Source organism: Neodiprion pinetum, chromosome 3 (assembly GCF_021155775.2).
Source record: "Neodiprion pinetum isolate iyNeoPine1 chromosome 3, iyNeoPine1.2, whole genome shotgun sequence".
NCBI classification, from domain to species: domain Eukaryota; kingdom Metazoa; phylum Arthropoda; class Insecta; order Hymenoptera; family Diprionidae; genus Neodiprion; species Neodiprion pinetum.
Window position 1 is genome coordinate 37993207 of NC_060234.1, and position 70745 is coordinate 38063951.

At 39.5% G+C, this 70745-nt stretch overlaps 6 protein-coding genes across 14 annotated transcripts; 3 read left to right on the forward strand and 3 right to left on the reverse strand.

The window, feature by feature from the left end:
• Positions 1-447: 447 nt before the first annotated feature.
• On the forward strand, positions 448-10593 carry LOC124214442 (organic cation transporter protein-like). The gene is made up of 9 exons (XM_069134400.1): positions 448-486; positions 611-732; positions 1430-1696; positions 5133-5310; positions 5531-5789; positions 6974-7241; positions 7505-7725; positions 9002-9315; positions 10362-10593. Exons 1-9 carry the CDS (start codon positions 448-450, stop codon positions 10575-10577), a joined length of 1884 nt encoding a protein of 627 aa, XP_068990501.1. The 3' UTR covers positions 10578-10593.
• Positions 10594-11893: 1300 nt separating this feature from the next.
• On the reverse strand, positions 11894-15913 carry Sac1 (Sac1 phosphatase). Of its 2 annotated transcripts, none has more exons than XM_046618483.2 (8): positions 15773-15913; positions 15415-15506; positions 14986-15323; positions 14778-14889; positions 14193-14536; positions 13750-14127; positions 13487-13654; positions 11894-13386 (listed from the first exon to the last, which is right to left on the reverse strand). In XM_046618483.2, the coding sequence occupies exons 1-8, from the start codon at positions 15808-15810 to the stop codon at positions 13108-13110; spliced, it is 1749 nt and encodes a 582-aa protein (XP_046474439.1). In that variant the 5' UTR covers positions 15811-15913; the 3' UTR covers positions 11894-13107. The 2 variants fall into 2 exon arrangements, with proteins under 2 accessions (XP_046474439.1, XP_046474438.1); XM_046618482.2 differs by having other exon boundaries at positions 14986-15326.
• A 3136-nt stretch (positions 15914-19049) lies between these two features.
• On the forward strand, positions 19050-22863 carry Mdh1 (malate dehydrogenase 1). The gene is made up of 5 exons (XM_046618484.2): positions 19050-19307; positions 20151-20346; positions 21126-21448; positions 21655-22032; positions 22113-22863. Exons 1-5 carry the CDS (start codon positions 19305-19307, stop codon positions 22209-22211), a joined length of 999 nt encoding a protein of 332 aa, XP_046474440.1. The 5' UTR covers positions 19050-19304; the 3' UTR covers positions 22212-22863.
• Ufd4 (ubiquitin fusion-degradation 4-like) lies at positions 22575-42226 on the reverse strand. Of its 8 annotated transcripts, none has more exons than XM_046618476.2 (24): positions 41982-42226; positions 40224-40271; positions 39615-39754; positions 39242-39476; positions 38735-39075; positions 37592-38645; positions 35702-36080; positions 35463-35498; positions 34679-34945; positions 34010-34563; positions 33645-33919; positions 33269-33521; positions 32771-33149; positions 32280-32566; positions 31762-32013; positions 31355-31562; positions 30747-30944; positions 29684-29931; positions 28862-29035; positions 28543-28761; positions 28180-28424; positions 27476-28046; positions 26352-27385; positions 22575-26259 (listed from the first exon to the last, which is right to left on the reverse strand). In XM_046618476.2, exons 3-24 carry the CDS (start codon positions 39752-39754, stop codon positions 25977-25979), a joined length of 7632 nt encoding a protein of 2543 aa, XP_046474432.1. In that variant the 5' UTR covers positions 40224-40271; positions 41982-42226; the 3' UTR covers positions 22575-25976. The 8 variants fall into 8 exon arrangements, with proteins under 8 accessions (XP_046474432.1, XP_046474434.1, XP_046474429.1 ...); XM_046618478.2 differs by having other exon boundaries at positions 28862-29023; positions 29684-29940; XM_046618473.2 differs by having other exon boundaries at positions 29684-29940.
• A 270-nt stretch (positions 42227-42496) lies between these two features.
• Positions 42497-44377, forward strand: Rsph9 (Radial spoke head protein 9). Its single transcript, XM_046616729.2, has 4 exons — positions 42497-42723; positions 42822-42987; positions 43055-43343; positions 43414-44377. The coding sequence occupies exons 1-4, from the start codon at positions 42497-42499 to the stop codon at positions 43572-43574; spliced, it is 843 nt and encodes a 280-aa protein (XP_046472685.1). The 3' UTR covers positions 43575-44377.
• LOC124214459 (ubiquitin thioesterase otubain-like) lies at positions 43743-46559 on the reverse strand. The gene is made up of 5 exons (XM_046616731.2): positions 46394-46559; positions 46270-46322; positions 45889-46188; positions 45594-45794; positions 43743-45340 (listed from the first exon to the last, which is right to left on the reverse strand). The coding sequence occupies exons 1-5, from the start codon at positions 46434-46436 to the stop codon at positions 45143-45145; spliced, it is 795 nt and encodes a 264-aa protein (XP_046472687.1). The 5' UTR covers positions 46437-46559; the 3' UTR covers positions 43743-45142.
• Positions 46560-70745: the final 24186 nt, after the last annotated feature.

The following is a 70745-nucleotide window of genomic DNA, read 5'->3' on the forward strand; positions in this document are numbered from 1 at the left end:
GGTCGATCTAATCGATTGATCCGATTTTGAGATATAACGAGAAAGGAATCGAAGATCGACGAACGATCGGAATGGCGGTCTCTAACAGGAATTTCTTCAACGCTTTGATTCCCCCTGCAAAGTAACGTTCTACACCGAAAAAGTTGTAAAAAAAAAAAGGACAACATACTCCGCGGTTCTACCTGCGATCGATCAATCATACGGATCGAGGAATAAATCCGGCGGTGCGATATCTCGGTGACGTTTGAAATGGTAGAAACAGAACCTAACCATTCCACTCATAAAAAAGACATCCTTTATTTCACCTCGATCACCCGACAGACGTGAAACAACCTGGCTCTGCCTCTTGGAACAGATTTCACCTGATTTTCCTCAGCTTACTCCGAGCCGAGGTATCGCTTTAGCTCAATAAACACACCGAGTCTCGCCTAGACGTTCCAGCCAAGTATGTCCATCCATCGACTCTCACAGGGAAAGGCAGAACGAGTAACACGCATCCAAATGTGACTCAGGGCGATGCAGCCAAGCCAAAAACCGATTCGCAATATATTTTTCATGGGAAAAATGGGACGAAGGTGAAAGTTTGTTATAACATGATTAATTTTTACAGAAAGATCCGGCTGAGGAATCCGAGCAAAAATCACAGATCACGAATTTCGAGCAACCGACTACAAGCGGCTCCACTTCCGGTATTTCGGAAAAATCCGTTACAGCCAAATTGAAGAACACAACGTGCGTGGTATTCGTTTCTTCATTACCTGTTTGCAAATACTGAGCTTTAGTATAGCAATTGTCAATCACTAAATGAAAAAATGCTCTCTTATTATCTGCTTTCTCCGCCACCGCAAGAGAGATGGTTTTCAATTAAACGTCAATCGCAACCTTCAGCCAATTCTACCGAAGTTTCACCGCTCTGAACGGTCAAACGCGAGCAAAACGACTTCGATATGAAACGTTTAGTTTGTCACTGTTTGTCCGTACCGGCAAATATTAATTGGAACACGCACTTCAATTCGCATGTTCACGACAAACTTTGCCATTCCATGGGTAGTGCTGAATTGACTCTGTGCCGCAGCATGTTACAAATATTCCTATGTTCCCGTTTTATGCTCCACGAGAGATATTTTCCGTAGTCTGCGGCAATTCGAAAGCTCATGTAAGGTTACGATACCGAATGAACAAACTTTAAAAATATTTAGCCGATATGAAATGGAAAAATTTCGAAGAAAAATACAGCCCGGAGTCAAGAGTCGAAAGTACAAAGCAACGATAAAACAAACACGCCTAAGAGATTCTAACTTGAAATGAAAGAAAACAGCTCGAGGACTTGGAAAAATGAAAATTCCTTAATTACATACCGTTGAATATTTTTCTTCGCTTTCGGTCTTATACGCCCGAATTTCTTTAACTCCGTAATTACATCCTTCAGGGAACCAAATTCCTCGTCGAACGGCGATTCAGCGAACGACGAAGTGAATGCTGACTTGGTCTTTGAAGCTGCTCTGCTGAATTACGGCAGTCGGAAGTGTTTCATGCTGGGCTTATTTCTGCTCTGCACATCCCCCGGAATTCTGAATGGGTTCCACGTGATGGTGTACGTATTTTACGGGTACACACCGCAGCATTGGTGCGCCATTCCCGTTCTGGAAAAAGCTGGATGGACACCGGAACAAATTCGTAATATCTCTAGTCCAAAGTAAGCACCCTTACTTCCGCTCAAGTCCTACAAGTAGCGGGTAATCGAGCAACGCGATTTCCTCCGAGTAAAGAACTCTTGACCCTCTGTATTAGGCGTCTGCTGGTCGAAAGATTTATGACGGAATTCGCCACGAGTAAGCGTTTCTGCACCGTGATTTCAATTCAACTTGCAAAAACCGTCAAAAAAAAAGTACAGACTCGCCACAAAATTCTGCTTTAAAAAATTCTCAACAATACTTTTATCTGTTTGATTTTTTTATCTATCGACCAGCTTTATTCGACTAAATGAGATTAACACTAATTGCTCTTCGCGATGAAAGAAAGTTTTAAACTACATAATATTTTCGGGCAATCACTAATTGTTACGACAGTTCACTGTATGGTTATTAGCGAAAAAGCTCACAGCTAGTATCCGACGCGTGATAAGATTGCAATTAGCAAATATTGCTGTAATTGTTATTAGACCATTTCCGCGAGGTATGTTCTTAAGTTTGCAAATTGTTGGGTACGAGGCGCCAACGCAGCTGTTACGAATTTAATCGTACCTATGTACATAGTGGGGCAGCGGAAAATTCTTTGATTTACTGACAAAGCTATGTGTGTACTCACAGCTGCCGTGGAACACTAGAACTAATGGAACAACCGTGTCACGTATTTCGCTAGCATGCCGTGCCGTGTTCGACTATCGAAATCAATTAGCACCTTCTCGGGCTGCAGACCCATACTTCGACAATACTCAAACCCACATGCGTTACATAGTGACACCCGAATTAGTTTTACCAATTCTTTTAAAGTGGGATTCATAATTGGACCCAATTTCTTGAAGGTTCCTGAAATAATTTATCACATTTTTTCTCAGGCTAAATTTTCACCCTCTCACCTCATCTTCCATTCCAAGCAAGTATTAATGAATTTTTGCATTACTACGGTAGAATAAATGGAATGTAAGAATAAACCACTACCGAACTCGAGCAAACTTCATCTTCGTCTGTGCAGGGAAGTGTGCGAGGTATTTTTATTTGTTTTTTTTTTTCTTTTTTTCTCTTTTTCTTCATTTTATCCGATGTAAACTCGCGGCACCGTGAAACTTGGGCCATTTCTCGAGCTAATTCTTTACTCGGGATTCATCCCCTTCGCCCCAGCCAAACAAGATCGACAAACTTCCGTCTGGTACCCACGATTCAATGTTGCCCTAAAAAAATAGTATGAGAAACGTACAAGCTTGTTCGATATATATACTGCAGCGAACGAAGAATTCTAATACTCTTCGTAAGCGTCCGTCATCCCAATTGAAAGTGAAAATATCGCGTGAAAATTATTTTTCACCAGTGTACAAACCACCAATCGCTTCATGTTTAACCTACTGAACGCCCGTAGTTGGATCATTTTGTTAAAAAAAAAAAAAAGAAACAAGACTAAATACACAGAAGCTTAAAATGTAAATGCCCTTCTTTCAAACAGCGATTAGGAAATTACACTATCGGATAATTTATGGTACAATTTAACCATGTCCGGATGAATCGACGAACACTTTGAGTAATTATGAGTATTAGGTATACGAGATAGAGCTAATTATGAAATTCGTTAATTAAGAGAATAAAAAACGCCGTCTCCGCATATTGAAATGAATTCTGTACATGATACTATAACATCCGCACACGCGCGAAGAAGGTTGAAAACGTATAATATGACGTGAGTCAGCGTATTTTTATTTTTCTATTATTTTCCTTTTTCGTTGTCCCGTTTTTCCAGTCCAAAGTACTGAGAGGTTGGTTAATTCGCCTCGCTATAAAAATCCGGTGGTATTAAAACGGGTCCAACCATGCAGGCAGCTAAACGAGACCTACCTGCCGCACGTATGTCTACAACAACGCCGAATCGTGAAAGAACTTAAAAATCCCGCAGCGGTTACCAACGTTATTTACAATTAAAAGTAAAAAGTTTTACGGTGGATATAAAAATGGCAACGCAACATTAAACACACACAGATATATTCATACATGTCCGCGTCGACGACAACGACGACTTGCCATCCGAAATATATATTATGCGAGCAATTTCTGGGACAGCGAAGGGGTGGCTGGGTGTAATTAATGCATGGTCATCGCACCATACTGTGACCAATCCTCACACAACACTGTCCGTGAGACCTGCCAGACAATTCCCGGGACGGACATTCGGCTGCGGTCACATCATTCCGGATTTCTAAACCTCCGGCAATGCAGCCCGCAAGCCGCAAAGGATTTAGAACAGAGTTGCGTCCTCGCGTTCACGTTGTCTTTAATGCACGTAGATTTCTTTGCCCAATTTACTGCAGCGGGAATTTCAATCGTGCTACGGAAAATCCTCTGTCCTTTTACTACACATTTTTTAAACCCGTATCGATTTCTGTAACGCACGTTTTTCCATAAATCGTTACCTGCAGCGACACGATTTTGGACTCAATTTTATCGATGCCATGTTTTTTGCTCGGTTAATGCAAAAATTTTTTTTTTCTTACCTCCGATTTCGATATTTTAACAATCTTTAACTATCGACTTTAACTCCGTTATTATAATACCGTCGAAGACGTGCAGCAAAATTTACAGAGTTGCAGTTTACTTGTAGTCTTAAAGTTATGAAAGCCTAGAAAATCCAAAGAAGCAGAAAAAAAAAAGTCAAATAGAAGTTTAAATTTTTCTATGAACCCTGATCACTATACCGTAGACCGGGTAAAACGTAATGTGGAATAATCGAAGAAGTTCAATTTCAGAACAATGAGGTCATTGAGCTTGAATGAATGAATAAATAATGTTGAGAAGTAAAAAGAACTGAAATGTTTTCAAAACCTGAAAGCAGAGTGTATACCATGCGCGATTACATCGCAAGTCGAGGTTCGAAGTCTCTGAGTTTTGTACGTAGTCGGATAACGTTATCGCATAATGTTATTTTATTGTTTTTGCGAGATATTTCGTATAGTAATCTAAATGCAAATCGTCGTGTAAGGACGTACCGCAGTTATTGCTCATCAGTAGCGGGGTGTACAGGGAGCAATACGAGATGAAATTATACGAGTTCTTTGCGCTGGTTGTGTTGACAATTTAATCAAAGCTCGAAGAGAACTTTGGAACAGGGCACAAAATAAGTCCTACAGAACAATCCAGAGGACTTGCATAATACCCCCCCCCCCCCCCCCCCCCCAGGCTGTATTGAAAGGTTTTTCATTAGTTTCAAAGCAGGTATAGATTATTTCCCTCGAAAAGATTACGTGTACCCTTTATGTTTGAAATTAACAAACCTCGCTTGTGCCTTGTTGACCGATTTACCGTTTGTCTGGACTCAAGTATTAAATGAAAGGGACAAAGTTCGGCGAGGGTTAGTTTTTTGATTGTGTTATATAAGGAAATATCGAGGTTTATTTGTGTCGAAATTTCAAAGCGACCGAATTGTTTCAGACCCGGTGATTGGTCGAATTGCGAATACTACAAACGAAACTACGCCGCGTTGGAGAAAATGAGCTACCAACAAGCGATGAGAAACGTGGAATCGCAGACAAAACGTCACATTTTAACAGACTGTACCGAATTCAGCTACGATCTCAAGGATGCGCAGGGTACCTCGGTGGTCACAGAGGTGAGATAACAGCAAGCGGACCGAGTTCGCGGGGGAAACAAGATGAAACGGGAGTAGAAAACCCATGAATTCGAGGTTGACCGTGGAAGACTTTGATAATAAAAATGGTCTAAGGAGAAGGAGGAGGAGAGGAGGAGAAGGAGGAGGAGGAGGAGAAGGAGGAAAAGAAGAAGAAACCGTTGTTTAAAGCCACCCTTTCCACGGGTGGTTTCACTTTCAGTGGGATCTAGTGTGTCAACGTCTCGCTCTGAAAGCCACCGTCCAAACTGCGGTCTCTGCTGGAAAGTTCGTGGGAGCTTTTACCTTCGGAATGATCGCCGACAGGTTTGGACGAAAAGTTGCCTTCACGACGGCTTGCTGCATCTACATTTTGGCCGGGCCAATAGTCGCCTTCACCAGTCTTTACCAACTTCTCATAGCCGCGAGGGTTTTCATCGGAATCGCCGGTCTCGGTGCTTTCGAAAGTGCCTATTCTATCGGTAAGCCCGAAATGTCTAATAGTAGGTGCGTGGCAATGAAATTCCACCAAAAACGTCCTTCGTATACATTTTTCATCGCTGCCACGACGTGTGGAATTCATAACGCCGATGGCGGAACGAGGAGGATGATTTTGAGGGTGAAAGCTAACCGATAAACAAAAAGATCGGCACAACGGGGTTCGCGGTTACTTTCGGGTAGTTTAACCTCGTGCACACTCACACCCCAATTCTCTCTCTCTCTCTCTCTCTGATACACTCTCTTCTTGGCTGTGTGCCTACTGGGCTCGCGTAATTTTGAAACGATGAAACGAACAGCTCTCGATTGGTCGACGAGCGGTTGAGCCGACGGATATCGATGAGCGATAGCGTGTTTGGTTGTTAACTTTGATAGCCCGCAGATCAAATTTACCGACTCATTGATTGCCGCTTTGAAGACATAACGGTCGCATGGCTGCACGCGATTCGTTGACGCGTTGCTCGAGCGATAACGAACGAAATTTGTCTTATCGTCCGTAAAGGGATTTTGTATACTTGGCTGCAACATGCTTGCCGAGCATTTGAAGGGAACACTGATTTATTACTGCATCGGTTACCGCAATCAGCGCTCTCATTTTCACCACCCCCGAATTAAATGAAATCATTCATTTTCTTTACTTCCTCAACTTCTCATCTCATCGGCTACAAATCTGCGGAATTAAAAGTGTTGTAGATCGAAACCGTGCCAAAAAATCGATACCTTCATCACTGCGGCTATCCGCAAAATTTTTCGACTTAGCCTCATTCCCAAATTTCATCTTCTTCGTTATCAAACCATCCAATTATACATCCTGTGCTAATGTACTTGGGAATATACGCAGGCCTGTAACTTCTGTTACCTGCAACGAAGAGAAATTCACGTTCAATTATTGCATTCGTCTCTCTTTATAAGACCACTTGTACGGCTGCAGAAAAGTGAATAAAACCAATCGAATATCATCGCTGCCAATCAAACCTCCATCCAGTCTTTCAGCGACTTTTTACGTTACTCGATCCGATGGTAAAAGCGGTCTTATAACGAGAGACCACTGTGTTTAATGAAAAGAAAAGAAAAAAAAAGAAAGAAGAAATAAGAGAAAATAAGACAAACTGTTAAAAATTGACAAATATCATCTCCTATGCGTAGAGAAAACACAAATTGATTCCAGTGTCAGAGATATCACCGCCGAAGCTGAGATCTACCTTCGGAGTTCTATACAACCAAAGTTATCCGGCAGGAATCTTGGGGGTTTCTTTGATCGCCTACTACGTCAGGGATTGGCGAAATCTTCAACTCTGTGTTTCATTGCCCGCTCTATTCCTTGTTTTTCACGTATGGCTGATCCCCGAAAGTCCCAGGTGGCTCTACTACTCGGGACGTACGAGCAGAGCCTGGGCCATTGTTGGGAAATATAGCGACGAAGACCCGACAGCAAGGCATAAGTTTCAGCGTATTGAATCGCCAGTTTCAACCCTTAGATCTTACAAGCAATCTAACTTTTTTTTTTCTTATTTTTTGCAAGAACTCTCAAAACTCTAATCATATAAAATGTGTAACGAATCTTTTGCTGGAAATTACACTGAATGATTTTCATATAGCTGAAGGGTTCAAATCATGTGTGTAACAATATAAGAATTACATCATAACTTTAGCAGATTTTTACAAGCTTTTCATGTAACTTGTAACCTTGATATTTCAGACGCACGAGCGGATCCAACAGAACAGCTTCACAGAAATCGTTATCGGCGCGAATTCGTGCTGCGATTGTTAATTGCTCGAGCTATCTGCATCACAAGGAGTTCAGGATACGATTGATAGTTTGCTGGGTTGTTTGGTTCTTTACGGCAATGTCTTACTACGCTCTAACGATTAACTCCGCGAGTCTGAAAACCGATCCCTACGTCTACGTGGCTTTGTCAGGTACCAAGTTTATCCTGTAGGTCAATTAATTATCTCGAATAAATTAGTCATCCTTTCCAACGTCTTAATCTAAAAACTGTATGATGCGGAATTCGCGGGTCGGTTCCTGAGCCGAAACGGATACAATTAGTCACCCCCTGTATTAAAGTATCATCGTGAAAATAGTAAAAACGAAAGTATGAAGAAAAAAACTTGTAATTAGCTACATTGATGAGAGCGCGGTTATAATTTCCACGACAAAATGGATATTTGGCCAAAGCTTCACTGACACTCCATAAATTACGGAAGTTCAGGTTTATAGACGCTCATTCATCCTGCCGTGGAAAATTTGTCACTAAAAAGCGTTGCCCACGGAAACTGAAAAGCCTGGTCTAACAAAATACGCGGTATATGATAGGTGTCTAATGACTGAATTATCCCTTGACGCGGACAAAGGTCTGGTGGACCAAAATTTCGGGGTGAAATTGAGGTGAGGGCACGGAAGCCAACCTTGAATGCCGGGCTGTCAGCCACAAATCTCACGGGAGATCTTCAGTCCCATTGTCCTATCGAAAACGTTACACTTATATAACACATATAGAATGCCTGACAGGCATTTCACATTTCACTTTCCTTATTTCCTTTCGGTTGAACGCGTCTCGCCGTTCCCTTGGCCCTCTGTCATCTCCCCCAACTCACCTCGGGCCCTCTTTGTGTCAACGTGCGAATAATATAGGGTGGAAATTACGTCACCCTGCGCCCTCATATCACTCCAATATATCCCGCACGGGTGTAACTCCTACGAGGTTAGCAGGCGTTCATTTACTTTTTCTTTTGCACAAGCGTATGTTTTTTGCAATTAGATAATAAATTTCGCGTGCAGAATTTTTTCCCCCAACGTTGAATTAAATCTTCACTTTTCAACCCCTGTACGATGACACAAGAAAATTATCAGTTTCCTGTCGGAAATACGGCTCTTTCTAACGAAAAATGTCTTTACGAAAAATGACTCGACGAACAACTCTGAAATTCATATGACTTTACGTTCAAATACGATACGGGCGTGTAAAATATTCATATCCCGTTTTCGTTTTTCGCTTCGACCGTGGGATCAGGGAAACGGTTGAATAATATGCACATGATGCAGAGTTTGATATCAAGATGACGAATAAAAGAGAGTACAATATTGTTCTCACAACTCGTTTTCCTGCATCTCGGGTGATGTTCAGTAGTATCGTTCACCGATTAAGCTAAGGGCCTGTCAACCAATCCCTTACCACCGATTTCGTCCTTCCAGGAGTCGTCGAGGCAACCAGCTACGTGTTTCCGGTACCGTTGTTGCGCGTCGTTGGGAGGCGAACGGTGGCAACGGGTCTTCTCTTGACAGCGAGCTTTGCTCTCCTGCTCCTCTTGATCATCCCAACGAACATGACGGGGTGGAAAGTGGCAGCCTCTCTTCTAGGTCGGCTTTGCGTGAGCGCCGTCTTCTCGGTCATCATTATTCACGCGTTTGAATTGTTTCCAACTGTGACCAGGAACACCGCAATTGGAACCAGCTCCACCATGGCGCATGCAGGGAGCGTTTTCGCGCCTTACCTCGTCGACTTCTTTGTGAGTGCCGTCTTGAAGTACATACGGCGTCTATTAAAATAGAATTAGAGAAAGGAATTATGCGTTTCGGCATCGCTTTGCGCTGTCTTGAGATCCTGAATTGTCTGAATGAAAAAAATTTTAAATAACAAAAGACTATGGGTCCAGTTACAAGTTTGCAGATTTCCTGCAGATCTTTTCTGCCGATTTCCGGAGTCATTAATATGCGCCCTGTTCTCTACTTTTTTTTATAGTCTGCGTTTTGAGACTTGTTCTGTGTACCTCAGGGGGTAAAATGCTGGCACCGACTCCTTGCTTTTCATTCAATTGTAATTCCAAAACTAATCAATGCAACAACGATTAATTACACCATAATGGAAAACTTAATTAAACGGAGCTACGTGTCGCGCGAATCCTGCGAGGCCTCGTCAAAGTCGACTCTGAGTAATTAGTATTGTGTACGCGTGAGTTTGTGTTTGTTTCAAGTACACAACACACCTACAGTCAGTATATACCCGATATGGAACTTAATTGTTACAAAATCAACCTTCCGTAAAAGTTCAATTACGGAATAACGCGACGAGTGTCTAGTCCGCCGCTTCGTTTGCGATAAAATTAATCATTCACTTACCGGGGACTTTGTCAGGTTAATGAAGAAACAACAAACAGGATATCCACGAATAACTTTCCTTCACACGTTTCGCTTTGGTGGAAAAAATTCTAATCTCAGGTCACAGTTTCTGAGAAGAAAAGAAAAATGTCGTGTGTTTACAGAGTAATTTCAACTTAAATCACAGACGCTTAGCGCAAAAGTCATATTTCAATGTAAGTCATTCTCACTTCATTAAAATCCTCTAAAAAAAAACATTCTTCCAGAAAAAGACAAACTCGCACATCTTTTACAGGTGAATAACGATCTCCGCTGAATTTTTTTTCATCCGACCATATATAAAGTCTAAAGTGTACGGCCCCGTTTCGAACGTTGTTTTCGCATATTTCTTGCAACTTTTACGTACAGCATATACTCAAAGCCGGAGCACACAGCCAAGAATTATTGCTCTTTTCAGGCAATATACGGATGGTTTATTCCCTCCACAATATGCGGTCTGGGACTGCTTCTGGCCGGGTTTCTGACGCAAACTTTACCGGAGACGAAAGATCTCGCCCTCTACGACACCCTGGATGATCTCTCGAGCAGGTGTCGAGATCATCCCGAAGAAAAGGTGTCCATAAAAAATTGTACGCTCTGCAGATACCTCGGTAAAACTCGTACCAACGTGTAAGATTTGTAGAATTTCGACTGACAACATAATTTATGCTAATATGCTTAATGTGTATATTGTGATCAGCGTGTAATTGAAATACATCAGATTATGAATGATATTCTTTTTACTACGAGTATATTTTTTTGCAAGTTTCTTAGTTTGAATCTTGACATTTTTTAAAATTTTTCTTTTTCAGCCGCTCGCTCAATCCTTAGAGTTTTAATTAATCCTGTTTTTTTAAGTGTAGTATTAAGTTACCCCGAGGTATTACTATTCTTGTTTAGTGGAGAATTTGATATCCGCAAAATATGAAGAGCAAATAAAAAAGTATTTCCACTTGGAACGCAGGAGCTTTTTCGCGGGGAATTTTACGCCTTTGCTCTCTCGAGACTGAAATTTATTTTTTGTTCGGATTCAGACAGGAACATATTTTAATTAGGCTTGTGATCAGCTATTTGAACTTTCGCGTATCCATATGACTGTTGACTTATAATCAGCGGAAATTCAACATTCATAATGCCGATGCTGTATTGTCTATTATTAACTCACCAAAATCCGATCAAGTTCGCGAATCCCGTTTATCCTCTATAAATACGTTATATCTAGTACGTTGAACAGTTAATACAACATTAATTGTGCATGAAACATGGAAAAGCTAGCGCGGGGAAAACATCGGAAAATTCGACGCTAAAGGGAATCTTTGATGTTGAAATAACTTCATTCAGCAGAATTTCCTATATTACGTTACACGCGTATGTGATTCTAACGCTGATTCTATGGTTATGTAAGATTTAAGATATATATTGGTGATATTATCGATGATGACGATGATAAAAATACTAATAATAAATTTACAAGGTACTCGTGGTAAACTTTGTTAATACGTACAGCTACAGCCGGTTGGACGGTTGGATAAATAACCGATGTTCTATCTCATGCTGAAACGCGTTAATAAAACTATTACACGGCCGCCAATGAGTACAAAATCCGACAGCAAATACTCAACTTTGATTAAGCTGTCGTTACGCGCCCATATTGACACCGTATTGTTCTACCTAAATCTAAATTCTACCCGATAGATGAGTTAGCAAATTGTTGCGGTCGCGTACGTCAGTCTCATATATCGCCTGACATTATTTGAAGAAGAAATAGAAGTGCGATAATTGAATACCATGTTTTAATTTTATGTCATCTGAAGGATAATTCAGTCATCGTTAATGTTACCGGATTAAATCAGGGCAATGATAGATTCTGTTATGTTGTTCTATCAGTTTTATAGTCGGAAGTAATTAACGTCCGCTTAATTCATCAGCGAAATGAATGGATAGATAAAATTATCCGTTATTAACTTGATTGTATTTTTAGATATTTCATATATATATAGTTACATTACTTACAAGACACGATCCGTCGAAAATCAATATAATTACTGTCGAATAAAAATTTGCCGATAGTGTAAGTTTAAAATTTGCTGTTGTTCCTACTTTCTCATTTACGCTTGCCTAATTCCGATCTCATAATTCCTTTTTCCTACGTGTCGTAAGTCGACATTATCCCGCCTACTTATCGATAATTAGCAAACAATAGCTACAATAGCAGTAGTTCCAAGGAAAATACGATTGCTCCATGCAGCATCGCTCTCTACTGATATTTGGGCAATCAATCATGATACCCAGACGTTTGTACTTACGACGCGAATACCCTGCAAGATCATAGGTATTTTACTGCTTTGGTAGCCAGTGATAGTCGATAATTTCATATTTCCTTGTCCACCATTACATAAGAATTTTTCTTTTAAATCTTGAGCACGTCGAGAAAATTCTGAGACGCCAATACGAAATTAGATTACATGGTTAGATAATATAGCATAATTTTTTACCGGAAGAAAATATTTTCATAAATTTAAATATCCAGTGATATACATATACATTATATATACGTAATTTTTTTTTTTTTCATAATTGACTAAAATTACATCAACTCTACAGCGGTCTAGCTGGATTAAAATTTTAAGTATGTTCTACTTAAAATGTTGTATAAACTTCGTAGAATTGTAAATTAACAACGAGATTTAAAGCTAATAGGTGAATTTTCTGCTAAGCTGATCATAGACACGTTATTTTTCGACGAGAAATGCAGTAGTGGTCAATTATTCGACCCTGTTAGATTTAAGAATAGAAACATGGAAGGAGTGATGAAACTGAGAAAATTTTGAGAGGAAATATAACTTTCAACTGACATTGAGGTGAAGTCAGTACTCTCAGAATTTCTTGAAGTCGAAATGCACGTCTCACCATCGAATTGAAATACCTATATTTATGGCTATCGGTGGATTTTCATTAGATTTGCATTACAATGGCTAATAGCTATATCTTTGTGAGATAAATTGTCTATTTTTAGTAACGGTTGTATAATTTTGTAAAAACCCTGTAGGCGTAAATAAATGTTACATGTAGTTATCTGACACCAGCGCCAGAACTGATAGAAAAAAAAAATACGCTTATCACAATTCTATGGTTTCCCGTCACCTTTCAGTATATCGTGTTGACTATAAAAGTTTCGGCTTGTCAACATACTGCTTTCCATGGTGTATAACTGTCGCAAACGTTCCACCAACCATTGCACCCCAGAACAGCATGTAAAGTAATACTTCTGTAGTGTATCTGGACGGGAGAATCGCGTGAGCGACGAGCATCGACGACGCGACCAATAAAACTAAGGGGAACGTAGCGTATCGCCAATTACGTTCGGCGTCCAACGGACATTTCACCGTAAGGCATTCACCGTCTTGCACAATATAACGTCCCAGGAAAAGCTCTATGGAATCCTGTGAACGAAGAACGCAAGATGCATTAAATTCCACGACAGTTTAATCAAGTACTACGTATTCTTGGTCATTTCTAATGTCTGATCGATAAAAAATTTACTTGTCTGTATCCATCGGTGAAATTGTTTTTGTAATATCTGGTCAAGGAATTAACACCGTCTCGTATGGCTCCAAGTTTAGTCCGTTTTCCAGTACGTGTAAAATCAGTTTTCAAAGCACCAGTACCTGAATATTCTATGCTTATTACGTCCGCGTTATCTGCCCAAACCTAAAAATATGTAAAAAAGATAAATTCTAATCTCAGTTATGAGGCTGGTTATGGGAAGAGCGAATTGTTTATCTCCAAATGAATAACAATATTACCTGTTTAAACAAGTATTCTAGCGACGAATGGTCTTCAACTCGCTGCAGTATTCCCAATCTTCTCAATGCGTCACTAAGCGCTCTTCTAGCCAGCATACTTTGTACAACATTTGTTCTATCCAAACAATCGATGCAGTTTGTTCTGAATACTCCATCCTGTGCAGAGAGTAACGCTCCATCTCTGGAAAGTGTAAAGGAGCCCATTTGCTCTTGATCGTGGGCCAATCTGTCCATTAGAATGTTCAATCTGTCCCATCGCATTTTTCGGCATTCCGCGTGAAAGTCGAACGATTCGTAACGGACATTTTGATTGCCAATTCTATTGACAATATCACAGTAGGCTTTTTCAAGTACATCTTCCGCTCCTCTGTGATCAATCTAAAAGTCATGTAAGAGAAGTTGGTATAAATTCAAAAATTGGAGATTTTTTTTGTTTGACTCACCAAATTTACTAATATCTGTTTCCCATAATGAAATATTTGTGTTTCGAAATGGCGTGCGCAAGCAGTGTGGTGGTCTTCCTGATTATTTAACACCGGCTTGGGCTTATATTTTAGGTTTGGAGCCTGTTGCCAAAAGAGCGGAATTGATCCTCTGGTCTGAACAAACGAACTACGGTCTCCGTTCACTTCTACCAACTGTTCCGTCTCTACGTAATTAGATACGTTTCCATTGGCGTCTATCCCACGAGAAAACAATCTTGTTCCTGCGCGATGTACTCCTCGACGGGATATTATTCCCCAGTTAAATGCAATACCATTTACAATTACTGTACTTAGTGACAAAACTATAAACACACCGCTAAGGAAAATAATTATTGAGAGTAATATACTGCTAAGAATAATTGCCACACTATTTTATACCGATGTTGCATGAACAATGAATAGTTCAAGTTGGCACGAACCAATTAAATACGATTGACGTGATAGCATTCGGTATTGTTAGAAAAAAAATTATACTGAATTGAACATTTCACGGTAATGATGCTTTCCTGAAAAAAAAAAAGGAATACTTGTCAAAAAGGATACAGCCATGTATAATGGGCAGACAGAATCTGTGCTGCTCAGGCCTAGAAGTTAGTTCTTGTAGTAGATACGCATTCCAAACAAATCTTAGATCTGCTCGCTCGTGTATCGGCATCTAGAATTAAGCAGCCAAACAATTCTCAATTCTTTGCTCATAAGCATTTTGAAAGTTTTTTGTCAGTATATTGAGATTTTGTACAATAGGACAAACCTGTAAAAATTCAGGCGTAGTATTATGCAGCCTTTGCATAGTGTGACTCAAGTCGTAGGTATAGCTGAAGTAAAAATGTGGTGTGTTCAATACAGACTTGATCATTTCCAGATAAGTGGTATTGTTGCTTATTTGCTTTTCGTTCAAATGAAGCAATGATCGCATGTATGGTATAATTTCCGTAGACCCAAGTTTGTAAACCTGGTGTCCCGCTATAGTACCCACACGTTCCGCATCTGTGATAACTATCAGGTAGCGACAGGCCAATAGGCGTATTGTGCCCACAATTCCCCATATTCTACGACGACTGGCAGTAGGAGGAATCTGACTTGCTGTACCTGCTTAGAATTTGAATCAAAAAATAACAAAATACATTAATTTGATTTTTTATTCAACGTGATCTAGGATGCAATATCACCATTGCCTTACCTTGGGTATAAATTTGCTGGGTAACTCGATCGACTACCAATAATTCCTTGGTTCCAACTGGTTCGACATAAAATTTTTCTGGCGTTGCGTATCTGGAAGAAAAATAAAACGAAAACCACATATGAATTAAAAATAAAATGAATGATGTATGGTATCGGCTAATACAAGTAAGTAATTATAAATTAAACAGAATGATATGGCATAACCTAGTGCCGCTAATGAGAGTCGCGTTAGGCAAAAGGAGAGGTAAATTAGTAATCCCATACGTTGTAGACTCAGGACTTATCGATTTTATACTTTCACTTTACTATAATTTACTTCGTAATTTTAAAACGCTGAAAGACAGATTTAAACTCACAGGTAAAGATCATCGTAAATATCGGTGTTCAACGCCATGTTGGTTTACTAATGTCCGTTTCAGCAGTGAGCAGAGGGCAGAGGCTACGCAACTACGAGACCCGACTGCGGGAGGGAGAGATATGGTATCACGAAACCGGTAAAAGTGGTGAAAAGCATGAAGATGACAGCAGAACCTCTAACTCTACATAAACGCTACGCTCATCCGTGATCGCCATAACGTAAGAAGATGAGACGTGTTCCTGCGTTCCTACGGAGCCATCTCTAAGAACCAATCGCGTTTCACGATCATATGACGGCCCTCGTGGATTTCCAACCAATTGTTTTCGAGGTCATCTGGCGCACATTTTAAAAAGCAAAAATCTCCACATAGTCACAGCCTTATTTACCTCCGACGTTAACTGAAGACCATAAAGACAAGTTACCCCTGGGTACATTTTCGTGTATCAGTTTTCGGCAGGCAAGCGGGCCCAGGTGGGCCTGGGAGCGTAGGAGGTTTCTGCTCTATCGCCTCTACCTAACGAGCTTGCACTGACATTCGTAGCAGCCAAAGTAGTGTCGGTATGAAAGCTTGAGATTGAGTCGGTACAGAGTACGTAAGACTACTTTTTTTTGAATTAATCAAATACGATAATTTTTAAGCGAAACGGTGATTGTTGGTTATTTTTTTTTTTTTTTCTAGAGAGATAACTAAAGAAGCTTTTTAAAATTTTGAGCGTATTTTAACTCACATTTGGACGATACAAAAAAAATTTACTTACTATCAATTGTCGCAAAATGGCATATTGGCTGGCCATTGAAGCGCCTCGCCGCTGGAATCTCGAATTGGCAGGAAAGATGAACTGTGTAATTTTTGTCTGAAATGTAAAAACTAAAATTACTTTGAACTGAAATATATTTTTATCATCGATGAACTAAAAAACTCATAAGAAAACGTTAAATCACATTCAGTTTCGTTCAGTTTTTTTTCCGTTTCCAAATGTTATCTGAAGCATGCATATTGGTTTGATAGTACAAAACATGACGTTTTCAATAATCAAACTTGTAAACTTGAAAATTTGTCCGGAAGGTCAAAAGTCATCAGGTCAAGGACCTGGACAGCCAGAACTACGGAGCGCTTGTCCTGGAAGTCGAGTTTCACCAGGTAGCGGACCTGGTGCGCAGAAACTACGCGGCGCTTGGTCAAAACTTACCAGGTCAAGAACCTGGATAGCCAGAACTAAGGAGCGCTTGTCCCTGAAGTCGAGTTTCACCAGGTAGCCGACCTGGAGCATAGAAACTACGGAGCGGTTGTCCTGGAACTCGAATTGCACCAGAAAGCGGACCCGGAGCGCAGGATCCAGGAGATAAGAGAACTCGGTACTCGAAATCTGCGGAGCGCGATTCTGATCCGTCCGCTCTACTGCGCGATTGTTTCCAGACTGAGGAATTCGGCTAGCTGATTACTATAGATCAATGACGTCAAGGGAAAAAAAATTTTGGGTGACGTCACTTTCTGAACATCCGAACTTTGGTATCGAACTTTAATACTATGTATGATGTATGAAGTATGATGTATGATGTATGATGATATGATATGATGTATAATGATATGATATGATGTATAATGATTTCAGTTTTTACATTTCAGACAAGAAATACGCACTTTATCTTTCCTGCCGTTTCCAGACTGAAGCGGCTAGGCCCTTCGATGGTCAGCCGTTGACTAAAGATATATTCTTCAGTCAACGGGTCAGCTAATAACGCTGCCGTTCTGCGACAGTTGGATGAAAACAATTTTTGCTCGTACCTTTCGAATGTGTGTCAAAATACACTCGAAGATTTAAGAAGCTTCGTTCTATCTTTTCCCTATCAAGAAACAAAATTGCCAACAATCACCTTTTTAGGTCTTTCAATCAGGACACTGCGTTAAATACTGTCTTCTTGTACGGAGCATATATTTCATCTCGATCAAAATTAGCGCATCCGTGATGTTTACAGTTACTCTGAATTTTTTTCCATACGAACACTTTTCGAAAAACAATTCTGCTTTTCTACCCAACGCAGATACTTCACTTGCGATTACCTAAAACAGAGTTTCGATTCTATGCCTACGAAAATTAAAGATCGAGAGAGCAATTGAACAGTTGTTGGAATAATTAGGAATATTAATGTTATGGAATACATCGAGTGCGTGTCGAATCGAATCCCATTTCGAAATGAATAATTCTTGTATTTTCATATTATAGCCGTATTATTGTAGATAATCTAGTTTGTCACCTGGAAAATTATAAAATTTATAGTATGCATCACGTATTAATCGTAAATGGATCATATATGTATATTGATATCTTAGCTAGATAAAAGTACAATTTCGAAATTTTCAGGTGAGTTGAAAAATTAACGACAGAGCCAGCAATCGAATTTGGTATCTAGAGATGCTTTACCGGAGACTTACTCCACTAGACCACCTAGCCGCCCTGACTACATGTCATTAATTTCTCTCATCACCTGTATTTCGAAGATTGTTGTTTTCGTGTGCCATTGAATATGTTTACATTTGAGAATTCGTCGCGAAGAGACACAATTTTGCACATGTGTACACATACCAACAAGCTTTACACACATGTCAAAATTGTGTCTCTTCGCGACGAATTCTCAAATGTAAATATATTAATATCGTACATGGATCGCATATACATATATACTTTTTGGTCTATGCATCATTATTACATCTGATCTATTATTATTTATGATCTATGTATACATTCTTATCTCGGGTACCTATACTTTAATCAAATCACTGTTTTGCTACGAATTTAGGAAGACGTTTATTCTCATTATTAATTTCTTGTATCGATGATTTTCGGTTGTCACACCAAAGCTGATTAGGGCAACTGTCTTTATATTCTTCAGTCAACGGATCGAACATATGAAACGGGATGAAAATGCCAGCGAAGAAACACACCCTAGCTTTGTACAAATCCTGCGCCCAGTCGTACCGCTACCACTTAGTAAGGTAGGTAGCTGGTAAATATCGATGTATACTAAGCTTGGGTGAATTTTTCCAACCTTCAATTCACAAGGATTGATATTTGACATTTTGATCTTTACGTAGCACATGAGCAGTAATGTCGTCAAGACACAGAATCTCGAACCATTTGGGATATCAGATGAGAATTCTACTGAGAAACGACGATACTAGCGTCATCTAGTTGTAGTTTCACTAAATACAACGTCCACGTTTTGAGTATCGAGTTAATCGCCTACTGCTGGTGGGTGGAAAGATACTTGGTAGCTGGCTTTGACGTGGATTGAGCTTAACATATTCAACGCTATCTCGTCATTGGTTACGTGGGTTACGTGTTAAGCTAATAAAGATCGAACAGTGGACTTCAGCCTCTCAGTTTATCAGTAGTTGAAGCGAAGCTTGTTCGTTCTCATTCGTTCTGTGATCTACTCCTTGCATTTACTTGAAAGTCGTGAAAAATTCATATCTACTCTTGATACATTTTTTTACTCGCAAGTGTTTCCATTCGCGTCCTGCATTTAAAATGGTAAGACTAATTGCTATTTTTCAATCGATTTTTTTTTTTTTTTTTTCAAATCAATTAGCCTGGGTTATTGAATTTTAGTATTACATTACGATATAGCGGTCTATTAACCTACATATGACCTTCGTGTATCAACTATGTAAAACTATGTTATGACGTGAGTCATTGTTATTGATTGCACTGTCAATGAGTATTATGGTCAATTTCAGGAATATGTTAATTAATTTCCATCAATTTTGATGAATTTGCTACGATGCAACCTATTTCCTACAGGTAAAACTCCCTCTCAAAAGTGGTCTTTGTTAGATTAATCAAAATATACTGTGCTTCGTTTGCTCCCTCTAGTATTATCAAATTTCATTGCTCTAAAAAACACTTTTATTTCCAATGAACTTTTGGCACCAACTGTGTCTGAATATTTACGCATATACTAATTAAGTAACAACAGCTTATCATTCCAGCAGGAGATTAAACCTGTTATATAATTGATAAGACAATCTAGAGTTTAATCTTTTTAAAAAAGTGCTCTACCAACAGATATTGCACAATATTGTAAACACTTGACAAACTTAGTCGATAATTTTTTACATAGTTAATCCCGATGTAAGCTAATAAATTTTATATTCGTCAAGTATATTTGCAATGTTTCAGTAATTTACAATGTACCAAAGGATGACACTTTTGTGCCCAAATTGCATGCCACATGACTGATATGATTTGTACATAAATATATGAATGAACATTTATAAATAAAACTATGAAAATTATCCCACATCCATTCTAGTTGTTGTAGTCAGGCTTTTTCTCATCCTTTACAATTTTTACGATTATTGTCCACAATTTCAGGCTGAACCAATAAATGTTGTCGTCACCGGGGCTGCAGGTCAAATTGCGTATTCCTTGCTGTACCAATTGGCAGCTGGTTCAGTTTTTGGACCCGAGCAGCCCATTAACTTGAGACTCCTGGATATTCCACCAATGATGGAGGTACTTCAAGGCGTCGTTATGGAGCTGGATGATCTGGCACTCAACCTTCTCAGGGGTAAAAATTATGCATTATGAATCTTCAATTCCTTTTTGTATTTTTGGTACATAGTATGCCATATTAATTGTCTAGTACTGAAAAACAGATATGTGCAAGTTGTCTTCAGTTAGTCATTTGTTACTCAACAACTATGTACCATTACATGACCGACCTGAAAAATCAAAGATGACCTCTTCTTAGAAGCAGGGAATTGAACTTGAATTCCTGTTTCAATACTAAATACATATCTACTCAAAGCTTAAAATATATTGTCAAGTTATATAACTAGAAAGATATTCCCAGCCGAGTAAAATTAGGTTGTTTATAAATACAGCAATTTTGTGTCTCATGCTTGCCAATGAGCTTGTGCATATACCTACTTAGTTGAACCTCTACAAAATCTGTAGGTATTGTTCTCATTTTAAAATTATTATTGTCCATCAGTTGAAAGACTAAAATAGTCCTTTACAATGTACGGTTGTCATCAAATGTCTGAACATAACTTTATTATGAAATTTCCATTTTCTGTAGTGTAAAATTTACATTCAAGCATCTAAAAATACATCGATTCTCATCAATAAAATTCATCTGAATACTACCGTCTCTATTTTTCATCCTCAAGTTCTTCAAGTTCAGGTGAGCATGGCAAGCAGCCAAAATATCTAGGTGGCCTCTAAATATTGGCTGTTGCATAATATATCCAATAATCGGACAATATTTAGTTACCAACTCTTGAGTTGCCATAAACAGTGACAAACTGATTATTTACTTATTTTTGAATATCATTCACTTTGCAGAAGTAACGCCCACGGCTGACCCAGCAGTAGCATTTAAGGATGCAGCAGCAGCTTTCCTTGTTGGCGCAATGCCAAGGAAACAGGGCATGGAGCGCAAGGATCTGTTATCAGCTAATGTGAAAATCTTCAAAGTACAAGGAGAGGCACTGGATAAATTTGCACGAAAAGACGTCAAAGTATTGGTTGTTGGCAATCCGGCAAATACCAATGCTTTAATTTGCTCGCACTATGCGCCTTCAATTCCAAAGGAAAACTTCACAGCTATGACCCGGTTGGACCAAAACAGGGCCCAGGCTGCCCTAGCTGCTCGCTTGTCTGTACAGGTGAATAAATCATAGTTGATTTATTTATCAATGATTTCCTTGTGCTTCTGAGATGTAGTTGGCACTGTATTTTGTCACTAATTCCTAATTCAAACGATATTAGTAGAAAATATAAATGTAGATCCAACAGTTTCCTCATTTTTTCGCTATTAAGCTGTCTCTTGGTCTTTTCTAATATCTTCTACCTTTCTATTCATTTCAAATAGGTTGATCGCGTCCAGAACGTAATTATCTGGGGAAATCACAGCTCCACCCAATATCCTGATGCGCATCATGCTTTGGTTCACCTTCCAACTGGAGCGAAACCAGTTCCCGAAGCAGTTAATGACGATGCCTGGTTAAACGGAGAGTTTGTGGAGAAAATCCAAAAACGCGGAGCAGCCGTTATAGCTGCCCGGAAAATGTCTTCAGCTATGTCAGCTGCCAAGGCTGCCGGAGACCACATGAGAGATTGGTGGATTGGTACACGGCCTGGAAAATGGGTCAGCATGGGTGTCGTATCCGATGGAAGCTACGGTATTCCTAAGGACATAGTGTTTTCATTCCCAGTCACGATTAAGGATCATCAGTTCAAGATTGTTCAGGTAAGTGGGATGGAAAATATTTGTAGTAGCTTTATCATCAAATCCCTGTATTTAATATCGTATTTAATACCAAATACCAGGGTCTGCCAATCAACGAATTTGCAAGGGCCAAGTTGAATGCAACGGCCAAGGAGCTGGAAGAAGAACGCGCTGAGGCCAACTCCGTTCTGGAGCAGTGACTAGACAGAGGGTCTACAATTGCAACGAGAAGGAGAGAACAAACACCGGCAAAGCTGTAAGCTAACTGTAGCAGGTTGCACTGAAATTGTATAAAGCAAATCCGAAAAAAAAAAAGAATAATTATTCACCGTTGAACCATGTTATTTTGTATCGAAATTCTAATAACTCTGTTTTATATGAAGTTGTGTATGTGTAATATGCATAGCATCTTATATATATATGCACTGTAATTGAATTGCTAATCGCAATTATTATTCATTAGAGGTATGTAAATGCTCAAAGAACAGGTGAAGATAAAGGGCAGCATTTTGCACTATCGAGTATACTAGTGTCTATTTAAAAGCCAATTTTTTTTACGCATAGTATAACTTTAGTTGTCTGTTCTTAAAAAATATCGAAATTCCGTATTCTGTATTTTCAGCTCGGCATAAGTTTCTTAACTTGCATTTACTTAATACCTATACAAAACAAATATTACTAACATGATCAAACCCGCGTAAATATGCAGTCTACGCCTAATATTAGTATTAATGTATTCCAATACTAAAATAAAAAACTGTAGTAGACAGTTTGTGTACTCGTGTAAAGTGTTGGTAGATGGCAAATAAACTCTTATCAGCAATGGGATAGGAATAAAAAATGTTTCTTTTATCTCTGTATATTTACCTAAATTTCCTTCTGACCTACCTCCGCCTAGCATGCGAGTTAGTTGATTTCGGATATTGAAAACAACTTCTTCATTACTGAATTATTATCAGAGTCATGATCCCTTTGAGTTTCATCACGTACGTACCACAAACTAATTTGTTCTTACAGTTTACTGTGTCAACTGTACGAATTACTTGGATTCTTTTTTAGTTTCGAAGAATTTATTCTCCCGCAAAGCTTTATTCACATGTATTTATTCATTAAACTTATACAAATAATCATTTTCCTTACAAGCTTTTATAGTTTGTCATCACAGTTATATCGCGGGTGAAAATAAATATTTCATATCAACTTTTTATTCGACATATTCACTTTTGATGCACGTAACATTAGGCAACTCAAGTTACACCTAAAAGTGTGAAAGAAAAATTTTAGCCGTTTATCATCTCGTATTATTAACTGTGGATGGGTTTCATTTACCATATGCGTAACTCATTTTTTGTTTTACTCACTGACTCTCCATTAATATTTTCAAAAACGTAGAATTCTCTCAACAATTATCGATAAATTTAATGTAGGTTCTGTTATTTAATTTAGCTTTTCGAATAGCATCATAGTTTCAATTGATCAAATTCAGTAGCTAGAGGAGTTCGAATTTCTTGAAAGTTGAATGGTGATTAGTTTGCATTTTTGCTATATGCTGTGTCGTATTGTCACCGACTATTACCGCATTTTCGATTCATCCGCGATCATAATATTAATAATTTGTTGAAATTTTTTAAATATATTTAACTCTAACGCGACTCTACTAATTATTACATACCTTACGTATTACTTATAAATGTATATTTTTCTTTATACTTGTGTATACTATCTTGTTAGTACTTCTGGCTACATTTTTACACCACAGATAATGTAACATATTTTTTTTATTTTTTTTCCCCAAGATTCAATGTTAATAATAATAATTTATAATACAATAATAGTTACTATTCTGCACTTAATATTGTTAATTATTCTTTTCTTGACATTTATATTAACTTTATATTTTTCTTTCTCTAATCACTATCATTATATACTGATTTACGTTTATTTTATGTTAATAAATATTCAATTAGATGAGCATTAATACCATATTGTATGAATATGTAAAGTATGCTCCACTTGCCAAGTCTCTATTGTCTGGATAAAATCGTAAACTCCTATTTGTCTAATTTAAAGATAATTTTGTTTTATAATAAGTAATTCGAGAATATCACAATAAAAGCGAAAAACAAATAACAATCAATTCCCAAAAATGCGATAATAGCGAATCAAAACATGGCGTCTGTTCTGTAATGTCAGTAATAGGCGCAATTATATAGCAAAAAAAAAAAAAATGAATAAATCTTTGCGGAACAGTAAATTTCAATTGTTTCATTGTTTTATCCGAAACAACTAGGGACTTAACAACTGTCTAGGATGAAGACGCATCCATGTATTGAAAATATAATTATTCACCAAGTGCGGCTGTTTTATTACATAAACTATTTTCTATGTAGGTAATATTTATCACGAAAAAAATCGGGTAAATATTTTTATTGGACGACAATTTTTGAGTTTACTTTTCACATTTTTGTATGTTTTTCTGTTTTGCTTTAATTGTATTACATTCAATTTGGGATTTCGTTCAGTTTACGCAGAATTTTCTAAGTTATTGCAGCACAGAAAAGCGGTGTCACACTAGATATTTACTCCCAAGGCTCACAAAATTTTTCCTTCTCCCCGAAAAATAATTTTCTGTATCCTATACGCCGAAATAAAACAAAAAAAATAAAAATTATTTTTTACTACTAAGAAATGGTTGCAGTATTTTTTTATTTGGTTTCTACAAATTGACTGTCGCTAGTGATGCACAAGTCATTTATCAGAGCTTGTGTATTATACTTATTTAGGCATGTGTTGGTACACGTTCAAGCTACTTTTCGTCAACGTACTGTTTAGATCGTAGCGCTTTTAATTTAAATTGTGATTTTGTTTTCAGCACAACTGACTAATAATGCATTATATAAGCATACAGACGTACATACATATACGAGTATATAGTAACATAAATATATGTATATGTACGTGGGTATGTAAACATAAGTATATATGTATAATATGTATACTTTACAGATATGTATGCCAATAACTACTAGCATATGGTCTAATTATCAACTGAAACGAAAAAGGCTTGTTTTTTATTTATCAACTTATTATAATCATTGTTAATGCAATGTTATCGAGTTTATCACTGATTGAAGAAACTTATCAAAGTTAATAGTTTTGATGCATCATCTCTTCAAATTAAAGAATAATTTCAACCTGTTTATATATTCGTAATAATGAGAGATGTACAGGTGAAAAGTTCTTAGGTAAACTAACATCTAGAAGTCATTCCGAATATATTATTCATTATCAATTGCATATAATTATCACAAATATGCCGAATGCGTGTAGATGAAAACAATTCTTCTCAAATGAAATTATACATACAATATATGTATATATACGTTTCATTATATATTTCATATATAATATATAGGGGCATTCCACGTCAATTCGCCGGGCCATTGGTGTGACCCCTTCCGATCTTGATGTTCAATTTATTTCGGATTCTGTTTGGCCCAAAATATGACCTCAAATTTTTGGAAATTTTTATCCCATTTTTAAGGGGTTGCACGAGCGCAAAAATCATAAAATTGTGATAAAACATGAAGAGGGATTGTTTTTAAATTGATGATTTTTTTTCACAGAAACTAGGACCCAAAACATAATTTTTCGTCCTAGTCCGAAAGTGGGCCGAGAACTAGCATTGTTGATTTTTTTGAATTGACATGGCGAATTGACATGGAATGCCCCATATATATTCCACGTATAATATATATATTTCATATGTATACTTCATTGCGAATTTGTGATAGATGTTCACCTATCCCCATTCCTTACATAGTATAACTACCTGTGGTTGTTATCAAACTTAATTCAATCCATAAAACATAGACAGTTCATTTTTTCGATGACTCAATTTTGTTTTCTCTTCTTTTTACTTACCCACAAATACAAACATTTATTTTCATTAAGTTACAGAGTGCCTAGTTCAAGTGGAATCCTCTTTCTCGAGTTGCAGCCAAAAGCCTCACCTTTAGAAGCTCTTCAGTTGGGTATTCTGGTAACTTTAGATAATGCACACATGTGTTTACTGAAGGAAAACCTCCGGACCCAGCGTCAACCTTACGAACCACAGTTAATCTAGGATGCAGGTTGCATAGGCCACCTGGTGGCAATGCTGAACAACCTGTCGCAAACTGAAGAAAAGCTTTCCGCTCCGGTCCCGTAAGTGATAGCAGCACATTCACAAATCGTTGGAATCCAGGACTGTAAGAAAAAAAGGAAATAAAATGAAATTTGACAAAACTTAATCAAGCTGCCAACATCATTTCCCATAAGTTGATGAGATATTTGCTAACCTTTCTCTAGTATATCCCAGTTTGGGCTCCGTGTAATTCAGTAAGTCCTCCCTGGTCCAGTGAGGGTCCTGTTCTCCACATAGCATGGCTCTAATTTCTTCCGGGCTGAAGGCGTGTAATTTTTCCATTAAAAATACCTTGGAGAAGCCAGCTTTGAACGCATCCAGCTGCCTGGCGATACCTCGTTGCAAGCAGTATTTTACTGTCAGATCTACATATTCATGGACATTATCTAGCGTCACAGGAATATTTACACTTCCCTCTTTCAGTTCAACTTGTTCGTGTTCAAAGATTCGCGAACTGGGGGCATAGCTCATTGTCAAAGCCAGATCTTCAATGGAAATTGATGTACCAGATGGATGAGTGATGTGTAATGAATCTCTTACTTCCTCTGTTAATGGACCGTCAGAGAGAGTTCTATCGCGTCTTGACACTAGGCTTTGGGTTTGTTTAAGAAACTCGCCTCTGACCGGATCTACAATGGCTAAATCGTCGATGTTAAGTATACCATCATACCAAGGAGTTTGCTCAAGAGAATATTGTGCATCAAGTTCGCCTTCTTCGGAGATGAAACTACTCGCCATGCTGGATGGCATACTCTCTTGTGGAACTGTATTTAACCCTATTCTTTCGTTGACATTGTTGGTGATATCTCCGCGACACATAAGTTTCAAGAAAGGTTGGGATAGCGGTATATCCACAAGTCTATTATCTTGTAAAACTTTGGCTAAGAATACACCTAGGAACCAGAAATACCGGACAGCCTTGTCGCAAACTGGCGAATCTTGAGGTAATGGAGCTGGGAAAAGTCCACTTGGTCTAACGACATAGTATCCTGGCGGACGAATTTGTTCCCCAGGTGGGCAGGATTTCTCTTCCTCGCAAGTTTGCTCGTCATCGCACAACCACAGGCCTAAATCTTTGCGTTGTAATTCAGCGGCAACTAACGCAAAGAATTCCAAAGTAGGTCCAAGGCCGGTGCCTTCTTCACCAACAAACTGCACCTCTAGTATGCTCTTACGGCTTGCATGTACCTGTAAACGGGAAATAGTAATTCGTTCCAATTATAAATTAGCTATTTTGAACACAGTTCTTTAAGTATGTGAAAAGTGAAAGTTCCTTACTTTGAGCACCTGCTCAGCCCAGTCAAGTAATTTCTCTCCCCTGGGCACACTGACCCTCTCGTGTTTTAGTCTTCCTACTCTAAATTCATGGCTATCGTCTCTTCGGGGACTGAGCCCTGGCGCTCTTTGCCTTTCTAATACAGCATCTCTTTGAGTTTGTAGCCAAACTATTGACCTCGATGCTCCGAAAGCTGTGCAACTGAAGTACAATCTTCTTGTCTCGAACGGTAGCAAAAACGGGCAACTTCTTGCTAGCTCCTCGCACCAACTGGGTAAGGCTCCAGCTGCGAGGGCCAATGGATCTTGAATCTGTTGTACAACTTTGTTTGTAATTTTTTTCGACGTGAAATCGTCTGGATTGACCCAGTAGCTTTCTGGACTACTCTCGTCCATAATAGTATCTTTATTCTCCTCACGCATCGCGCTCAGTACAAACACATGTCGCAAAAGTTGTAAGACGTCTTCTACTGTACAGGCATTTGTGTTCTGTATTTGATTCCGTGAGTATAATGTTATTATGGGCGTAGCACGGCCGGATGATTCCTCGTCTTTAGTTTCTTTGTAAACTATTCTGTTGGATAAAAAAAATAGAGAATTAACAAATGGTCGAAGATTATACATATAAAATTCAAGTGTTTTTGTTCGAGATTTTTTTTTTCACATTCCCGATTGTTTTATACGTAAATGCGGAAACTATGTATTACGTGTAAGTCGGTTCCCATATCCTTCTCAATTTCTCCTGTCTGCTACCCAATTCTGTAAGCTGCATTAGCTCTTGAACCACCTGGAATATTGTAGACTGAGGTTCAGTGAGAGGCACTTCAACATCAGGAATACCAGGGAGTCCTGGACCTTTCAGGGTCAAAGATAGTTTAGGACTTGTCGGTAAACCTGAGCGTGTACTCATTTGTAGTTCACTGCCTGGTGGCGGAACTTCGAGATCTGTCGTCTGCAAAATCACATAAAAAAAATAATTCGATTAAATGAACGGTAGAATCTACGATACCACACACGTAAAAAATCCAATTTGTTAGCAAAAATTTTTCATGAAAAGTACCAATTCTTACCTGATTAATATTTGTCCTGCCCGGCCTTGGGTCGAAAGCAGGTATTAGAGCGGAAAACTGACGTTTCAGCACAAATTCATCATCCCAAGCTCGTCTTTTAGTAGGCTGAGGCTGTGCTTCCTCTTCCATGAACGCTGCCAATAGGTTGCGACTCACCATCACCTCTTCATATTCACCTTCACCTCCGTCACCTTCTTCTTCATTTTCTTCATCGTCTTCCTATAGTTACGCGGAACCAGTATATGTTGGATTAGAAACATAGTTACGGAAGACGAATTTTTGCGAGCTTTACTTTACATGATTAATGCTGGCTAAATACCTCTTGTTCATTTTCTTCATTATCATCATCTTCTTCGGCAAGAGCGCCATCTTCGTCATCTTCTAATTCACCTAACAGAGTTGGGCCACCTATACCACGGCCACCAACAACACCAGTTCCTGCGACTCCGCTGCATGATTCGACAAAATCTTCGACACTAACCTGGAGCCACAACTTCTCATTACATTAAAGGAAAGCCCCGATCAGGGGTCTTTCTCTGTCTTCCATTTATCACGTGAACAATAGCGGCCAATAATCTAATAGCGATATTTTGAAAATTAAACAATACAGTTTTTTTTTCAACATTAATACGAAACTTCACTTTGTCTACAAAACCATAATTTTATTAATTTTTTGACGTAAGTGAAAATGAGTAAATCGATTTCACTTGTCACTCACGCAATCATTTGTTTCATCGTTAGCATGGCACGTAATTAATGAAGGCAGATAAGAACCAAGCTGCCCTGGAGGAATGAATGCTAAGAATAATATTGATGTATGTAAATTGTAAACATTACAATTTACTGAACACGATAAGTACTGTAACAATAGTTTGTTGGAAGACAAAAAAATTCATGTAGAAAAACTTGTGCCTTCAATATTAATTAGAGTGGTATAAGGCAAAATTTGACGTGGTGTTTCTGTTCATGTCATTAAGAAGGATATGCCAGGAATGGAAAATATTTCTTAAATCAATAAAGAAAGTGAAGCGAGTGAGTGTGTAACTTAAGATAAAAAGCAGTAGCACTACCTACTAGTCCACCTCCTATTCTAATTGCATTGAATTCAAATCAAAGTACAAACTTCATCATATCATCTTACCTGTTCGCTGTCACTACTTGTACTAGTCAGAGACATAGTAAGAGCTTGACCAAGGCTAGGTCCTGTAGTTGTTGTAACTCCACTGCCTGCAACTTGGCCACTGCTAGTAAGACTTGGATAGCTTTGAGCGGTGCTCAGCAAGCCTCCAGGGAAGTTGGAGCTCAATGCTAATCTCACCAAACTAGACACAGAGTTTGGCCCGCGAGGATTTGAACCGGAGTTTGAGTTTGGAGCTATGTGTTGGCCACCTGCGGGACCTAAAAATTATTAAAATACCCAACTAATGCATCATCAGGATGAAACAAGTTCTCATACCCTATTTAAAAAGGTATTCCAAGTGTAAAAAGAAAGAAACACCTACTTGTAACATAAAAGTAACTGAAACAGATGTTAAACTAAAATTGGATATAGGGCAGTTACACAAATTCAACTGGGTTCTGAAGCAGTGTTCGAAGTTTCAGTGTATCTTTTTACAACTATGCGAAATTACTAAGGAAATAATTTTAATGGATCGTTGTCCAACTGCAAATGTTTCATACCTCTGAATATTGTAGTTTGCAAAGATTTTCAAAAAAACACAAACTACATAGCATAGCGTAGACATTTAGAATTCACGATGCATAAGAGACAGAAATATATTGCAGAAACGAACATGTTTGATACATCTAGCAGTATGAATGTGTATAAAATTTTCATTTTGATATTCTATTGATCTCAAGATTTAGAACTTCAAATATTTGAGTCAACCAACCTGACAAATTATCTTGTTAACTCTTTGAGTTACACATTTCTAACGAGACTTTGAAAATCTCAAATGATATTCCACTATCCGATTGTTTTGGCACAAGTTTGCGTTCAGTTTTATTATTTATTACAAAACTTAGAACCAATTTTGAATTAGGAAAAATAGATCTATGAGGGGTTAAATATACTTTATAAATACCAAACTATTTCTGCTCCAAAAGCCATTACATGGTAATAAACTATTCTGAACGGAAGAAAAAAAGACTTTGATCTGGGGAGAGCATGAGAGTAAACCAAGCAAAGCAATTCGAAAACAGACCCAAAGTTCGTCTGCGAGCCATTGCAGCAAAAGTCTCTAGGAATCCGGTAGCTGCTGCTGGTTCCAAGGTATTGTTAGCTTCTGTACAGGTAAGATTTGGTACAGATACAGACATGGGATTTGTTACTACGATGGGACATCCAGGAGCATTCTGAGATGACGAACTAGCTTCTTTGTCACGCCCGCACTCTTTCATGTCTATTGTAACAAATATTCCATGCGTGATTTTTTGATGAATTTCAAGTGGAAATATTACATAATTTACAAATCAGCATTCAACATTTGCAGCTTCACGAATAAGTACTCAAGCATCAAGTATTTCTGAACCATTCTCGGGTTCCTAAAATATCGTAACTACAAATTTGGTAATTAGTAAGAATTTACCTATACATATATATATATATGCATATATTTGAAACGATTCAAAATGCTCAGCTTCACTGGATAATCGTAAATTATTATTAGACTGCAATGTGACGTAAACGTGAAAAGAATAGATGAGAAGTGAAAATCAAATTTTATTAATTCTAAGATCCAAAACTTTTGCTTCAAAGTCAACCAACTATGATAATTGGTAGAGCAGATAAATTTCACATTCAATTACTCACTGTCAGTGATTCCTGGATGATGTCTAGTCACGGGTCGAATCCTCATTGAACTTTCGTCAGTCTCACCAGACACGCTAATCCTAACAGGAACCAAACCGAGTAATTCCCCGCTCAAGAAACTGTTAGTATTATTACGCAACCTGTCTGCACCTTCGCGCATACGATCCAACACTTCTGCTGCTTCCAAACTCAACAGACCACTCGCAGGCTAAAAAAATTGTTCATTTTTCCAATTAACCAGGTGAAGTTTGTAAATAATTTATACGATCCAACCAGAGTTGAAGTAACTCAAATGAAAGTGGAGAAGAAAAAAGTATACGTAGCGGCGCATTTGTCGATACTATGGACGTTATTAAATTAATTTGTGTGGATTAAATCAGTGCACATGAAAACAGCTTGTGTGTTACCTTGTTCCCTCGAACTGTAGGAAAGTGAGGTTTAGAACTGTTTGTAGCACGATTACTGTTGCTGTTAATTGAGTATTCGGTATTCAGCGCAAGACTTTCAACAATAGTTGCCAAGTCACTGGTTGCATCGGGTCTTGGATGTAAAACAACAGACAGTTCACCCGCTGCACTGGCAGCGCCTTCTCCAGTTACCGCTACAACTGCTTCTGCACGGGCCACTGACAGGACGCTCTCTGCTATGGACTCTGCTTGCTATTTTCACAAACACAATTGGTACACAATTCTCTTGTTAGGCACAAGATTAATTTATGAAAAAATAACCATGCGTTGTATTTGAATTCTTAGTTCCCCTGTCAAATTGTACTTTAAATTTTTATCTTTGAGGTAGTCACAGCAATAAATATTTTTTGTAATAAGAGGGTGATAATTGTTACATTATTTCAAATCAGAACTTTCATATTTATTTGAGTCAGATTAAATTCTTTATACCTGACAGTCAATAAATTTATCGACCTTACCTTTGCAGCCAAATTGTCAGCACTAGCGGCTTGGTCTGTCGATGCGACAGATCCTCGCATCACAGCATCTGTACAGTCTGGTAAACTGGGCGTACTGCTAGACTTCCTGCTGGTTAGTACACTTGCACCATTTTTAGTTTTCATGCCATTTTCACTTTCCACACCTGTGCTCACTAGCCTTAAGTCGTATTTTCCTTCTGCACCCATGCGATATGAGTTAGAGCCACCGTGGTCCCAAGTTACATCTATCCAACCATTGTGCAATTCTCCCGTTACTGTGCCTTCTCCTGAAGTAATAAATTGGGTAAAATTTCTTTATTCCTGACCAGATAATACAATCAGATATCCGATAGTCTTTTGAACTCAATATTTTGGAATATCAGGTTCACCTTAATCGGATTTTTCCACAATATAATCATATTACAGTTACAAGGTAATGTAATTTGAAGTGTGACCAGACATCTAAATATCTACGAAAAAAGATAACTAACCCGGTGGAACACCATCCTGTTCTCTCCATTTCCAGTCAAGTCCTCTGGCGACACGTGCACCCGCAACCAAATGCCTAAGAACTTGAGTTCTGACTAATCTCCTTTGTCTGCGAACGCTCGCTTCAGCTTCCCTAGCAGCTCGACCTAAATCTTCGCATACTCCTGTGACTTCACCATAAATTTCCAAACCAGACATGGACAGATAATGCGTTTGACCAGACGAGTTTTTGCCAGTTTGCTGTAAGCGAAGATGACGCCAACCCTGAACCTCTTCAGCTGGAGGTTCAAGAGTCCAAGTTGCTGTACTTCCGGGTTCATTGAGAGAACAGTCATCAACATGCGTGTACAAGGTAGTCCAGTTTATCCCATCCTTCGATACCTGAAACATTGTTACATTTATTGGTTACTGACTTTATTCTAATGACTTTAATCGGCATTCTTTCTAGTAAATTGACCAGAAACAAAAGCATTCGTTGATTTATATCATAATCGGCTTACTTGCAACATCCAGTTTCTCAAGGCACTTCTGCCATATCCTCTGGCATGCCTCAAACTGTACGCACTTGGTATAAGCCATACACCTAAGTCTACTGAGAACCAGGCCCGCTTGTCGTCATTTGTGTGACAATTTAAAGCCGATGTATCGCGACTCAAGATGTCTTCAAGTCGGCCGTAAGGCAAAATACGACCATCACTGGAAGTCACCACAACAAGTCCATACTGGCCCGGATTAACCCACTCCGAACTGGTTCTGAAATAAAAATTAAATTTTTTGGTTTTGAGACTTGGACAGTTAAGAATTCTGAGATTGTTTCTGTTAATTTAGTTTTCTTTTGTATTATACTGCCAAAAAAATGCTTGCGTTATAACTTACTTGGCATTAGTTCCAATCCAGTATATCAGTCCGTTCTCGTCGAAATCATACTGATATTTGAATGACATTTTGTTACCCTCTTTTAGTTTTTTGACAAAGGTAAATGTGGATCTATCATGGTCATGCCATTGCTTTGCAACCATTTTCAACAAGTGATGTTCCAACTGTTGTACAGTGCTCAACGGTTCCATTTTCAAACCTCTGCCAGACCGGTCAATCAATGCACTTTCACCGGCTGCTTTTTCCAAACGGAAACGTAGCCTCCTTGTCAAAATCTACGGGTGTAATTTCAAGTTGACTGATTGCAAATTGAAACTGAATATTTTGTTACCTGACGCAATCATTGAAATATAAATTTTCATTACCTGAAGTCCGTATCCAGAACCTGGTGTATCGTACAAATATACAGGAAGTTTTTCGATTGATTCTAGCACAGAAACGAGCTTGTGGACTAAAACTTTGGCAGAACTCTGTTCATGATTGATATCATTAGCTTGGAAACAATTTTTGAACAATGCTATCCTCTGAAGCCTCAATTTAGTAGCTCTCAACGATGGTGGTTGTGGTCCCGGTGGCGCAGCTAAAAGTGCGAGTAAAGTCTGCACAAGTCCACTAGAGTGCAACTCATAAGCTGAAACTTTTCCTTCTTCATTCAACAAGATCTTTAGTTCTTCCAACGTATTTTGCAACACGTTACGCCATTCACGATTTCCAGACTGCTGTTTCTGACAGGCCTTTTCTATCTGACTAACAATGGTCCCAAGTTTTGCCACCACTCCACGAGGTTGAGCCTGAGCCACTTTGAAATAACGCTCATATATTTCTTGCGCTTGACTCTTAACTTTTTGCTTAATCGCTTCAAGCTTAGATCGTAAACGTTTTCCACGCTTGCCTGCCCAGCCAGCTGCAAACTCAGGGCCTGTAAAACAATTTTTTAGTTAGAAATATGGTGACCCCCCAAGTTTTATTCTCACATTCCTCACGATATCAAGAAGAATTACGAATCGTGGTTCAAAGTTTTACCGTTAACTTACCCAAGCTTGTTTCAGCAGTAAAGGAATGTTTGGTGCCTCGATTAGATTCGAAAATAAATCCAGGCAAATCTTCTCTCAGAATAGTTGCTTGCTGCTGTCCGTCGCTGTTATGGATGTACAATTCACCTTCTCTTCGACTAGAGAGAGACCAATTTCCAACTACCAATCGTGCCGTACCAGGACGAGAAAGAAGAGGCTGGCTTATAGAATTTGGTTTAACTTGAGTGCGAGCTCTTTGTAATTTCTCAAGAAACTCTCCACGATTTTCTGAAAAGTTCAGTTCGGTATAAGCCAACGTCGTTGTGGCAATTATTAATTTTTATTGTATTGGTATCAACACTATGGAAGTATAATGAAGTACGATACATCTCTTAAACATGTTATACATCCAGGATTATTTAGACCACGTTTACGGTTATTGTGGATTTGCAATTTTTATAGATGTTTCACCATATATTTTATAGACTAGATGATAAGTCAGACTACATGCATTAACTGAGTTAGATGGAATATTAAACCATTAATATCGTGTTTCACACATTATTGTTACTTTTTTCTTTCTATTGTTATTGTTCACAGTAATTATACTAAGAATTCAGTGGTTCCTTTTTTTTAGAAAATGATGGTTGAAAATTTTCACATAAACCTACCGATACCTGGAAATACTAGATATTGCATATACGATATCAGATTGCTTGATGTGGATCTAGGTTTTCCAAAAATTTCATACATGTGATAATATTATACAGTTATTGATCAAGGATTCATTTAAAAGACCACATACCTTCAGTAGTGAGCGACTCTGTATTCCGTCCCTTCCCTGTAGGCAGTTAGTAAAACAAGTTAACACTTAATCTATATGCTAATTTCTAAAATTATTTACAAATGATATATAATTAAGTAGTAGATGAGTTTAATATGAACAATAAATTTGAAAAGAAAATAATGCAAATGCAATTGATACAGATTAAAAGGCATGTTAGACCTTACAGGAGAATTGTATTTTGTTGACGAATAACTCACCCGTTGTATCCGTACCACCTTCTGGGCTACCACTCGAGTACATTGTGGCCAGTTTACCATCGAGAATAAACCTGAACCAGCCATTACTTCCGTTTGACAATTCTAAAGCAGCTGCGTCTGACCAAACATACAGACAATCACGTCCTCTGCAAATACACCAATCCCTCCAATGATAAGCTCTGCCAACTAGAAGTTCCCTAGCATCTTCGATGGTTTGTTCTTCCCCGGACTGACTAGTCTCTGATTCTGGCTCCGTCGCCAATGTAGCAACTTTGGAGAATACACCTAGTCTTGCGAAATGTTCCAAAAATTCATCTTTTCCTTTCACCATTAGATCTTGAATCATCTGGAGGACGATCAAATGCCCATCTTCATCTTCCTGTCAACATTAAATTCCAAATAGCTTTCTTGAGACGTTTTTTTCTATATTATTATATATATTCAAATATCGTAATTATCCAAGTGATCGAGATGTAAATATTTGTATCAAACTTTCACGAGAAATGATAGGTTCAACATTCTTTCCAAGCCCAAGAAAAGACTGATATTAATAAGCTATCTGCTGCTATCAGACAGTTCTAAGTTATATTTTGGCGTAGAAAAAATTATCAAATTAATAACAGAATATAAAATCATTAGAATGACATTATACTTATTACTCGTATTATACAACAGAATAAAAAAAATCACTCGATGATGAATCACATTATGGTGATACTGGGACATAGTATGCGTTGTTACTTTCAAGAAATAGTTTAATATTACTCAAAAATAACAAATCTCACAGCAGTATGTATTAGTTTGGATTTGTTAACACTTTCATGAAAAAAAAAGGTCATATGCATCTACAGTATTCAATACAAAAACTTATAGAATTCCATCTCGCAACACTACACAGTTAAAAAAAAAAAAGAAGAAAAATCAAAAGAATAGAAGAATGACACAATTGAGTGCCTTTACTCAGCTGCTTTCACATCTTGTCACTATAATGCACATTCTGCACCTGTGAACTGATTCTATAAAACTTCAATGAGTTTCATTGCTTCTCCAAAGCGTAGCTTGTTACAACACATAAAGGATTTGAAGTACGAACTCTGTATTCTTCTCTCACGGAATATGTCCTGTTAGTGACCACACCAGCAGCAGGCAGATGGTAAGTACGATTTAAAAAAATTATGAATACACATATGTTTGTTCTATAAAATTGTCATGAATTTTTCAATATTTCCAGTTATTGTGTCTGATGCTATAAGAAGAAATATAGCTTAGTAATAAATTTTGTTCAATCTTTGTGTACCTGTTTTTTTCGGACAGTGGGTTTGATTGCTGCCGCAATAATGAGGGAAATTAGAATCTTGCAAGATGTCCCGCAAAAGTACTGTTAAGATTTTAGGTCGTCTTGTGCGATCCAATTGGAATCGTGATTTACTTTGATAATTTTTTTCAAAAACGGTCTGTTCAGCTATTTAACGTTTGAATTGGAATAACCAATTATTCATGTCGATTATTATTTTCATCTCTCTATGTTATATGAAGAGAAAATGAATAGGAAAGGGAACTTTCAAGCAGAGTGCAAGAGAATGGAACAGCAGACGTTACCGTCTTCTCGATAATGTACTTCTGGGTACTAGAAGACTTGCGCGGAAGAAGGCAGGGCAATTTTGGGCCGACGAATGACTTGGGAGGCGATGGCGATATGTAGATCTCTGCCTCCTGCGAACAGTCTTACCTAAGTAAACGTACCTGCCTGCTGCCTTTTGTGATACACTCTTCACATTTATCCATAATTACCGTCACAAAATTTACAAAAGATTTGCTTTGGAAATAAAAAAAGGGATAAGCCGCTGAAAATATTTGATATCAATAATTTATTTTCATAACTGAACTCACCTCGTTATCCAACACAGTAGCGATGACCTCTACCAGCGTTGCGCCGCAATCCGTTCCTTCAGATCCGCATGCTTCGACAAGCAGCTCTGGCTGAATGTAGTGTACCATTTTTCTGATTAAACTTAGACTAGCTTTCCTCACACTGGACAGCATGGTGGACTGAAACGTGGCACAGAAAACTGGCAACAATCTCTTGAGGTAAACAGGAGCCATCTCTGGATCACCTTTAGGCTCGGTAAAGTTCTCAACTTCAGTTTCTGGTTTTCGATTCTCTTGATTAGGTGGCAGCATCCACTCCCCAGGAGACTGCAGTATTGCTGCAACTTCCCTGTGACCTTCGTCGACACGTTCTCTAGCCTTGTCTAGTGGTGTTTTACCGTCTTCATCCCTCAAATCCGGATTAGCACCGTGTCTGAGTAACACTTTTGCGATAGCTGGCCTTCCAAAGCAAGCTGCATAGTGTAAACTGGACGATCGTTGGCCCTTGTTAACGTCCGCTCCTCTGTCGCATAAAAATTCTACCATTTCTTGCGTACCAAAAGCTGACGCCCAGTTCAGAAGAGTTTGTCCAACGTCATCCATGAAATTAACTTCTATACCACCAGAGTCTATGGCTTCTATTAACGCGTCAGTATCTTTTGATCTAATACAGTCGATTAACTGTCTATGAGATTTTTCCCCGGCACTGTCGAGCCTCCTAAGTCGAGGCAATAAAGGACCAGACGGACCCCCCGCTGCACCTCTGCCTAGAGCCGATCTTCCTTCAAATAATAGAACTAAAAGCAAGTCTACTAATCTCATTGAATCTAGGGCACATCTTTCATCGCCCTTCAAAGCTTTCTCTATTGCGTCAGGCAACTCCGAACGAAGCAAGTCGTGCGTTATCGATGGAGACCCTCTGCACAATGTTGATAAAAGGCTAATTATCGTTGAAACTGAAGCGCAAGACTTTGGTTCTGGGGCTGGAGCTGTCGATGTTGTAGACGGGGGTGGAGTTTTTGTGTTACTTGATGTAGTAGCTGCAGATGCACCAGGTCCAGCTGCGTTTGATAATCTGTGAATGTGGGGATGTATATTTTCAGTGAAACATGCAACCTGACAATTTACTTCAGCTCGACAATACATATGGTTTTCCAAACTTACCTATACAGTAATTCAGAAACTAAGCCATGGGAAGCTAAAGGGGCCGGGTCAACACCTCTTCGCGAGAATCTATCAGCTAACGAGGCGAAACACCTCAATGCACCGTCAGCAACATGGGCATCTTCATGCCGCAGTAGAGTGGATAAAGCTTCAACGCAATCCGGCAATGCCTTATCCTGTGGCTCAACTTTTCCACACAAACGAGAAACAACTGCCATTGCAGAATGCAATGTGTCACGGTGTACTCGCGCTCCATGTTCACGTATGAATGACAAGGCACATGGTAGACCGCCGGCTTCAAAAACTGCTCCTGCTTCTCTAGCGCAAACAAGCTCCAAGACCTACGACAGAATGCAACGATACTTTAATATTATAGTTTCAAGTTAAATTATGAACTGTAAATCTGAATTTCTGAATTGTAGAATATAATTGGATCCTTTATTTCACAAATACAGCTGTAGTCTATGATTTATATGCACACAGTTATAAACAATGTAACTTTTCTACCTTGATACACTGTTCAGCTAAATCTCGACTGGCTCGAGATCCAAGTCCTGCTCCAGAAAGACGACCGCAAATCGCTTTGACAGCACCTTCCATAGAGATTACTCTTCGCGTACATTCTGCCGATACATCAAGATAATATGTGATCGCACGAGCTGTGACCTCCAGCACACTGTCAGGGGCAAGTTCATCCAAAAAGATGCGACAAAGGGCCGGGAGAAACGTACGTGGAGGGCAACTGGAAGAAATTTAAAGTTGTTATTCGTTTTATGAATTTGATTTATTTCAGTGCTAATTCAAAATTCTGGCTCAAAATTTCGTCCGTTTTTCAACATTATTCACTGAAATATTAGATGTCGATCTCGAAGGAACTCACCTTTCAAAACATCTGTCAACATTATCAGACATAAGTAACAACATGCACAGCTGTTCTAGGGCTATGAGTTGCATATCCCTTTCGTCCCCTTGACCCATGCTGAGCCATTCTAGTAATGTTTCTGGGTCTACTTCTGCCATCTGAAATAACAATTACATGATACTGAGTAATAATATACAAATAGGAGGTCCATTGTTATTTTTATTATTAATTGTGCATTTATTGTGTATTTGAGACACGGAATAAATTCAGCAGGGTCTGCAGAAGATGTTGCAGTATGAATCTATTTACGTTACAAAATATGTGATATCGTTGCGACGAGAACACTAAGTATAATTTTGTTACAAAATTCTGTAGCGATAGTGAATAAATAATCTCTCATATACTCTTATGCAAACTGCCGACGCATTTGCCAAAGTGTCTGTGATACATGGCGTAGTTTTTAAATAAATAAGTTATCAAGCTTGTATCGTGTATTTTGGATTAACCTGAGTTACTATAACATATTGATGTTCTATAATCATAATTTATTGACTATTAACAGGAATATCCTAGAACAATGGGGTCTTACTTCAACATACATATACAATTGTAGAATAATATACATACCTTTTCAGTGCTGCTCCAGGGCTGTTCCAAATGTTTGAATTATTAAGTCTGAAACATAATACAAAAACTATTATCATAGCAATCAAAGCTGTCAACTTTCAGCGATTCAGTGATAATGTTTACAGTTGATAGCAAAAATCAGGTAAATTTAGGCTCAAGAGAACACAGTTTGGCCTCGATAGAATAAATCGTTAATGCATGATATATGATGTCAATTTCAATATAGTTTTAGAGCCACAAGCTTTTTTGGCTTATTTTTGAACTCAATATTATTATGGTTGGTTTTTTGAAGTCGTATCAAAGCAGTGAAATAATTTTGCTAAAATATGATCTGAAGTAAAGACTAGTAACGAATCATATTTGAAATTAAATGTTTGATAACTGTAACAATTTTGCAGGTGACTAACGACCAGTTTTAAAACGTATGTACATGAGGGATTATGATCTTCGAATCTTTAAATTTTCTAAAATTTCCTCAAGAATTTGGAAGTTTGTTTCTGGTATTAGTTTAACATAGAAATACGAAATAGTTTTTAATAAAGAAAATGTTTCGATTTAATTTGCAATAAAAATTTACATAATCACTATAATCAAAGTTCGTAAATTAGACTACCGTGATTTAGAAACGCATGTTAATCGTGAAAACACGTGGATGTACAACCTCAAAAAATATTTATCACGTAAAAAAAAAATTATCAGCTTGATGATGAAAATGATGAACTTATGACATAATCTTTCTACTTTTGTGCTATAAAGAAATAAACATGTTGATTTGCAGTTTGAACGAGATATTATGATTGAATCATGATTCGTTGACGATAAAACCTGTTACCAAGCAAGGTTTGTAACCAAACTCTAAATCGGTAACCTTTTTATAACTTCATGTGCCTAGATCGATGAAAAATTATTCATGAAAATTAATTTAGCAAACTCGCATTCAAGTTTCGAGATACTAAATGCAAGCGAAGACAAGAACAGAAGTTCTAGATTTTGAGTAGAATTATTGATAATGGAAAAATGCAACATTTAAATTTGTTGCACAATTTTCTGCAATCGATAGCAGCATCAATCAACGATGCTAATTATTTTCTCTGAATCAAATTTCAACCAAGCTGAGCGAGTCGTTCCTATAGACAAGGATTGTGACATGGTCTTCCTTTGTGATGTTAAATAAAACGCAAGAATACTTGACTGGGCAATCTATTGAGTCATACAAGGGGCCGAATAGAGAAATTAGGTAAATTTATTCTGCTTTCGGTTTAGTGGATGATGATGATGGTACTGATAGTGGGTAGAAATGCGACGTGATTGTCTTAGAAGTGTAACAGAAAGATGTTTTATTTTTCAAACGAATTCTGCGACAAGGTATAAACATACCCGCGCACACATGCGAATATACTTTGAGTTCACGCACGCTGTTTAATTCGGTGGATAATAGTTCGTATTCAGTAATGCAAATAGAATCAAGGCCATTGAACAATATAACGAATAACAACAAAGGTGCATCGTGGCCCGAGAGGAGAAAATTTCACGGGTATGAAAGGCATCGGGTAGAATTTCGGAGCTTATGATTAACAGCAAAAATATTTGTCGCAAATACCGGGCGCTCGGAACGTATAACTAGAATAACAACGTTACCGATTTGCATGCGGATCGCTCGATGGACGGGACACACGCTGCTAAATGACCGATTAAGCGAAAAATATATCGTAACCCATTTTAGCAAGAACGATGTTGCCGCAATACATACGTACGTACCGTTCCTTAGTTTTCCATCCTCCGTAGGTCGTCAGGTCGTCATACTTCCTCGGAAACAAACATTCTTTCCTAACGAATTATCGTCACTCTTGTTTCGTGCAAACTACCATTCACGACGCCTATCGAAATACCTACTTTCTTCACGACGAGACACTATTTTCAATCGTGTTTTCGTATTCTGCCATTTACTTGTGACGTGCATCCAACGTCCCAAGGGTCTCGAATGTATTGAAAGCTCGCATAATGGGAGCGACGGAACGACAGCCAGCGATGCGTGGTCATGTGACCTTCTGCGCTGACGAAATTTCCCGCAGCCATCCGCTGTGACCGTAGCGCTTCGCAGCTATCACGGCGGCGCTTCAATTCAAACTTTACTTTATCGCTTACCGAGCGTTTGCTTTTTTTTGACGTTTATTAGCCTTGTATTATCCTGCTGCTCGCCAAATCTTGCCGCAGGCTTTATCTGAAATCCAACTTTTCCACAATTGATAAAATTTCATCATTCGTGAAACACTATGGAGTGTATTAGGCTGATAGATACACTGGATCTTTTAGGGCACGCCGGCGTTTGCGTGGGTACCGAAAATTCTCAGCTCCTTCAAAACTCTCTGATAATTCTACAGAACGAAAATCATTTCCGCAAATGCTATTACTGGGGACGAATTAACGGGATACAGAACGACTACCACGTTGCTTATGGTTATGAAAAGGAATGTCTTAGTGGTCGGATATATTTTTATAGGTGAGCAACTTTGCAAAATTCGTGTCACTATCCCCGTGTACCGTACTTTGATAACATTTTGCAGTGAACTATGATTATATTTCAATCTTTACAATTAGTACAAACTGCCTGGACTGGCTGTTGATGCCGAAAGTCACAAAATGTGGAAGGTTTCTAACACCGTTAGCAGTGACAAGATTCGAAGGTGATCCATCGATAATCACCAACGTTTATAAGGCGAATCCACCTTTTCCACCAAACGAAGATTCCAAACGGCATTATGACGTACTTTTTATCGTGAAATTTACTTGAGCACAACATTCGATCTTCTAATCAATTTACAATAATCTAGGGACCTATTCCAAAAGAATTGAAGGAAGAGGATCGCCTGGCTTCGCTTGTAGATCTAATAAACGAAGATGCGTTCGTCGTTCCCAGGGGCGCTTGGTTCAAGGCTCCCAATGGAGAAGTAATAGAAAATCCAGGTTTTGAAGGGATAACCCTTACCGAAGCTCAACATCTAAAGTCATTTTTGCATGGTCGACTTCCGCAGCAAAAGTGGAATACGAATCTGCTGACTAGATCAGATTACAATTACGCTGTTGATTTTCTAGACACTATCGACACGGATGTTCCAGAAGGTTCGAACCATAGCTGGGAGTTTATTTCTCTAGAAAAACTTGAAAAAGAACGTTTAATTTATACTCCTAGGATGCTGGGATTTACAATTCCTGCTCGGATGTCGTATGGTTACTTTACACAGCCTGTACTGGCCGGGAATGACCTTTTATCATAAATTAAACTCACCTCATTACGGATCAATGTACATCGGATACGGAAAGAAGAATTTAGATGTTCCGTTCATGGTTTGATATATTTCGAAAACATCTGCCCGAAGAATAAAAAATTTGTTCGCCCTTCAACGATATTTGAATCGTGATAACAGTGATTGGATTAATTTCCTGTAAATGAGATTGTTAATTGATTCAATTACAGGCGTACAGTTACCTCAATGTAAGGAAACCATTTTACATGATAAATATATTTCATAAATTTAATGACAAAATCACATTCAATTACATTTATTTATTATCTTGAATTTCGAATCAAGGTATAATAGCTTAACAAATTATGCTAATTTAATTGAAAGAAATTTAGGACAAACAATGAGTGTCATCATTCGACAAGTTGAAATTTAAATGTCGCAGAGAAGATGTCAATAAAAATAATGCAAGGTAAAACATTTAGAAAATCGTAACTTACAATTAAATTCGGATAATAATCGCTCTTATGAATTCTAAGAATTTCTCTATTGAGTAATACGTTACCCTCCCCCAAACAATGCCTGCAATAATTATGATTAATCTTTGTGATGTCTAAGGCCAAATTATTTGATTTATTACGAAATGTTAATTACGTTGAGATTTGGATACATTTATCAAATTAACATTTTTTAATTATACATATTCCAGTTCTAAAAGTTTTTATAAAATGGTAACTGATGTGATAACAGAGTATGAAACTAATAACAATGACGGACAGATCAGACAACCCAAAAAACGGAATCTCATGATCTATTACCTATAATAAAAATGAGTCGTCGATCTTTTTCAATTTCTAATACTCTCAGATTCTCGCGTACACTGAATCAATATATCTGCGTTCAAATATTTTATATGCCATGAAAAAAGTATTTAACATTAGCTACCTACTATATAAAGTAATTTTTGCATTACCTCAGTATGTCGAGGTTTACTAATATTAACCAGTTTGGGTCTCACAATCGTAGAACTTTGTGTATAAAATGGTGAAGAAAAAGCTCATGAAATTATTATAACGGTAATATTGGATGACAATATACTAGCCCTAGGGCGAATTGTAGTAAGACCGTATTGCAACAAGTAAAGAGAACAATGTAATACACAAATTTATATTCTATTTTTTGTGGACAGATTCACATTAATTGTTCGATTGCACAGGACGCGATATCATCATCCAAGAGCTAATACAGTTCTGTGAGTAATCGTTTTTAATAATTTGTATATTTTGATTTTGATACATACCGCATACAGAGTTTTTAGCTCCTTTCTGGACACAGAAGTATGTGATCTGTTAGACAGAATACTCAACTTGAAATTTATACTATATAATTTGTTGTCGTCTACAGCGAACCACTTTTTTGGATTTGATAGATAGTCGCTCAGCTAGGTTTCCAGGTGGAATCGAGTATCCTGCGTTGTACAGATGAACCTACATGTCTAGAATGGAGCATAGCACTCTGTATAACGTTAAAAAATCACAAACGATATGACATGCAAGATTCATCGATTTAGTTTGTTTAATGCTTCAAGATTAATTCATGTTGTGGATCTGGGAATGGACTGTATTCAATTTTGTAAGACATGGGAGGAAGAAGGAGAGCAAGCAAGGAACAAATTCATCAAGGATAGAGGATGTCATAGTGGCCAGGTCGGTAGAGAAGGTGAACAGCAGGCGGTACTCCCTCTGGGAAGTCATGTGCTGTTGCTTCTGTTCCAGCACCTCGATCCATGTAACGCACTTGGACTCCTGTTCCCAAAGCAGCACTCATCGCTATAATATGGATGTGGTCTGATTCTTTGTACATTGGCTCCACTTCCTGTATTAAAAGAAAAATGATATCATAGTGAAATGCATTAATTGAAACATAATTACTCTAAGTGTCACTTTATAAAACTTTGTTCGAATTGATGCGATTTGGTAAAGTCTGACATCCACGATTTTGACAGGATTTAAAAGCAACAATCACAAAGCCAGTGATAGTTTCAAGTGTTTCAGTTTTGCAGCTTCTATGGAAATGATGTTAAAGTATCAGCTGTAGTTTTTTTATACATTGAGTATTAACAACAGACCTGATGGCAGAACTCAGTAACCGTGCGATCTCCCTCGATAAAATGCTGATAGAAGTCAGCCTCGCGTTGCAACTGGCCAGATGCGATTAGCCTGAGATAAACGACAACATAATCGGAATATCCTTGTTCATTAAAAAGCTTATGGAGCTCTAAGCGACTAGCTTCGGTACCAGCACCCACTTTGTCGATGACCTCCATGAACTGAAAGCACAAGTTTAATTGAAGAATTTATCTGAAACTTTTGGTGTAATAATTCTAAACAAAATTTAAAAGGATATGTAAGATGATTACTTACCGTGTCGTGAAAGTCTTCGACAGTAAATTCTGGGAATCCTAAAGAGACAAGATTATCTTTGCTCTTAAGCGCGAGCTCCCTGAATTTTTCAAATTCATCTTTAATGTCGATCAGTCTTTCTAGATAAGCGTAACTGAAAGCACGGAAGAAGCAATTGCCGTCGGGTCTGGTCCTCCGGATATAAGAGTATTTTTGTCCTAAGGTTTTAGCTTTGGAAAGATAAACCTCATCCTCCAGGTATTCACGCTCCAAACTTTGGAGCGGCTCCTTCTCCCCTACTAAAGCTATCGACTCGGAAATCTACAACGTGGAAGCAGAGCTGGATAAGTTGCTGGAGAAAAATTTCCAGATTGAGAAAAAATAAATAAATAAACTTTTAACCTCTTTTTCGATTCGCCGCTGTTGTTGCAGGATCAACTCATCTTGATTGACTTCTGCAACAAAAGTAACAAGGTCAGTTGGTACGGATGATTATTTATACAATTATTCTATTAGCGTTGACGACCTGTGTTTTCTGCCGGCTTCTGTTGCGATGGCTTGTTTTCCATATTTCGGGTAATTTTCAAAGCTAATTTCACAGCCACTGTTGGCCACTGTCAAATCAACCAGCCGAAAACAAAAGCCAAATCCCTGTTACGGCCATTCATTGGAAATCAGATGTTTTTCGTGCGGAATCCTAGCGAGGCTTGCCACTTATTTGAAATCTATCTTACCCACGGTTGATAATACAGAGAATTTTTGAAATCACTCGCTCCACCAATAAGCACTCCCCGTATCTACGTACTTACTGTCGGCAAGAAAAGAGAACCAAAGACACTTGGTCATGGCGCGAAACTTTGTTTATTTAGAAATAGGCACGCTGACTAACAAAGCTAGAACTCGCCTTTATAGTCTAGGTACTTCGATTAGGTTGATGGTATGAATGCGAGCCGAATCCAATTATCGAGATCCGATACTGTTCTCTATGGTCGCAAGTAGAATTATCTAGATATTTGATCAATTCAGGAGGTAACAAAAAAAAAGAGAATCTTTGGAATTAATTTTCACTGAACCCAGTTCGGCAAGCCATAGGATGATAGCTAAAAAATTATAACCACATTTAAAGTTACGTCTGTAGGTATTAATCAGGTGGCCTTTTTCCTGGAACATATATGATTATTTCCCACAGGGCAGAAAGTGCATTGGAATATTCAAAGGAAAGGTGGAGTATTCATATCTACGCCTTGTTCGTGATATGTAGCGAACGGATTTGTCTCGATACTGTGAGTGCCCCAGGGCGCGTACAAGGCAACACAAACTCTGATCCACACGCTGACAAAAGTTCATCAACCTGGTACACAACGCGCGGGGATCACGAAAAATGACAATAACCAGACGGTATGGTGATTAAGAATGTCTCTTGCTCGAATCCGTACTCCATTTACCAATTCCGTAGAGAATGTTCGATGTTGTCGAAATCTATGTGGATGAACTGTGGTTCTATTTTTAATAGTAATCTTCATAATTTATACGTACTATCGTGATTTCCTGCGAGATCCATCAACGTGATGTAACTCAACGTACCTATTTTAAGAGTAAGCCATTACCCACATTACATGAATTCTAAATTTCAGGAAGATTTTCATAACTTGGATGCAAAAATGGTTCTTTCGATCCAAGTATTCAGTCGCAGTTTATAAAATAATAAGAAAAATCTTACTCGTGTATTTCACATGTGAATGTTCTCATGAAATCAACATGGCCATCGCTCTCTCACTTGCGATTTTATTTCGGCTGTACGACACTTTCGCGAACTCATCAGTTTTTCAGCGGTATTTCACGCTGAACAAGGTGATGGCAGGAATAGCTTGATTATGATTTCACATTCAGTATACGTCTGAAAACTCATGTCAGAATTCATTCGAAATTCATTCGTACCTGCTGAATACCGATTAGCTCACATGATTTGTGATTGGATTTACTTGAAGAAAGTAAGCCGTCAAAGGCCTGGTATTTCTTATAAAATATGGCAAAAGCCGCAGAAGCATATCTTGGATATCCTGATTTTTCAATTACGTTGGCTTTGGAGATAAGGTTATGTACGCTTATGATATCAATTTACTGATGATCGTTGAGAATGTCACGCTGACTTGAATGCGAGCCAGTGAAACAATGCACCTGGCAGGTGGAAAGACAAACGGCTATTGAAAAACAATAGCTGGTAAAACAGACAATGGACCGAGGAGCGTGAGTTGTGGCGACTCCAGGGGGAGGAAGGTCGGTTGATTTATACGGGACAACGAAGTCTCCACAGTCGACAGACCTAAGTGAGTTCGTCTTTTCCCATGGTGTTGTAATATGCATGCTTACATCCCCCAGTACTTTCGACGCAGCATTTTTCTCCTCCACGTATCTTCCCAACAGATCACAGCCCCTTCCCCCGTTTCGAAATATACAGGTTATCTGCTCTCCTGAGTTTTCCCGGGTTTCAGCTCGACGTAGTTTGTATTATACGCGAACGAGTACCACATTATGAAACGTAAAACGTAGAGTAATTCGGTGGCTTGTTTGCACTGGTCCACTGGCTTTCATGCGGTTCGCTACTTTGGTCCGCATTATACATCGCCTGCAGCTCCTGAGCAATTTCTATTCAAACTAGTAGAAACTCAACCGCGATGGACCATGTGCCGTAAATAGGGTGCACCGTAGTGCCGGTGTTCATCTCCGTGCATTCACAAATTGGCTACGAGATTTTTTCAAACTAGTAGCTAGCAAACTATCGCCAACCATGTGGTGTTTTATTCTTGAGGCGATTGATAGTATCGAATGAAGTGATCATGCGGAGCAATTGTTGGCCTATGTACAAATTCATGCTATCGCTTCCTCGTTATGGTCCATCCTGGATATCCGTGTCAAATGTGTTAATCAAGCGATTCGAAGCTACAGACGTCAGCAAAACGTAAATTGAGGATCAGGTCAGCTGCAAGCTCTGGTCGCGTCTGTTCAGCAAAAGTGGAGACGAACTTTGAGGGGCTTCGGGGAGTAAAAGCCGAAAACTGGCTGCGAACCTGTGGTTAAGTATGGCAGCCGACTACGTGAAACAGAAGGTAGCGTCAAAAGGAGAGTGGATATAGGTATGCGAAGCAGAGCTAACGGGTAATTAGTGATCCCTGTATTCATGGGATCATTATGATGCTAATACCAACCTAATGCTCAACAGCCCCGTGCAGAGGAGAGTTGCCTTTTCGGGAAATACTCGGCGACGATGACTCGACCCAAGTCGACGTAGTTGATCCTTGTTGAACCCATTTGAAGCAGGTCTCGTAGCTTCGTACATGGTGCAGGTGCTCGGCTGAAATAGTGCCAAATTCCGAGGCTAACGACTAGGAGTTTCAGACGCAATATGGTTTCTCGGTATCGGACACTGTCCGCGTGAATGGTCCGTTCAAATATCGTTCGAAAATTCAAATATCTGGGGTCAAGAGGCTGCGCGGCATTAATAATCAGCCCGTTCTGCCTGCCTGCTCCATTTGCGTCCCCACTGCTATATTTATACGCCATGTATGTACATAGCTCGGTTAAGTACATGAGCGCATTATATAAAACAGCACCAAGTAGGGTGAAGGATTATTATCGCGTCTCTGGCTCGGTCTCTTTCTACTTTGCTCCCTTCTGCGACGGAGGTATAAGGTAATTCCCGGAGGGTTCTGCGGGCTTTGCCCTTGGCCCAACTTTACCCGCCTTGACGTATCAACATATCTATACACTGCAGCGCCTGCTTCCCTTTGACGATGGAGCGACAGGACGCATGTATTAATCTTGGTCTTGCAGACTAAGTTTCTCTATCAGTGTCTGCGAGAGCGGATAAGTCGTCGACTTACATTATAGATTAGGTGGCAGTAGTCAGCAGGAACAAACTTATCTCGATCGCGTTCTACGTGTATACGCGAACGAATGAATTGATAAATTGTTTCTCAAACTTTTTATTACTCTTCAAATTTTTGAGAGGAGCGCCACTTCGGAACAATTTGAACGATTCAAACTCTGTCTTTAATTAATTGACTCAATAAAGTCCGTTAAGCGTCTTACATTTTCATCTTTACATGATACGTTATGCTGGTCGTAACGTCAAGCCTGAAAAAAGTTAATATAAATCTGCAAGTGATTTAGCACACGGAAAAAAAATCATATTACGCGCAGTGTACGGTAGTATAGAAAAAGTAATCGATCCTCCTGTTTCAAAGACTTTGGTGGTAATTTTGTGGGCCAAATTTTCGACCGGTTTTATATTGCATCTTATCTCATTTGAGAGGAAAGTCGATAACCAAAGGCTTGAATTTCGAGGCGTCATTACGGACGAAGTGAAGGTACAAGAGGGATCTTTTATGGGATATAGAATCGCGGGAAGATTGCGCATTGAAACTTTGGGTTTGACGCGACGGCCTAATGCCTGAGGCTTTTGGGCCGAGGTTGATACGGTCAAACCGCACCATGGCCGCCAAAGCAGAGCGAAGTGTTCCTCATTATGATCTCGTTAAACGTCGATGGAATCCCTTACCCCATCGATTCGACCGGCTTCACGATGTCGCCCATTTTACGAGCCATACCCCGAGCAAAGAGAATGTAATGATTTACGAACAAGCTTTGCTACTCCTCCCCTACCGTGTATTCTGCAAAAGCTTCCATGAATTTATCTAGATGGACGCCTCAAGCCGCAACCAATCAAGCTGCGTTTTATCCAACTACCACCGCGAAAATCGGTCGCAGATTTTCTTCTTAGTTTTGCAACTGCCATTTGCCGCTGATCGAGTTATTCAGAAATTACCTGCATGTGTAGGAAAATGTATATGGGCATTTCTCATAAAATTCCGAAATTTCAGATAGGGCTTGAACGCAATTTTTTGTACTGAGAAGACCATTTTTCAACGCAGAAATCGGAAGTTTCACTGAATAAGGTTTGTTTAAAAGTAATGGTTTTCCATATTTTTGTTTATAGGATACAGAAAAATGAGTTTAAAATAATTATAAAATAGGGGAAACTTCTTTTGTCTTGCCATTTTTTCGCTATACATCTGTTGAAAATTAAAAAACATGCTATCTAACCTGATGAAAAATAATGAAGAAGTCCAAACGACAATTTTATATAAAGTTAATAAGATATGTATAGTATTGCATAAATCATTCCCTCGTACAATCGTCATCCCCCTTACTTTTGAATATAATGAAGAATGGCCGTGAGGGAATGACGAATTCGAACAAAAGCCACAGAAAACACCGGCACATTGTCTCAAATTGCTTTAGCATTTTGTGTATGAATTTTATTCCCCAAACCGCGATAAAAAATTAAAACATATGCATATATGATGATTTACCTTTATATACGTACAGTGAGATAATAACGAAGAAAAATGTAACTGTTAAATAATTTCAACCAAATGCTTTTCTGCAAAAACTCATTTCAGTATTTTAAAAAACCACACATACATATCAAGGATGTTACCAGGTTTTAAAAACTTAAAGCTGCGATCATAAATCGAATCTTCGTAACACGGTGAGGGAATGATTTTATTTAACGGGATATATATTTAAAATTGGTTATCTGTTTTATGTATTTGTAAAGATTTGACGTACAATTAACACTCGTTTTCAAATATTTTAGCAATATTTAATGATTAAAAATATTGTTACATTTGAGATGAACAACCAAGGGACAATGACTTTTAGAGCAATAAATTGACCAAATTTTTTTCTTTCTCGGTTTTTGTCTTTCACAATCACATTGTCAATAAGTTGTTTGTAAATAAAAATGTTACATCGATAATAAATCCTTGTGGCTCAGCATTAATGACTCGAGACTTAAATTCCGGAATTTAGTGAGAAATACCCATGTAAGCTTGCGAATAACCGTTCATCGTACAAGTTTGAAGGGAAACCGGCTAGCGCTATACGGCGTGAAGTGCAGCGTATCTGATTACTTGCTCTTCAGTGGTTGATATACGAGTATATTGTGGGAAACAGTGGTAAGACTTCGATCGCTCGGTTCACTGCAGTCAGTTTCCTGCATCAGCATAAATTTCATCCACACCCACCTTACGCTGTTCGTTGGTTTAGAAACTTTGACGAAAGTTGGGTATCGACCTTCAGTAAACTCTCCATGTCCCTCTCTCGCAGCAAATCAGTTATATTGTCCGTACATCGCAATATAAATTTTGGTATCATGGAAGAAAATTTTCTCATCGTCCCTCCCGTTTTAACTTTAAGTCACGTTTTGCAACAGCAGCTAATGGAAAACAGACCAAAGAACCCTCGATGGGTTTCGATTGTGCTGCAGAAGTTTCAATTGACAAGGAATTTAAGATGCGAAATCTCCCTGCAGCCAGAAGCGATGGGTATAAACAGCAAGATTTATCATAGATATTTTCACGGTGTCGCAGTTATTCCCTGTACCAGCCGATTTCAACCACCCTCAAAACGACTTTAAGAGTATATTTTACAGCTAACTGTCTGGACGAATTTAACAAGCCCAGCGTGAAACCTTTCTCGCCAACTGTCTGCGGCAAAGCGGATTTCCCACCCTTTGTAAAAAGTTTTTTCAGCATGAGAAAAATACGCGGCTTTCCATTACATATAATTTGTTTTCTATTTCCACAGTCGTCACGTTTTCGTTTCTTTTTTGCGATAAGAAACGTCAGCCGTAACGCGCCGCTGCGATGTATTACATTTATTTATTCACTCGTGGAAATATTGGTGTTGATTATTGATATCTGTACAAAGACTTCGTTGAGAACTGCTAGCAATATTTTCTAAAGCCCGTGTACTTGTAAAATTCTAACGCCAATAAATACATCGGCGAAAGATAGACTCTGTGAATTTTAAATCGTCGCGGGGAAATACGAATCTTCTGGTCTAGATTCAAATTCCACCCGAATACATCGATATACATATATGTATGTATGTTCATGATCTGCATGTGAAATTTGTGTATAAACCCATTGCGTAAGTATTTCCTCCGCGATATCTCAGCCCATTGATCGTTAAACCCTCTTGGTATCGAGTTGCGAGGATGTTGCGTAATACGGATAAGCCGTTCGTTATACAGGCAGTATTATAACCCGGAATATATTATCGATCTTGAAGCGCTGTGAATATTCTTGACAAATTCCACTCTAAAAAAATACTCCAGGGTCTCGATTCAGTTCCCATTTAGAAGATGTATGCAGAGTGTTTTCGGGTCTGCCATCCAACCTGCCGTGTTTTAGATCGTCCTGTTTTATCAACGACTGTGTTATTTACGGATCAGTAATACAAACTGCGAGATTATCGGTATATCGATCCTTCGCTACAAATCGCTCCGGCCTGCCAAGATTATTCAAATTTCAAGCCGTGGAGCAGGATCGCTGCCTGTGATTTATACGTGAATAGAAATAATTTTTATGAGACGAGTTTCAATATTCTTAACTAAAAGTCAATTTTATACATAATCTCCGATCCGATTTGTCGTGCAGCGCCGAAAGAAGAATAAGATTTTTCGCAAAATGAGCATGAAAAATGCGCGAACCGAGGAACTGGAGGGCGTCGCGATTCTCGATCTGCATCAAAATCGCATACTTTTCTCTACCGCAGCAGCGGCTCGCTTCAGATGCACCAAAAACTAGGATTTCGAACCTGCAAGTTCATTCGGTAGACAACCAAAGGTTCGTGGTGAACGACTCGGCTAGCAAGAAGTGTAATTTACGAGTTTTCGCTACAGCTGGATCCTAGCGCTTTTTCACGAAGAACGATCCATAGGTATAATATGATTTGCACCTTCAACTCGTGCAATTTTCCTACGACGGACAAAGTCGTTGAAAACTTTTCCCCTGGTTTTCGAATTAGAAAACTCCCCAGCGAAGTCCGAGTATCACGCATTGTATTTACGATCATGCGAACCACGGGAAAAAAATCCTACCGTGTAGTGTAAATTACAAGAATCTGCGATACGTGCGATGTGCAATAACTCAAGACTCCTGTCGGCCTCCATGTACACACGTACATTCGGCGAGCATTAGTGCGAGCTTTGCAGTGCATCGCAGCACACGGTCACATGCAGGCGTATAACACATAAGTAGCGCGAAGCTTTTGACGGCTGAAGCTCGGGTAGTTTTGGCCAAGAGCCAAGAGAGATCGCAGATTTTCCGCCTCGGCTGTAATTTCAACTTTACTTGGCGAAATGCTCGAATGCAGTTACTTTCAAAGAGCGAGCCTTCGAGCAATTATTTCAGAGACGGAGCCGTTAATAGGAAGTCGGCATGTGCCGGTATCGTTTCAAAGAGTTCCGCGCAGCTATCGGCCGTTTCCAATTTAACGATTTTTACTCGGACTACCGGAACAAAAATAAAGTGCGAAATGTCACAAGGAGGAAGCCGTTCACCCGTCACGTTCAAATTGCAACCAGGTATTCAATTCTTGTCACTCTGCATCGAGCTTGTCGATAGTCTATCTATGTAACGCTGTACCAGACGTCGTTCAAGAATGGATATCCTCTTAAAAGCGATTGGCCATTTCAGGATTTATCTCGTGTACTCACGTAGAGAGCCTTCGTGACGAACGTCGACTCTCCTCCTTCCTCCAAGTCTCAGAGTTTCCTCAAGATAACACAATCTTCGGTATTCGCAATTCGGGAAAAATTTCAACATATTTCTTTCAAAGGTTTATATATGCCTATCTACTTAATTTCTTATTGAAAAAAAGTTTTCCATAATTCAACGTGATATTCTTCAAGCGAAAATACCTTGGACTCAGCAGCCCATACAAAGTAACGACTTCTTCTTGCGAAATTTCCTCGCAAACATCACATTATACCTATATACGTCTCGTCTTCCTAGTGTGTCTGTAATCTGCTACTCCAAAGTAACGGCTCCGAGATTTGAATGAAAATAAGAATCCGATTGGGCGAACCTCTTTCTTCGTTATTTTTCGCACGGGTTTGCAGATTTTTCGGGGTTAGATCAGATTGGAGAGTCGCGTTCCAAGCACTTCATCGAACGCTCATCAAGTGATTCTCCGATCTGGCTTTATCCGGTGATTTTCCAATCTTCGGCAAATTTCCCCATACAAATGATCGAGTGTATGGAATAATCGAATCATCCGAAAAGATTGATCTTATGCTTCGATCCGTCATAATTGTCACATGTAATCGTAAATTCCGAGCCAAGTTCTTTGAGACAGCTAATTTGTCGCATTATATATACCAAGGGTTGTATTTTCGGGGGTGGTTTATACCGCCCTTATGTTTTCACGTTATTATTCGGGCTAACAGAGTGTGTGTGTGTAATACGGACATGCAGCGTGAGCTTTAAGCAAGGATCGGCATACATACCGAGCGTGGAGTGGGTCATTTTGACGGTGGGGAAAATCGGGGTTGAATTCCAAGCCTCGTATGGCATCCATCGAGTAAGTACCATCTCGCTTGTCTGAATTGGTCGGACCAATGCGCGTTCCGGGCTTGAGGAACGGAAGGTCCTTTGCCACATGGCCGTGTATACGTACCGTGTTCCGTTTGTACGCAACTTGACCGCATACATCGAGGGTCACAAAGGCAGCCGCTGCGTCGCAAAGAGGCCTACAAAGTTGGAGAGAGAGAGAGAGAGAGAGAGAGAGAGAGAGAGAGAGAGAGAGAGAGAGAGAGAGAGAGAGAGATACATAGAAAGGGCCGAGTCGTAGGTCACGCGATGAAGCGTAATGCGGGGTGCGATCCTTCAGCCTTTTATTTCCCGAGCCTCACGGTCCCCCTTGAAAAAAATGAGGGACAAAACGAGAAATAAATTTACAAAAAAAAAAAAACACAAACAAAAAATAAAAAATAAACATACAGATGCGACAAATGCAGGGAGCTCTTCATCTCTCCGTTCGCCCCTTCGTATGTGACGTAAAAAAAAGCATGTAAATTTAAACGTTGCTTTTTTTTTACTCTACAGTTTCCTCTGTCACTTCTTTGTACGGGAGCTGGACTACTCATGAGATTTATGGCAATTGCGAAAGGATATTCTCTTGACGAGCACTAAGGATGAGTGTGTTTGAAAAATTCAAGCAGTCTATTTTCTGAATTTCCAACGTTTACGCCCGCTGAATTATTTCCGACTGTTTGGGCAGCCGCGTCTATACCTGCTGCAATATTCTACCCACTTGCGTAAACACCGTGCATATCACGTAGGGCATGGTGTACCATGCGTGGTGCATAATAGATATATAATACGAACCCCTGCAGCCCGCATGTAGGACGATAATTTATGCGTCAGGCAGTCCGCGGTGGTGGTCTGTGTCGAGGCCCCGAAGCTCGTTACGCCGAACAGAATCTTGGTGTTACAGTACATTATACCTGACACACATCGCTACAGAATCACGTGCGGGATTGATATCTCAATGGGGTGAAGTCACTAGTCACCGTGAATGTTTAAGAGGTCGTAACACCTTGTGTACACGAAATTAAGGATCATTTTCTCCAATTTATCTGACAAAAACTAATCGATAATTTTTGATTTTGATTTTCATACATGTTAAAATGTAATGTAATACAAGGCTTGAAGTTCGGGAAATTTTTGTTCTTTTTTCGTTATTCTAATACAAAATGGCGGTGGAGTGGCTGATGAAAGGAAGTTTCTTTTTTTCCACAAGCAACCACCAAGAGAATAGCTGTTATTGCGTTTTTTGAATTTTTTCCTCAGAATTGACGCCATTTTTCGAAAAATTTATATTCCTGAAAACTTCTGATTTTGGCATCTTTTTATAAAATCCTTTTCGTTTTTTACTCTAGATTGAAAATTTTCCTTTTCGTCAACCTCTCCACCGGCATTTTGTTTTAAAACGATTAAAAAAGATTTTTTTTCTTATACTTCAAGACTTATATTAACACGTGTGAAACTCAAAATTGAAAAATATTCATTCATTTTTCTTAGAGAAATTGGAGAAAACGACCCTTGATTTCGTGCACATGAAGTGTTATATTACCCCTTAATACGACACGGCGACGCAGATATAGTGTAACGTGTATAAAAATCTTCGTTGATTGGACTGCACTGAAAATAGAGCCGCTAGCAGTACAGTGAAAGAAAATGGATGGTCTGCTCTTACGTGTCGTGAGGAAATTTCTATCGATTTATCGAAAAAGTAAAAAAAATTTACTGGCAACTTTTTGATAATAATAAAAAAATGTCTGGCGTGCGTTTGGTGGAAATTCGGTGGATACTTGATTCGCGAACAAGTATCAACGACTGACACGGTGTACGTCGAGTAAATGTATCTACTGACGAAATGACACGGATCCAAGGAATTCGACAAATACTCTGGTAATTGGGTTGACTTCAAATACCGCCGACGATGGTCTAATGCCGAGATCAGGAAAACGGTTCGGAGAATCGTTAGTGAAATATATATAAAGGAGCGTGTAAATATTGGAGTTTCATTTTGAGATTGAGGTTGAACTCGTTTGCCAAGGAGAGATGGGTTTCAACTAACTCGTTAACTTCGGCCGTTAAAGATTCCGTGAAATTTTCATTGATATTTCATACGCGATCGCTCGTGCTTGCAGTTCTTGAACGGTACAAACGCCACCTCGATCGTTGACAAAGACGAGATGAAAAAGTATAAGTAAATAAATAAAAATAACGTGAGCCTTGTACGATTTTTGGGTAAAAAATGTAACCGTTTCAATCCGGCACCCCTTATAACCTGACCCTGCATCAAACCGCAATCCGGAAATCCCGTCACGCCGAGTAGATAGAAATATGGAATCCAAACGTAATTTGCAATGTAATTCCGCAGCCCAGATACGTTTAAATGAATTACACGTCCCCGAGCACGCGACATATTCTGAAATGTAAAAAAATCTGGGGAAGATCGGTGCCACGCCGCATATATTTATACCCGACGTCGAATCCTCGGTCGCGTCCGTTTTACTCGTTTTTCACGCAAGCTTCGCCTGGCCAATTTTTCACCCTCATTTGAATGTTCGTTTTGCCATGAGCGCAGATAAGGGAAGAGCGTGGCCGCTTCGTTCCGCCGCGACTCCGAATGGTTTTATTCCAGGTGCTCGAGTGTCGGTTGGAAAAGCTTTTCACCAAGACGCCCGGTAGGACTTTGCACAACTCTATCGCGGATCTAATCAACACTGTCGAGATCTAATAACGGTAACATCGCCGAGAATACGCAGGTCAGATCGAGGCAGACGGGTAAGGGTAAACAGCCGAGGCTCCCTAACTCGACCAGCAGGGTTTTCCATTATCCGGCCAGGCTCCTGAGCGACCGACAGTTCGACCCCATGCCGCTATTGTGGTTCTAATTAAAACGGTCAACATCTAATCATTGTACTTCTGAGGGGAATGAGTATGAAGGGCCATTCGTGGCTGCCCTGGGTCAGACATGGTCGGTAACTAGGAAAGGAAGGCCCGGCAGCCAAATCACAAAAGCTCCGGATGTGCATTCGAGAGTTATTTTCCCGCCTTGGACGATAGGCGAAGAACATTTGACGCGAGGGGGGAAATGAAGTTGGGTGGAAACTGACTTCGTTAACACTTCAAGTGGGACTCCGTGATTTCATGAATTCAGGTGACTGCACGTGACTTCGCAAGACTCGACGAGGCATTTTGACACCGTGACCTTACGACTTCAAAAAACTTCACGCGACATCTTAACTCCATAATTTTATGACTTCAAGTGCCTTCAACTTACTTCGCAAGACTTTTTTACGGTGCGCACCTGCGTCTAGATTCCATACGTTCGATGTACAAAATTTCTGTACCGTGTCAATTATCGGCGAATACGCAGCAGCCGCCGGAAATTACATGTGCATATAAAACGTTGTTCGAAAGGTGTTAAAAAGTCCAATTCCAGAAGGCGTAGTGTCAAATTTCCGGAACCATTCGCGCCGCCGGGTCTTGACCCAATCAGGGTACTCGTCGATTAAAATCGCGGGGGTTTCGGGAATGGGAAACAATCGGCAATAGTGCCGAAAGCAGGCTTCGTGGAGGGACGGACAAAGGCCGACGCGATGGGTCGAACGGGTATGTGCGGTACATACATTGTACATGTATATAGGGTTTAGCCGCGAGCTTAACCGATTTAAGCGAGGTTCCTATGTAAATTGTGCGAAAACACGCCCGGCCGAGGAAATGTTGCCTTTGTAATGACATCGGGTATTTAATGCTGCGAGTCACGAGCGCGTTTCACGTTGGAATACTCCTGATCGCTAAAATCTACCCAGCTGCACGACCTACATCGAAGCTACATGGTAGATACGCTCAAGCGTCATTTCGAGACTTCGGTGAAATTCCCGCATAGCTCTAATCGCCTCTTACGTCAGACAAACTGCGCCAGGGGAGGATTCGATCACTCCATGTTCAACGTGAACACCCGATTCGAATTTATCACTCCCGTGACTTGTCGTTCGGAATTAATGTTTTGCTTTTGACGCGTGTCCATTCGGATACTTTGTTTGGCAGCAAAAGGTTTTCTCACCTCCGTTTGAAGAAATTTTTGTAAACGCGTCGCGAAAAGAGAATCTTTGTATTATATACCAAAGTGTCCATTGTGCGATATCCATAGCTCAAATGGTTCAAAGTTCTAAGCCTCGGCATTGAAGTTAATTTCGTGTAAAAATTAAATTTCAAATGTTTTTAGTGGCTGTACTCGTGACTTCGCAACAAAAGTTCGAACTACAATATTGGAGAGGATCTTACTGGCTGAATTTTGAATTTTGAATGGCAGTTCTCAACTCTGAATGATTTCAGGATCAAGTCAGAATCATTAAATGTAGCTGAGCGGTGATACTTTGAAACGAGCACGAAACATTCGGATCAGATGAAAATCTCCTCGAAAATCAACAGGTGAGATAGTAAAATATCGAATGACACGGACCGAGCTTTGAACCCTAAATACACAGAGAAATAGAAACTTATTTCCATATCTTCCCTGATACACGTTTCGCAGAAAATCAGTTACTGCAACTATTTACTTTGGCAGGGAACGTATAGCGTCGTCCGTGATGGAAGGTTTCAGAGTCGATTTGGTGCGTTGTATCAAATCTGTTCACTTCGACTTGCGTTCACACATCGAGGTAAACGATTCACACAGCATTGAAACAGAATTTCTAATTGTAAGCTCGCGTGAATGCCTTGTATTAATTCCAGTCTAATTTGGCTGGTATGACAGACATGTTTCACCGAGACATTATTCAGCCTAATAAAATTGACACGGTTTTTCATTAAAACCCGAATTAATTTTATTCACATCTAATTGCAGTACAGAGTCGGCGAGCCAATGTTCAAACTATACCTAAGTTACAAGAATTTAATGTAAGGCGAAACGTGGAGGTAAGAAGCGAAGAAAGCGTGGAACCGTCATTTAAACTCAACGAAATAAGTTATTCGGACTACCATTTCAAGGGAGTATTTATTCACGGCAAATAAAACTTTGCCTCTCCTCTCGGTCTCGTTTAAATTAAACACATTTCGAGTCGAGTTTATATATTTCGTCGTAATGAATCTAAATTCGCTTGGCCCGAATTAGTAATAATGAATATAATTATTGTTTCAAGTACAATGAAGCAAAAATGATACCGTTCAAATAAGTTCGCAGCGCACAATCGAGTATTCGCATATTATTTACCGTGGATTCGCAACATCCGTCGACAAAAGAACGCTAATCCATTCAATATTCACGAATGTCGGTGTAACGAATGGAACGAAGTAGAAAAAAAAAGACGAATTCACGATCGAGCGAAACGGGGTAACTTTTGCTTTTGCAAAGTATGCGATGGGAACAAAATCCAAAGGTAAAAAAATCAAATTCCCAAGGGTGTAACGAAATGTTCGGCCGAATTTACATTCAACAAGTTCTTTCGCTTAACTTGAGTCGTAGGCCTCTTTCCCTTCTTTCATCATAAAGTTAAGCCGGCCATTCGATCAGCCTAGTTTGTTCATGGGTATTCCCTCGGTGGCCGTTCCGTTAGCATACCCGGTGGATACTTCAAACAAACTGAAAATTATGCAGATTACTTGTCGAACGCGAATGGCCGGAGTGCATTAGAGAAATATCGTTTAACGTCCCGTATATCACAGTTTGCTTTGGCCAAACCAGAAATTTGGTTGGCTCGGTTCGATTTTGGGCCAGCTTTTCCGGTTCTGGTCGAAAATCGAGCCCGTGAAAAGCTCGATGAATTGAACAAAGAGAATGATTGATTTATTCGCGGGATGACACCGAAGTGAAATAAAAAGTTGTCCGAGCCCGTTTTATAACCATCGTGATATTTTCTTGACGTTACGAGCTTTCCGCACTTTCTTTACACTTTTAATAGCTTCCACGAAAATTCTTGACGTTCGTCGCAACGGGTCGTTCAATTAATTACCGCAGCTAACGTCGCACGGGCCAAGCGACAGAGCATTTATCTAGATGAGATAGTAACGGGTGAGAGTCGTTATAATTTACAGCAGTGTTGACGATGTTTGCGCGATAATTGCCAACCCCCTGCAATGTCGAGGCATAAAACAGCCGTATAACTGATTGTCTTCGCTTAAATTAGCAGTTTGAACCAACATTCCACGGCCACGGATTTTATTGTTTTTTAAATTTCGTTTTGTGCAACGATTTCCTACAAAATTACCACTTAATTTTATAGACGAGTAGATCATACAGAGACGAATGAATCCACACACTAGACTACAAAACTCGTAATCAGCCGGATAGAAGACCGTGTCTGTTAGTTGTCCCCATTGTTGTTCGTTTCTTTGTATTTATTTTTTTTCTCTTCTTCTCATTTTATCAATTCTTTTATTTTCTTTCCCTGGACGCGGAGTCACTGGAGTGCAATTCTCTGACAGGCATTTCACACCATCGCGAACACAGAACGTATTATTTCGCGTTGAAATACTTTGTGATGGCGTTGTCGAGCTTTTGCTGTTCAATCAACACTCTACGGTTGATTTGTCCAAAGCGTAAAGCAATTTTTTTATCCTCGCACGTTTGAAGTATAATATTTATCAATCACGGCGTTTCATCCACTCCTGCGAGAGTGATTCTAAGTTGTCACGAAATTGAGAGAAGTTTCTACCGGATTTTTCGCTTTCATTAAAAATCAGGCCATTTTCTCCAGAGAACAATTTTCATCGGTTGAATCAGCTGGTCAAATAAAACTGTGCCCGAAATCCCACCAGACGAAACGTCGCGGAAAGTTTGATACCTTATAGAACAGGACATGAATCATTCTACAGGGTCTCGTTAATCTCACTTTGTTCAACTTGTTTTCAAAATTGGCCAGGTCAGGACACCGAATTCCCTCCCGACTCCGCATCGTAGGTACGTGAAGGTTATAAGCGGAAGTGTTGGGTCGGAGACTAGATCCGCAGGACGTCGATTGCGCCGGTTCTCCAGCCTCGAGCAGAAACTAACGGCGGACTTTCAAGGCCTGGGGATTTGCAGTGTCTGATATATAATACTCGTAGTCCGCCTAGTGTGGTCACCAAAATTTAACGTACCTACCCCGGCGGACTTCTGTATAAACTTTGTTTGACGGAGACCGCGCACGAAACTGGGGCTGGCTAAGTCTATTTGCCTGCTTGTTTTCATCAAACGTACGAACCCCGAGCACTTCTAACGTGGAATAACATGCGTGATGTTGATTTGCGGTGCCGAGATTCCCGCCTGCTTTGCCTGCACTTAACGCCGAGAGACGACTTCGATCTTCGACTCCTCCGCTGACTCGTGACTGCGGGAGGAAGAAGATGCAATCTAGATTTTACATTTCATGTGATAAATGTACGGACGGCACTTCTTTGGAGTCCAATTTACATAAATTGTGGTCGATCTACCTACAAGCATATCGTAACTATTGTTATCGGATTTGTAAAACTTGCCACAATTATTGTAGATTTAACTCTATACCCTCACGGAAAAAAAAACCAATTTGGGTGTATACTCGTAGCCCCGAGTTTTTTCTTATCGGAAATTATCGTTATCTATGAGTTGGTGGTACGAATTTACACCCAAGTTGGAGTTTTCTTTTTCCGTGAGGGTAAAAAAGTGCTGTCCGTGTATCAATCACGGAAGATATAAAGTCTGAAATATTTTTCTTGCGTGCAGCTCTGCCGATTGTTTCAATCCATATGATTTTCTATCTCCAGAACACTCTTCTCAGATTGTATAACGCGTATAAGTTGCTTGCATAAGTTACTACCTACAAGCAACATCGTTCAGCGGTAATTTTTAGTCATTTAAATCCCAAGGGTGTACAGCATTCCGTATCTTAGATCTGCGTATTTATCGTGTCCTTACCATTTTTCAATCCAAACGAAACTAACCCTGCGCAATTTATACAGCCTATATTACACCGGCAGACATAAGGAAGACATTTGTGCAAGTTTCATGTGATTCGGTCCGTTGGTTCTTGAGTTTATCGGTAACAAACATACCAAACAAACAAAAGCTTTTATGTAATAGTGCAGATGGATACTTGGAACAAGAGTCTCCCCCCTCATCTCACCATCCCCGAACAGTTAGGGGATGAGACGACGGGAAAGATTGTCGAAAAGTTTGGCGAGGTTTTTATACTTTATCAAAGAACTACCGTAACTCCGTGGAAATATTCATCGTCACTCTTCCGATGTCAATAACAATCTGAACATTGTGCTTTCCGTTATAATTTATATTTTAACTGAAAAAGCACAAGAAGAAATGAAAACAGAGAGGAAAGTTTTGCCACTTTCCGTGATGAAATGTCAACTAATCTCCCCGCAGGAAAGAGTGGAGCTTGCATTAAAACATTGCAGAAAGAGTTGTACAACGCTTTCAGCAATTAGCTAATTGATGCTTCATGGAGTGTACAAGGAACGGCTGCAGGAAAAGTTTTCACATTTATTTCCGAACGGATAAAATATCGCGAGGTAAGGGCTGCCCGAGCAGTATAATAATACTCGTGCTGTGTATGAGGCATTTCACCTGAAACCGACCTACCTGTGACCCTCACGATCCGCATTTTTTTTATTTTCACCTATGGTGTGGAGTTTATTTTGAAAATAACTTTCATCGAGTTGTAGATTCTTTGGACGACGGGTTTCGTTCTTACTGTTTCCGAAAATACGAAAACCTAATTTTCGAATAAATAGCTCCAATCGATTTCTCATGAATTTTTTGTTACAAGAAAAAAATGTTTAGACCAACATGGAAGTCGGCAAGCTTTTGGTTCAGAAGCTACAGGCGAAACAAGCAATTCCAATTCGAGAAAAATCGTATTAAATATAAATTGAAAACATTCGAATTCGTATTTCATTCAATTTTTTTCACTTGTGGTTTAGAAGCTGCAAGAGAAATCAGTAACCGAAAAATGAGGAATAACGAATAAAATATGGATTAGTATGTTTTAAATTTATATAAATGATTAATTCGACGTTTCTAAATTTTAAATTACTTGTACTCCTACAGCTTCTAATCAAAAATCTTCCCGACTTCTATCTTGGTCTCAAAATTTTTATCATTCAACGAAGAATCTATTAGAAAAATTTGAAGCAAATCAATTGAGGCTATTCGTTAAAAAATTGGGTTTTAGTGTTTTTGTGAGCAGACAATAAAACCCGTGGTCCAAAAAATCTAAACTTCGGTGAAAGATATTTTTTTTTGTACACTACACCATACTAAAAAGAACGCCGACAACGAGGGACTTGGATAGATCGGTTTGGGGTAGAATGTCTCGATTGTATAGCTTCGGAGCTTTGCGACGAAAAATGGATTGCAGCCGAAGCTCGGCAAGACACGATAATTAGATATCAACCGTTTGTTAAAATCAGCGACGATGCCAAAGGTCGATTCAATCGCCCTGAATCCCGGAGCCCAATAGAAAATCCTGCCCCAACATCGCAATGACAGCAACACTACAGGTAAATAAAAATTAACAGCGACAAGGGTCATAGAGTAATTGGATTCAGTGGTTTACGGGGGCGTCGAGGAGGTCGAGGAAGGTCGAGGGCCTCGAGGGCGATATGAGGGCGCTGCAGGACGTCAAGCGGAGCGGAAGCTCTTTGACGGATTTGCGGAACGGCTGGGTGGCTTTCGCAAAGGCGTCCGACACCGTCGACTTTCTCTTTTGTGCGACATGTAAGGCTGTTGCCAGCTGTTGACCCGCTAATTGCTGGTCCACGCCGGAACCTACCTCTCGAGGAGAACGCGATGCGTGGAGGCTCTTTCAAATTTCAAAGGGTTTAGCGCCGAATTTCCATTACCCTTTCGGAGTCTCTTTGACGGTAAATTCATCGCGGAGTAACTTATTTACCGAAAATTTTTCCGCGTTGCGGAAATGCAACGTACCTTCTACTTTCCTTCTCCCGATCTTACCGACAACGGATCGTAAGCTAATTCATTATTCACAAATGCAGATAGTATTTATTCGAAAGTGTTGACGGAATTTCAACCCTGCGTAACGGGATAAGCGGAGGAATAAGACCAGGTCAGATTTACTCCGACGTTTATACATCCGTCCATTCGTTAGATTCTGTTTCGCAAGCTGCGGTGGTTATACCTTGGCTTTAGATTCGCGAATCGCGAAAGACGTCGTGGGATTTTGATATATGTATTTTTTTTTCTTTACTCATTCATTCTTGGCTACTTATTTAGGTATTCGAAAAGGAGAGGGACTGTATCTTTTCATCCGGTGATCACAGTCGCGGAACGGTTTCAAAGGGTGGAACAACGGAGTGAGCTTTTGCCGGAGGAAAGACCGTCGGCAGTCGGTTCTCGGGAGTGGATATACCGAGTCCATTATACCGGTACTTCCTGATCCTTCCGCACACGACATATTCTCTTCGTAACAACAAGACCAGATTGAATAATAGCTGCAGCGTGTAATCCGAGCAAGAGAATTGTTGAGTGGTTGTTTGAATGGAGAAGAAGAAGACTGACTGAGGAGCGAATGGCTTAATATTCGTGTCGAATAAACACAGCATCCTTCTGCGTATACATCGTAAGTTTACGTATAAGGATCAAGGGCAAAACGTGCATACAACCCACCCATTCTCTCGTGTGCTAAGTAAACATTTAATTCGGTTTCGCGCTGAGCCGCGGGTAGGGATTTGCTTTTTCGTTGTAAAGTCTTCGAAAGCTCGAGTGTGGGGTAATTTAATCCCCGAAGGACACCGCCGTCTGTTTCGAAATATTACTCAGACGGTGCGCGTCTCGACGATGCTGCAGCGGCTCGGAATCACGTCGTTAAAATTCAAGTAACAATAATTTTCCAACCGCAAGATATACCCGTGAGACTGTTTCAGGGGGCTCGGAACCTCGCAGGTCGAATAACTACCCTGAAAACGAGCCAACGCGTATACCGAATTTATCTCGACAACGAACGGAACTCGATCGATTATAACGCCTCGGTCACAACCAGAAATAAGGGGGGAACGATCGAAACGGGTACCCGCGCCAAGGCGTCCTTGGGTAAAAGCTCGTCGCAGACTTACTTCGAGAAGTTCCTCGAGGAGCGACGGGAAACTGCGCGATCAAGTATTTAGATCGTATCACAACCCGCTCAGCGCCGCTCGCGCATATAGGGGGTAATTTGACGTCGTGCAAACGGTGGGAACGTGATAATCTTGCTTACAATTAGTACGGTGTATAACATTAATCACACCGCGGGGGTGGAACTAACTGAATTCGGGTGTACGTAGAACCTTCGCCCGCTCACCGTGACTATATTTTTATTTAACACACGCAGAGAAAGCGATGGACAGTCCGATTTCACCATTGGTAAGTTACTATTTTTATCGAAGCAAATCGCGGCGAAATTATTACACTTTCTCGTTCAACATTTTACCGAATTTTTATTTTTAATTCACTGCAGAAACTATTACACAAAAGTGGACGTCTCCTCGGGCAACTGTGTTCTTTTTTTTTTTTTTTTTTCCAAGTGCATTTTAGCGGTCGATTCAACAGAGAACTGGTTCGACTTCATGTTTCTCTACTCACGCATTATTTTCCGTCCTTGGAAAATGATGGTTTCATATTTTACAGTCGAGGGCGGGAGCATCGGGGATTGTGGGAAAGAATTGACAGGCTCGATACGTACGAGGGGTTCGAATTCTTGAAGGAAAAGGTAAGTTCTGGGTGTCGTTCAGCGTAGATGGGCGTGAACTGATATACGAACTCCGGTAAAAATGAATGACTTTGGGAGTAAGAATGTAGAATGATCGGAATATAGAGGGGTAACAATGCCAAATTTCCATGGACGAGAATTTGTTGTTGTTTTTTTTTTTTTTTTTCTTTTATTTGAAATTGCATAGAAAATTGAAATGTAGAAAAAATAGAATGACTAAGAATATAGCAAGTCTAAACACAGAAATTGTCAAAGTTCTAAGGGTTCTATGTATTTTGGTTTCTTTTATTTAAATTTTTTTATATTTTTCGTTTTTTATGTATCGGCTTTCTAAATTTTGAAATTCCATATACGCAACACGAGTTCTGGCGTCTTTGGAAATTCGACATCGTGATTTGTGACCTTTCTATTATCTAAACTTTCAACATTTTCGCCCCACGCAGTGAAATTCTGAGTGACAATAAGAGACATTAAGAGGGTAAAAACACGGAGCCGAGTGGCGTGAAAATAAGCAATTTTCCAGAGCTCAATAAATGTCTTCGTCTCTGGAAATGACAATTATCATTGTTTCCTTTTGTCTTTAATGCTTCTTAATCATTTTCAAAGTAAAGTAGAGATTAAAAAACTTTATCCTCCCTCGAAAGTATCACGGAGGGCATAAAAGCTGCTATTTTAGACGCTAAATAAATTGCCTATCTCTTGGCCGGTTTTTCTCTTTACCCTTGTCTTTTTTTCCTACTTTTTCTGGAAAAGTACACAGCGTCGACGCGCAGCGCGGTTTCTTGTACAATAGCGCCTTAATTAATTCTCGTGGGGGGGGGGGGGGGGGGGGGGGGGGAATCCCCGTCGCGTTATCCCCCCCCCCCCCCCTTCTCCCAGCGCCCTTCACTATATCCATAAATTGTGCTCTCCTCATCCGCAGACGCGGTCCTTTTGTTCCCATGCCCGTGCAAAAGTAGAAATCGCTCGCCAACAAATGTTTACATGTATACATATGTATGTACCTGTATACGTATACATATATACGATATAACGTTGGGAAATCGTCGTAATCGCCCGGGTGTATTTATAGGTGTGTTCGAGGAGAGTAAGACGGCGGCTTATCATTGCGAATGAAGGTGAGAGGGCGGAGAAGACGACAGGCTTTCGGAGAAATTGTTGTTGAAAATGAGAAAAAAAAAAGAGGAATTATATGCGAGGAAAGAGGGAATTATTAGAAACACTTTCGCGTCGACGTTTCAAACTATTAAACGATTCGTTTAAAGTTTTTTAAAGCCTTCGTTTGTCCCGTCGAATAATATAAAAATTGCTCGTTTCTCGAGTGCCTGGATAAGCGATCGGATTGTATGCTGACAATAGCTGCCAGTTATGCTAATTTTAATATTTCATATTAAAACGATTCAGCCGGGAATTTCCGCGATTTTTTTAATGGCTCGCAAACTCTGCGCTGCTTTGAGCTTTTCGCGGCTTATTATTTATAAGCCGATTGTGAAAGACAGTCGAGGATTGAAGGGGTGAAATGCGTATGAAATGACTGTGGCGTGATTTGCGAATAAAAATTCGTGCCGTCCCTGTAATCTCTATATTTATCAATTTGTCGTACATCGATACTCGAAACTCGCCTGTGAGCTTTCCAATCCGGTGGTAACGAGGTCCTTTCACTTCGCAGGCACGTTGAGGGACCGCGGCGTTTATAGGTTGCTCTCTTACAAATGCCTGCCTACGTAATTTGCCTCGAGAAGAATGAATTGAAAAAAGAGATAATAGAGAACAAATTACTGCGGGCTTAACCTGCTGCGAGAATGGCGCCGGAGATAATTCTACCGTTTTAACGTATACAATATCCCGATTCTCCACCCCTCGCAATTTTTCACCAACCCTCAGCTGCGTGTCCTTTCTTACCGATTCTTTACTTCGCGTGAACTTGGTTTTTCTAAGCCCGTTGATTGAAGACCTGGAGAATTTGTTTCAACCATATTTTCTGAGATATTTCACTGCCGCGGTAAAACTGTCAACGATGGATCAAATAGTGACGAAGAAATACGAGCTTTTACGATGCGGGAAGGAAGACACGGGCTTTTCATCGCCTATCGCAGCGAATAAAAGTCCTGAGATATACCGAATAGGAAAAGCTCGCGAAAATGTAAAATGTCACTGAACTCCGGCGTCGAAAAAAATTCACTCCGCAAACTTTACCTTCAAAGGTTTTTCAAATTTCCCGGTTAAATTGTGAGACAGTCAATTTTGATAATTATTTCCGTGAAAGCCTGAAAATTTTTAATTGCACGAATCCATGATGTGGGGTCAGTTCAAATTATCAGCTCTTAGACTGGTGTTTCAAATTTTTTTTGGTGACATGTTTCGTGGACGCGAATACTTTTGGCGCCATATTTTGTTGGCCGAATCGCCCTCGTTGCAATTTTACAAAAAACACGATTGCAAATCTGTTTATATCGGTACGTCCGAGTGGAGAATTGGAATAGAATACGTGGACAAATTATTATTCCTGCGAGCTTCCGAAAGTTGTTTTCTCGCGAAAAGTCCCGCGCTACGCAAAGTAGAGGGAAAATTGAAACTTAATCTCAGTTGCGGTATTTTTATAATTCAATTTTCCCGTGTGTCTGCCTACCTGCAAAATTACTCAGTTTATAACGGTGAAGAAAATTTGCTGCCAGTTTTTATACCGGTCTTGCCCAAAAACGAGATTAATTAAAACCTTTCCTCGCGATTCTTTGTCCTACATAACCTTCGGTCCCCCCTTCCCGACGGTGGTATAAGCAGGCTTTGCGCGATGAAAAAGGGTCCAATCGTGAAAATTGATTACACGAACACATCTCGGATATTCGTTTTGCACGCGATGAAAGCGCGTATAAACGGGAAAGAGGAAATCATTTCGTACTCGCAATTTCCTGTGTATACCTGCATATAGAAAGTGAGCAGGCATGAAGTACACGAAGAGATTTGAGAATTTTGTTACCTTTGAAAAAGTCTGCAAGCTTCGGGATTCATGTTTTCTTTAATTATTCGCTAAAAAAATTGCAATCAATTCTCGCCCTTGAACGTATATGGTACTCGATTTTTTCTGACTGCGTTTGGATTTCCATTGAAACGGCGTTTAAAGTAAAAGAGAAGAGAGAGAATACAAGGCAATCGTACGATTCCAGGAGAGGATTGAACAAATTTTAAGGGTGCAGAAACTGTCGGAAACAGTGAAATAACAGGCAAGCGTCATTCTCAAGGTCTGCTAATGTCACTCTAATAAATGTATAAATATAACCGTGCACGGTCTTCTATCCAAGTTGACAGAACTGGTGGAATCCAAGACGACCGCCTGCCGAGAGAGGAAATTAATGGATATCGATTAGAGGCTAATCAGCATTTCCATCTTGGTCCGAGCCTTCGAGCGAATTTCTGTTAGATACTCGGGAGACGGAGGCTGCGTAGAATTAATTAACAATGATTAGACGACGTTCTTGGCTTCCGTGAAACAAAATTGACAAATTTTTTCGCTGCACCGTCTCGCTTGTAAATTCATACATGTTGCAATAATTAACAAATGTAACACGTGTGGCTTACCGACTCTTCAAGGCGCGTCACGTGACACCATTTAACATCAGGTATGCATTGCCCGGGGCTCGGTTAATGCCTATGAATATTAGATCGCATAACCAAGTTCATTCTCGTTACGCGAGGTACGTCGTATACCTATAAGTGCAATCAGGGTGTGTCTCGAGCTTCCGTATAACGCCCAGGCATGCAGACGTTATCACTACGC

What these genes read in the sequence shown, in the direction of transcription:
- Mdh1 (XM_046618484.2), top strand. An exon ending in GGCACTCAACCTTCTCAGGG is followed by an intron (nt 20,347 to 21,125) that starts GTAAAAATTATG and finishes TTCACTTTGCAG; the next exon opens with AAGTAACGCCCACGGCTGAC. An exon ending in CTGCTCGCTTGTCTGTACAG is followed by an intron (nt 21,449 to 21,654) that starts GTGAATAAATCA and finishes CATTTCAAATAG; the next exon opens with GTTGATCGCGTCCAGAACGT.
- LOC124214442 (XM_069134400.1), top strand. Translation starts at nt 448, where the DNA reads ATGTCCATCCATCGACTCTCACAGGGAAAGGCAGAACGA. An exon ending in GTACCTCGGTGGTCACAGAG is followed by an intron (nt 5,311 to 5,530) that starts GTGAGATAACAG and finishes TTTCACTTTCAG; the next exon opens with TGGGATCTAGTGTGTCAACG. An exon ending in CTTACCTCGTCGACTTCTTT is followed by an intron (nt 9,316 to 10,361) that starts GTGAGTGCCGTC and finishes TGCTCTTTTCAG; the next exon opens with GCAATATACGGATGGTTTAT.
- Rsph9 (XM_046616729.2), top strand. Translation starts at nt 42,497, where the DNA reads ATGGAGTGTATTAGGCTGATAGATACACTGGATCTTTTAGGGCACGCC. An exon ending in ATTCCAAACGGCATTATGAC is followed by an intron (nt 42,988 to 43,054) that starts GTACTTTTTATC and finishes ACAATAATCTAG; the next exon opens with GGACCTATTCCAAAAGAATT. An exon ending in CGACACGGATGTTCCAGAAG is followed by an intron (nt 43,344 to 43,413) that starts GTTCGAACCATA and finishes TTATACTCCTAG; the next exon opens with GATGCTGGGATTTACAATTC.
- Ufd4 (XM_046618473.2), bottom strand. Translation starts at nt 39,754, where the DNA reads ATGGCAGAAGTAGACCCAGAAACATTACTAGAATGGCTCAGCATGGGT. An exon ending in CTACTGTGTTGGATAACGAG is followed by an intron (nt 36,081 to 37,591) that starts GTGAGTTCAGTT and finishes TAATGTTGACAG; the next exon opens with GAAGATGAAGATGGGCATTT. An exon ending in CTACAGTTCGAGGGAACAAG is followed by an intron (nt 31,563 to 31,761) that starts GTAACACACAAG and finishes CAATTTTTTTAG; the next exon opens with CCTGCGAGTGGTCTGTTGAG.
- Sac1 (XM_046618482.2), bottom strand. Translation starts at nt 15,810, where the DNA reads ATGGCGTTGAACACCGATATTTACGATGATCTTTACCT. An exon ending in TCTGCCCATTATACATGGCT is followed by an intron (nt 14,537 to 14,777) that starts GTATCCTTTTTG and finishes GTGTGTTTATAG; the next exon opens with TTTTGTCACTAAGTACAGTA. An exon ending in TCACCGATGGATACAGACAA is followed by an intron (nt 13,387 to 13,486) that starts GTAAATTTTTTA and finishes CTTCGTTCACAG; the next exon opens with GATTCCATAGAGCTTTTCCT.
- LOC124214459 (XM_046616731.2), bottom strand. Translation starts at nt 46,436, where the DNA reads ATGGAAAACAAGCCATCGCAACAGAAGCCGGCAGAAAACACAG. An exon ending in GAAGCCGGCAGAAAACACAG is followed by an intron (nt 46,323 to 46,393) that starts GTCGTCAACGCT and finishes CTTTTGTTGCAG; the next exon opens with AAGTCAATCAAGATGAGTTG. An exon ending in TTACTGAGTTCTGCCATCAG is followed by an intron (nt 45,341 to 45,593) that starts GTCTGTTGTTAA and finishes CTTTTAATACAG; the next exon opens with GAAGTGGAGCCAATGTACAA.